We start from the raw sequence: 72,089 nt of genomic DNA, 5'->3' as shown, positions 1-72,089 counted from the left end.
CAAATAGATGTGGAAAAATCTATGGAGAAAAGACTTAACATATTGGAAGCCTTGGAGCTAAATGACAGAGAATTTAAAATAGAAATCTTAAAAATACTCAGAGATATACAAGAAAACACAGAAAGGCAATATAGGGATATCAGAAAACAACTCAATGAACACAAAGAATATATTACCAAGGAAATTGAAACTATAAAAACAAATCAAACAGAAATGAAAAACTCAATTCACGAGCTGAAAAACGAGGTAACAAGCTTAGCTAACAGAACAGCCCAGATTGAAGATAGGATTAGTGAAATAGAAGACAAACAACTTGAGGCACAACAGAGAGAAGAAGAAAGAGACTCAAAAATAATAAAAAATGAGAAAGCCCTACAGGAATTGTCTGACTCCATCAGAAAGAATAACATAAGAATAATAGGTATATCAGAGGGAGAAGAGAAAGAAAATGGAATGGAGAATATACTCAAACAAATAATAGACGAGAACTTCCCAAGCCTGTGGAAGGAACTAAAGCCTCAAATTCAAGAAGCAAACAGAACACCAAGTTTTCTTAACCCCAACAGACCCACTCCAAGGCACATCATAATAAAGATGACACAAACCAATGACAAAGAAAAAATTCTCAAGGCAGCCAGGGAAAAGAAGAGTACAACATATAAAGGAAGGCCTATTAGATTATCATCAGATTTCTCAGCAGAAACTCTATAAGCTAGAAGAGAGTGGACCCCAATATTTAAAGCCCTGAAAGAGAGGAACTTTCAGCCAAGAATACTATACCCATCAAAGCTATCCTTCAAGTATGAAGGAGATATAAAAACATTCACAAATACAGAAAAGATGAGAGAATTTATCAACAGAAAGCCCCCACTCCAGGAAATACTAAGGGGGGTTTTCCAACCAGATTCAAAGAACAAAAGAAAACAACACCACAAGTAACAGCTCCACCAAGAACACAATAAAACCAAACTTAAACTGTGACAACAAAGGAAAAAAAGGGGGGAGAGGATGGAGATTAACAGTAGCAAAGGATGATGAAGTGCAGAAATACTTATAAGATAGGGTACTACAATGAATATGGTAGGTACCCTTTTCATTACTTAATGGTAACCACCCTTAAAAAAACCACCACAAAAACACTTGACTTAAAAAAGGTAGCAACAGAGGAAAGAAGTATGGAACACAAACAAACAAAAACAAATGATAGAAAAACAAAAGAGAAGAATCAAACTAGATACAAAACTAACAGAAAGCAATTTATAAAATGGCAGTAGGGAACCCACAAGTGTCAATAATTACACTAAATGTAAATGGATTAAACTTACCAATAAAAAGACACAGAGTAGCAGAATGGATTAAAAAAGAAAATCCAACTATATGCTGCCTACAAGAAACACATCTAAGCAACAAGGATAAAAACAAATTCAAAGTGAAAGGCTGGAAAACAATACTCCAAGCAAACAACACCCAAAAAAAAGCAGGTGTAGCAATACTCATATCTAATAATGCTGACTACAAGACAGAAAAAGTACTCAGAGACAAAAATGGTCATTTCATAATGATTAAGGGGAAGTTGAATCAAGAAGACATAACAATCCTTAATATATATGCACCAAACCAAGGAGCACCAAAATATATAAGACAGCTACTTATTGACCTTAAAACAAAAACTAACAAAAATACAATCATACTTGGAGACCTCAATACACCGCTGACGGCTCTAGATCGGTCATCCAAACAGAGAATCAATAAAGATATAGTGGCCTTAAACGAAATACTAGAACACCTGGATATGATAGACATCTACAGGACACTTCATCCCAAAGCGACAGAGTATACATTTTTCTCTAGTGTACATGGAACATTCTCAAGAATTGACCATATGTTGGGCCACAAAGACAATATCAGCAAATTTAGAAAAATTGAAATTGTACCAAGCATATTTTCTGATCATAAAGCCTTGAAACTAGAATTCAACTGCAAAAAAGAGGGAGAAAAACCCACAAAAATGTGGAAACTAAACAACATACTTCTAAAAAATGAATGGGTCAAAGAAGAAATAAGCGCAGAAATCAAAAGATATATACAGACAAATGAAAATGAAAATACGACATATCAGAATCTCTGGGATGCAGCAAAAGCAGTAATAAGAGGAAAGTTCATATCACTTCAGGCCTATATGAACAAACAAGAGAGAGCCGAAGTAAACCACTTAACTTCACACCTTAAGGAACTAGAAAAAGAAGAACAAAGACAACCCAAAACCAGCCGAAGAAAGGAGATAATAAAAATCAGAGCAGAAATAAATGAAATAGAGAACAGAAAAACTATAGAAAAAATCAATAAAACAAGGAGCTGGTTCTTTGAAAAGATCAACAAAATTGACAAACCCTTGGCAAGACTCACCAAGGAAAAAAGACACAGGACTCAAATAAATAAAATCCAAAATGAAAGAGGAGAGATCACCACAGACATCATAGAAATACAAAGAATTATTGTAGAATACTATGAAAAATTATATGCCACCAAATACAACAATGTAGAAGAAATGGATAAATTCCTAGAACAATACAACCTTCCTAGACTGAGTCATGAAGAAGCAGAAAGCCTAAACAGACCAATCAGCAGGGAGGAAATAGAAAAAACTATTAAAAATCTCCCCAAAAATAAAAGTCCAGGCCCAGACGGTTATACTAGTGAATTCTATCAAACATTCAAAGAAGACTTGGTTCCTATTCTACTCAAAGTCTTCCAAAAAATTGAAGAAGAAGCAATACTTCCAAACACATTTTATGAGGCCAACATAACCCTCATACCAAAACCTGGCAAGGATGGCACAAAGAAAGAAAACTACAGACCAATATCTCTAATGAATACAGATGCTAAAATACTAAACAAAATACTGGCAAACCGAATACAACAACATATTAAAAAAATAATACATCATGATCAAGTGGGATTCATCCCAGAATCTCAAGGATGGTTCAACATACGCAAAACGGTTAACGTAATACACCATATCAACAAAACAAAGAACAAAAACCACATGATCTTATCAATAGATGCAGAAAAGGCTTTTGATAAAATACAACACAATTTTATGTTTAAGACTCTCAACAAAATGGGTATAGAAGGAAAATATCTCAACAGGATAAAGGCCATATATGATAAACCATCAGCCAACATCCTATTAAACGGCATAAAACTGAGGACTTTCTACCTTAAATCAGGAACAAGACAGGGTTGTCCACTCTCTCCACTCTTATTCAACGTGGTGCTAGAAGTTCTGGCCAGAGCAATCAGACAAGACAAAGAAATAAAAGGCATCCATATCGGAAAAGAAGAAGTAAAGCTATCACTTTTTGCTGATGATATGATCCTATACATCGAAAACCCGAAGGACTCCACAAAAAGATTATTAGAAACAATAAACCAATACAGTAAGGTCGCAGGATACAAAATTAACATACAAAAGTCCATAGCCTTTCTATATGCCAACAATGAAATATTAGAAAACGAAGTCAAAAAAATAATCCCCTTCACGATTGCAACAAAAAAAATAAAATACCTAGGAATAAACATAACAAGGAACGTAAAGGACCTATATAATGAAAATTACAAAGCATTGTTAAGGGAAATCGAAAAAGATACAATGAGATGGAAAAATATTCCTTGTTCTTGGATAGGAAGAATAAATATAATCAAAATGGCCATATTACCCAAAGCAATATACAAATTTAATGCAATTCCCATCAAAATCCCTATGAGATTTTTTAAAGAAATGGAACAAAAAATCATCAGATTTATATGGAACTATAAAAAACCCCGAATAGCCAAAACAATCCTAAGGAAAAAGAATGAAGCTGGGGGCATTACAATACCTGACTTTAAACTATATTATAGGGCCACGATAATCAAAACAGCATGGTATTGGCAAAAAAATAGACACTCAGACCAATGGAACAGAATAGAAAGCCCAGAAATAAAACCACATATATATGGTCAAATAATCTTTGATAAAGGGGCCAACAACACACAATGGAGAAAAGAAAGCCTCTTCAACAAATGGTGTTGGGAAAACTGGAAAGCCACATGCAAAAGAATGAAACTCGACTACAGCCTGTCCCCGTGTACTAAAATTAATTCAAAATGGATCAAAGACCTAAATATAAGACCTGAAACAATAAAGTACATAGAAGAAGACATAGGTACTAAAATCATGGACCTGGGTTTTAAAGAACATTTTATGAACTTGACTCCAATGGCAAGAGAAGTGAAGGCAAAGATAAATGAATGGGACTACATCAGAATTAAAAGTTTTTGCTCAGCAAGAGAAACTGATATCAAAATAAACAGACAGCCAACTATATGGGAACTGATATTTTCAAACGACAGCTCAGATAAGGGCCTAATATCCAAAATTTACAAAGAACTCATAAAACTCAACAACAAACAAACAAACAATCCAATAAAAAAATGGGAAGAGGACATGAACAGACACTTCTCCCAGGAAGAGATACAAATGGCCAACAGATATATGAAAAGATGCTTAGCTTCATTAGTTATTAGAGAAATGCAAATCAAAACTACAATGAGATACCACCTCACTCCTGTTAGATTAGCTATTATCAACAAGACGGGTAATAGCAAATGTTGGAGAGGCTGTGGAGAAAAAGGAACCCTCATTCACTGTTGGTGGGACTGTAAAGTAGTACAACCATTATGGAGGAAAGTATGGTGGTTCCTCAAAAAACTGCAAATAGAACTACCTTATGACCCAGCAATCCCTCTACTGGGTATATACCCCAAAACCTCAGAAACATTGATACGTGAAGACACATGTAGCCCCATGTTCATTGCAGCACTGTTCACAGTGGCCAAGACATGGAAACAACCAAAAAGCCCTTCAATAGAAGACTGGATAAAGAAGATGTGGCACATATACACTATGGAATACTACTCAGCCATAAGAAATGATGACATCAGATCATTTACAGCAAAATGGTGGGATCTTGATAACATTATAAGGAGTGAAATAAGTAAATCAGAAAAAAACAAGAACTACATGATTCCATACATTGGTGGAACATAAAAATGAGACTAAGAGACATGGACAAGAGTGTGGTGGTTACCAAGGGTGGGGGGGGGAGGGAGGACATGGGAGGGAGGGAAGGAGTGAGTTAGGGAGAGGGGGAGGGGCACAGAGAACTAGATAGAGGGTGACGGAGGACAATCTGACTTTGGGCGAGGGGTTTGCAACATAATTTGATGACAAAATAACCTAGACATGTTTTCTTTGAATATATGTACCCTGATTTATTAATGTCATCCCATTACCATTAATAAAAATTTATAAAACAAAACAAAAAAAAAAAAAAAAAGAAAATGCTTCTTTAGGCTCCTGTCTTCTGGGATAAGTCAACCAACCCCCCTTGGAAAACTTAAAAACAATTCTTCATATTAAAATAATTTATCTAATCAAATCCCACTCACTTATTTCATTTCCTAATGCAGTGGTGACTAATGACTTATACTTGTAATTATCTCCGTTCTTGTCAGAGCAGATGATTTGCAGGGTGGGGTGAAGGCAGGTAGAACGCATGATTTAAATGTTTACTTAGCATTTTCAAATCATGGAAGATACCCAGCAGGGACTCATCATTAAACAATGGCTTCCACCAGCCATAACAAATGTATTTAATGCCTTCCTCACTCTCATCTTGACGAGGCAGACTTCCCTGGAGCAGTTCTGGGTGTTGTTTTGGTTTCTGAGTGCTTTTGGTTAATAGATCAGCAGCTTAACAGCCTGGTGTTTGCAGGCAGGTTCCTTCCAGTGAAACAGGAGGGAGAGGTGAGAAGGAGCCCAGTGGGTTTAGTCAGGTCACCCAGGCCAACACTTTGCAAAGCACAGGGGCCTCTCCCCTTTCACAAAAGCCTCCACAGCACAGAGCCAAACAAAGATCAAAGAGCAAAAGAACTAACTTCCATGCCCTTTCACCCATTATTTCCACAGCTAAGGAAAACCTAAAGGGTTTTGTTTCCATTTTACCCAGCGGATGCACTCAGACATACCCAACACTCTAACTCTTCAGTTATTTAGTGTTCTGTTAAAATCTTTGGTTTTGAATGTAACTTTTAGTGCTATGCTCAGTTGAAGAGAATACCTATTTAATAAAAACTGATGTTTTCCTGACAAGAGACACTAGATGAAAATAAAAAGAGAAACACATATACCCCAGATGTTAGTGGAAAAATTGTTCTATACTTTTTTTTTGGAAAATTTGGGGTCATTCTTTTGCAAAGAGAAGGTATTACTTATAGGATCAGAACATTGATAGAGCTATTTCTTAAAAACCAGTAAGGAAATTATCAGAAAAGGACACAGTTTTTTTTAAAATTAATTTTAATGGGGTGACATTGGTAAATCAGGGTACATATGTTCAGAGAAAACATCTCCAGATTATTTTGACACTTGATTATGTTGCATACCCATCACCCAAAGTCAAATTGTCTTCCATCACCTTCTATCTGGTTTTCTTTGTGTCCCTCCATTCCCCCTCCCCCTCTCCCTCTCCTCCCCCCAACCCCGTAACACCCACACTGTTGTCCATGTCTCTGAATCTCTTTTTTATGTCCCACCTATGTAAGGAATCATATAGTTCTTAGTTATTTCTGATTTACTTATTTCACTCAGTATAATGTTATTCAAGGTCCATCCATATTGTTGTAAATGATCCAATGTCATCATTTCTTATGGCTGAGTAGTAGTCCATAGTATATATGTACCACTTCTTCTTTATCCAATCATCTATGACACAATTAGTTGTAAGAGAAGAAAATCAAATATTTTCTTTGGCTTAAGGCTTATCAGAAAGAAAAGAATAGGAGAGAAAATTGGCAAAGAAAGGTGTCTGCCTACCTGTACCAGGAGTGTGAACATCTGTAACATTTATCTACAACAGAGGAAGGATCTCAGGATCAGAACATAGAGCTCAGAGTCCCTTTGAAGTACACATCCCACATATAAGCATGATATATGGGTTGCCAGAATTTGCCCACAAAGAAGGTCATCTTTAATGAAATCCTCTCAGGACTTCATTTACCTAAACCAGCCACAGGACATTGGAAACAGACTAAGGCTTATGTCCAATTCCACCTTCTAGTAGATGAGAAGGAAGATATCAGCCCATAGCCTGACCAGGCGGTGGCACAGTGGATAGAGCGTCGGACTGGGATGTAGAGGACCCAGGTTCGAGACCCCGAGGTCACCAGCTTGAGTGCGGGCTCATCTGGTTTGAGCAAAGCTCACCAGCTTGGACCCAAAGTCGCTGGCTCGAGCAAGGTGTTACTCGGTCTGCTGAAGGCCCACGGTCAAGGCACATATGAGAAAGCAATCAATGAACAACTAAGGTGTCACAACGAAAAACTGATGATTGATGCTTCTCATCTCTCTCCGTTCCTGTCTTGTCTGTCCCTATCTATCCCTCTCTCTGACTCTCTCTGTCTCTGTAAAAAAAAAAAAAAAAAAAAGATATCAGCCCATAGGTAGAAATAAACTTGTTCTCATTTCCTTATGTGCTTTCATTCAGTTCCTCAGTGGACAAGCTTCTCCCACCTCTGTGAGTGGCTAGACCAAGGTCAAGGGCTCTGCCTGGGGTCCTAGGACAGGAAGAGGTAACTGACCCACACAGATGTCACCATCATGACACCAGTCTCATTAGTTCACTGCCCTCAGCAAATGAAAGAGACAGACAAACATTAGCTCTGATTTTAACTGACAAACACTACTCCCTTTCAGGAAGGGCTGTCCATGTGCTTATGGGCAGGAAAAACTAACATTACGAAAAGTCTATAGGGATTTGCTAGTCATCATTCTAACAGATGCGAAGTTTTTGGAGCTTGTCAATCTCTATTAAAGTAGAAAGCTATTTCCTTATTGATGGGGATATAGTTTGCTTCAAATCAATTCTGTGAACACTTATTGAGGCTTTGTGTTGGGGTTTGGCAGCAGCAGCTTTTTCATCATCCCAGTATTGAGCCTAATTCTTCTTTACCTTGTATTCCTTAGACTGAGGACGTGCACTTAAACTTGTAGCATATAAATGGTAGCATCAGTGTAACTAATTTTGAACTGGTTTCTTGACTCCATAAAAGTTAAGACTAGCCTGACCAGACGGTGGCGCAGTGGATAGAGCGTCAGACTGGGATGCAGAGGACCCAGGTTTGAGACCCCAAGGTTGACAGCTTGATAGCGGGCTCATGGGTTTGAGCAAAAGCCCACCAGCTTGAACCCAAGGTCGCTGGCTCCAGCAAGGGGCTACTCGGTCTGCTGAAGGCTCGCGGTCAAGGCACATATGAGAAAGCAATCAATGAACAACTAAGGTGTTTCAATGCGCAATGAAAAACTAATGATGGATGCTTCCCATCTCTCTCCGTTCCTGTCTGTCTGTCCTTGTCTATCCCTCTCTCTCTGACTCACTCTCTGTCTCTGTAAAAAAAAATAAAAAAAAATAAAAAAATAAATAGAAAAAAAATTCATTAAAAAAAAAAGTTAAGACTAGTTAGCTACACAAATTCAATGACCCCAAACAGTATACTGCATTCCATATAATATGCATATAGCCAGGTACATTGTCAGGGTTCTCCCAACCTCTTCTTCCTCTAGCTAATTCCTTCAAATTTTATTACATCTCTGGAAGTTTTTTCCTGTAAATTCTGTATTTTTAATCTGGGAGAGAATAAAACTCTTTATGCTGGGAGATCACCTTCAAAGTTATAACTTTGCCCTCTCTATCAAATAGTTTCTCTCCTTTGTTTTCTGTTTGTTTAATATTAATAAACACTGCTATGGTCTGAATGTTTGTGTCCCCCCTAAATCATATGTTGAAATCCCAGGGCCAATGAGATATGGTATTAGGAGGTGGGGCCTTTGGGAGGGGCTAAGGTAATGAGGGTGGAGCTCTCATGAATGGGATTAGTGCCCTTATTAAAGAGACCCACAGAGCTCCATCACCTCCTTCCACCATGAATGGACATCGGGAGAAGTCAGCAGTCTGCATCCTGGCTGAAGGCCCTCACCAGAACCAGACTATGCTGCACCCTGATCTTAGACTTCCAGCCTCTAGAACTATTAGAAATAAATTCCTTTAGTTTATAAGCTACCCAAATCAATGGCATCTTGTTATAGCAGCCTGAATGGAATAAGACAAACACAAAATATTAACATATAAAAATGAATTTGTTCATCATCTGGAATAGGCCAGCCTTCTCACTTTGGTCTTTCATCACAAGCTCATTACCTAACTCGTGGGAAGCAGAAGACAAGAGTTACAGAGAACCAGAGATAAGAGAAGGAAACACGTGAGCCTTGCAGCTGGATGAGCTCTATTACAAAAATTTACTCAAGGCCCTGGCCGGTTGGCTCAGCGGTAGAGCATTGGCTTGGCGTGCGGGGGACCCGGGTTCGATTCCTGGCCAGGGCACATAGGAGAAGCGCCCATTTGCTTCTCCACTCCCCCCCCCTTCCTCTCTGTCTCTTTCTTCCCCTCCCGCAGCCAAGGCTCCATTGGAGCAAAGATGGCCCGGGCGCTGGGGATGGCTCCTTGGCCTCTGCCCCAGGCGCTAGAGTGGCTCTGGTCACGTCAGAGCGACGCCCCGGAGGGGCAGAGCATCGCCCCCTGGTGGGCAGAGCGTTGCCCCTGGTGGGCATGCTGGGTGGATCCCGGTTGGGCGCATGCGGGAGTCTGTCTGACTGTCTCTCCCCGTTTCCAGCTTCAGAAAAATACAAAAAAAGAAAAAAAAAAAAAAAAGAAAAAAAAATTTACTCAAGCTTTTCTAAAGAGAGATGAGAATGATGTGCTAAAAGAGGCAAGTAACTTTTAGTTAGTCTCCATATAGGTAAAATAGTTTTTATCACCACTGCCGTCAAACCTGAATTCGAGCCAATATGAATTTCTCTGCCTCCTCCTGGCCCTTGAGATCTTTGGTGAAAGTGTGAAGAAAAATAAAACAGTCAAGGCACAAGACACAGGGGAGAAATGAGGCCAGCTTATAATGCTGATGGTTAAGTATGCCTTGCAACATTTAAATGGCCTTCAGTTGTTATAGCCCAACAAGTAATTGTACTTCCACATATATTTATCTACAGGAAAGCATAGCTCTGGGAGGATGATCTCATTCTAAGGTGTCTATTAGCAGGTCAGTGTTTCTAATCAAAAGATCTCAAACATGTAGCCATCATCTGAACAGTCCTCACAATCACTGATTATATACAAAGAACAAGGACAGTGACTTCTTGGAATACCACTTCGAAATGGACAAAAGCCAGCCTCATTCAGAACAAATGTTCAGTTAGCTAGCTTAAATTTGTTTTCATTTCCTTAGTATTTCCTTAAACACAATGGAGTTTACTGTGTTCAATAATGAGAGCTGGGGATTTTCTAATGTAAATTAAGGGGTACATTAGGCTGGCTTCAGCTAGTTAGGCTTGGCTAGGGAGAGTCTGCTCCATGCGGCCGTCTTTCTCTTCCTGGGCCAGGAGGTTAGTCTGGGAATATTCTCCTCATGAAGATGGCAGAGCACAAGAAAGACTTAAAGCCCCTTCGGAGTCAAGCTCTACTGATACACTATTATGTCTGCCTTGCTTTACTGGTCAAAGAGCATCATCATAAAACTGAACCACAAATCAAACGTTGAGAAGGCCTCTCTGTCCCTAAAGATGTGGCAAGGGTGTGGATGCAGGGAGGGGTGAAGATTCGGGGCCATACTCCCAGTGTCCCACAGCTACTGACAAATTACTTAGATGGGGATGTTTCCACAGAACATTCATGGGTCTCTTCTGCTATTAAGAATAAAAAGGAGATGCTGATGCCGTCAGAGTAATGGCGGGGTAGGAAGCGATACCGATAAATCTCCCCCAAAACTCAACAAGATCTTCAACCAGAAACAGAAAAATCTATCCTTGGAGCTTCCAGATGTTTCGCAATACACCCGAAGGTATGGTCGAGCAAAAAATTGGCTAAATATATAACCAAAACCCGAAGGAAATAGGGAGTAAGAAATGTTCCGCCTTCCTCACTAACCTAAACAGGGCGGCTTTCTCTGGGATCCGTGAATATAGAAACTGAGGCGGGCAAAGGGGGTGAATAGATCCAGGCCGTGGCACAAACGGCCGAACCAGGCTGTGGCACGGAGATCCAAGCTGAGGAAAAACTGATCCTGTGGCAACCCGGGCAATACAAGCTAACACTCATGCCAACCCAAAGAAAGAAAGACAAACGGGACAGCCATTTTACCTGATCTCCTGGTCGGCGCGTGCAGATAGTGGGTGAGAGATTTCTTCCTAAGTCCCGGGAGAGGGTGCCCATGTTACCCCACAGAGAGGCAGAGTCAGAGGCCTTTGTGTGGGCTGAAAGCAGAATCTCTGGGCAGCCCCAGCCCCCTGGGAAAGCCGTGCATGGGAGGGAGCGAGAACTAATTCCAATGGTGGAACTTTTCCGTGCTGGTAGGGGATTCAGAGGGAAACGCTGCCGGCCTGATATCCTGGTCTGCGCGTGTAGATAGTGAGAGATTCCTCCAAGTGCCTCGGCAGTGCGTGCCCGTGTTATCGCACAGAGGGGCAGAGTCAGGGGCCTTTGTGTGGGCCAAAGCGGAATCTCGGGCCGCCCCAGCGCCTTGCAAAAGCCGCGCATGGGGACGGAGCGAGAGCCAATTCCAACACAGGAACTTTTCCATGCGGTTGGGGTTTCACTCAGAGCGTGAGACTGCTGGCCGGATATCCTGGTCTGCACACGCAGATAGTGAGCGAGAGTTTCCTCCAAGCACCCCGGAAGTGGGCACCCGCCTGTGTTACCGGACAGAGTGGCAGAGCCAGAGGTCTTTGAGTGGGCGGGAACCCCGCCTAATTATGCTAGAAGCTCTGACTGACTGAGCCTTACCCAGAGCCCTGTGCTGAGTGGGAATAGAGTGGGGAGTTGCCAGCTCTTTGAACCTCTTACTATCCAGGCAGAGGCAGCAGCAACCCCATAGCTGGATTATCAGGCTACTAATTGAGGAAGGAAAGACTAGGAGAAAGGCTCCAGGAACACGGACTCTCTCACTGCCGGAGCCTATAAATGCTAATGAGCCTCGACTGCCAACGAGACTAAAGCACAATACATGACATTGCCATAGAGACTTATCAACTGCAAACTTCTACCTGAGTGTGCCAAAGGGGCAGAACCCGGGGTACAGAGTCACCGACCAGGAAGAGGGAGAGAAAAGAAAAAGCAAGAAGATAACCTCTCAAAATCAAGAATAATCTGCAGACTTTATAACCTATCCCATTTTATTATATTTGTTCGTTTGTTTCTCTTATCTTCATTCTTGATAGTTTTTTTCCTCCTCCAATTTGGCCGATTAACTCTCTGCTGGTCTTACTCTCCTCTCCTTGAACTACACTACCCATAAGTGTTACATCTCCCATTATCTTTTCTCTCCTCTTCCTTTCTCTCTATGAGGGTTGCACTCCAAAACCCTTAACTCTCTCTCTCTCTCTCTCTCCTTTTTCTTTTTTCTTCTTTTAGTGATTCCCTCTTTTTTTCTCTCTCTCTCTTTCTTTTCTCCCTCTATATTAGTTTCTTCCTTTCTCCTTTACATCTCCTCTCATTCAAACCTCAATAACAAACAAATTATCTTATCTGGGACTCAAACTTATGTTTGTGGCATTTTGGTGGGTTTTTACTTCACCTTTTTAACTCACTAGCAGTGCTCCCATCCCTGGCTCTCCATTTTATGTAGTTCTTGTTCCACTAAATACAATAGTAATTTTTTAATTTGTCCCCCCATTTTTCTGTTTTCCTCTTATTCCTCTCATCATAACTCTTAGTCAACCAACACCTAAAAGCAAATCATTTTATTCTTGACCCAAATTTTTTCCTTATTTGCTTTTTGTGGGCCCATACCCCCTTCTTTATTCTTTTTTTTTGCCCCTTTATTACTTTTCCCCAATTCAGCCCTCCATTACAGGCATTGTTTGTTATAATTCACCGTTCACCACAAGATTTTCTCAAGAAAGAAGGGAGAGGAGAGGAGAGGAAAAAAGGAGGGGGGAATAATTTCCATTCTTTTTAAATTTTTATTTTATTTTATTTTTCTTTATTTCATTATTAATTTTTTAAAAAAACTTTTCGATTTTTTATTTTTTTAACTTTTTATTCTTTATTAAATCTCATTAATACTATCAACAAAACCACCCTTAGATGCCATTAAGGAAGAGAAAATCGAATATCATGGATACAAAAGAAAGAGAGGTAACACAGCTAGATGAGGAAAAATCTATGGAGAAAAAATTTAATATATTGGAAAACTTGGAGCTAAATGACAGAGAATTCAAGATAGAAATCCTAAAAATCCTCCGAGATATACAAGAAAACACAGAAAGGCAATTTAGGGAGCTCAGAAAACAACTCAATGAACACAAAGAATATATGTCCAAGGAAATTGAAACTATAAAAACAAATCAAACAGAGATGAAAAACTCAATTCACGAGCTGAAAAATGAAGTAACAAGCTTAGCTAATAGAACAGGTCAGATAGAAGAGAGGATTAGTGAAATAGAAGACAAGTAACTTGAGGCACAACAGAGAGAAGAAGAAAGAGACTCAAAAATTAAAAAAAATGAGATAGCCCTACAAGAATTATCTGACTCCATCAAAAAGAATAACATAAGAATAATAGGTATATCAGAGGGAGAAGAGAGAGAAAATGGAATGGAGAGCATATTCAAACAAATAATAGATGAGAACTTCCCAAGCCTGTGGAAAGAACTAAAGCCTCAAGTTCAAGAAGCAAACAGAACTCCAAGTTTTCTTAACCCCAACAAACCTACTCCAAGGCATATCATAATGAAATTGACACAAACCAATGACAAAGAAAAAATTCTCAAGGCAGCCAGGGAAAAGAAGAATACAACATATAAAGGAAGGCCCATTAGAGTTTTTCAGAAACTCTACAAGTTAGAAGAGAGTGGACCTCAATATTTAAAGTCCTGAAAGAGAGGAACTTTCAGCCACGAATACTATACCCATCAAAGCTATCCTTCAAATATGAAGGAGAAATAAAAACATTCACAGATACAGAAAAGATGAGGGAATTTATCATCAGAAAACCCCCACTCCAGGAATTACTAAAGGGGGTTCTCCAATCAGATACAAAGAACAAAAAAAAAACAGAGCCACAAGTAAAAGCTCCAAGAAGAACACAATAAAACCAAATTTAAACTGTGACAACAACAAAAAGAAAGGGGGGGGGGGAAGATGGAGATTAACAGTAGCAAAGGATGATGGAGTGCAAAAGTACTCACAAAATAGTTCGCTACAATGAACAGGGTAGGGACCCTTTTCATTACTTAAAGGTAACCACCATTGAAAAAACCACCACAGAAGCACATGAGATAAAAAAGATAGCAACAGAGGAAAGATGTATGGAATACAACCAAATAAAAACAAAAGATAGAAAAACGAAAGAGAAGGATCAAACAAGACACAAAACTAACAGAAAGCAAGATATAAAATGGCAATAGGGAACTCACAAGTGTCAATAATTACACTAAATGTAAACGGATTAAACTCACCAATAAAAAGGCACAGAGTAGCAGAATGGATTAAAAAAGAAAATACAACTGTATGCTGCCTACAGGAAACTCATCTAAGTAACAAAGATAAAAACAAATTCAAAGTGAAAGGCTGGAAAACAATACTCCAAGCAAATAACATCCAAAAAAAAGCAGGCGTAGCAATACTCATATCGTATAATGCTGACTACAAGATAGCAAAAGTACTCAGAGACAAAAAAGGCCATTTCATAATGGCTAAGGGGACACTGAATCAAGAAGACATAACAATTCTTAATATATACGCACCAAACCAAGGAGCACCAAAATATATAAGACAGCTACTTATTGATCTTAAAACAAAAAATGACAAAAATACAATCATACTTGGATACCTCAATACACCACTGACGGCTCTAGATCGGTCATCCAAACAGAGAATCAACAAAGACATAGTGGCCTTAAACAAAACACTAGAGCACCTGGATATGATAGACATCTACAGGACATTTCATCCCAAAGTGACTGAGTATACATTTTTCTCCAGTGTACATGGATCATCCTCAAGAATTGACCATATGTTGGGCCACAAAAACAACATCAGCAAATTCAGAAAAATCGAAGTTGTACCAAGCATATTTTCTGATCATAAAGCCTTGAAACTAGAATTCAACTGCAAAAAAGAGGAAAAAAATCCCACAAAAATGTGGAAACTAAACAACATACTTTAAAAAAATGAATGGGTCAAAGAAGGAATAAGTGCAGAGATCAAAAGATATATACAGACTAATGAAAATGACAATACGACATATCAGAATCTATGAGATGCAGCAAAAGCAGTGATAAGAGGGAAGTTCATATCACTTCAGGTATATATGAACAAACAAGAGAGAGCCCAAGTGAACCACTTAACTTCCCACCTTAAGGAACTAGAAAAAGAAGAACAAAGACAACCCAAAACCAGCCGAAGAAAGGAGATAATAAAAATCAGAGCAGAAATAAATGAATTAGAGAACAGTAAAACTATAGAAAAAATTAATAGAACAAGGAGCTGGTTCTTTGAAAAGATCAACAAAATTGACAAACCCTTGGCAAGACTTACCAAGGAAAAAAGAGAAAGAACTCATATAAACAAAATCCAAAATGAAAGAGGAGAAATCACCACGGACAACGTAGATATACAAAGAATTATTGTAGAATACTATGAAAAACTTTATGCCACTAAATTCAACAATCTAGAAGAAATGGATAAATTCCTAGGACAATACAACCTTCCTAGACTGAGTCAAGAAGAAGCAGAAAGCCTAAACAGACCTATTAGTAGAGAAGAAATAGAAAAAATGATTAAAAACCTCCCCAAAAATAAAAGTCCAGGCCCTGACGGCTATACCAGTGAATTTTATCAAACATTCAAAGAAGACTTGGTTCCTATTCTCCTCAAAGTCTTCCAAAAAATTTAAGAAGAAGCAATACTTCCAAACACATTTTATGAGGCCAACATAACCCTCATACCAAAACCAGGCAAGGATGGCACAAAAAAAGAAAACTACAGACCAATATCTCTAATGAATACAGATGCTAAAATACTAAACAAAATACTAGCAAATCGAATACAACAACATATTAAAAAAATAATACATCATGATCAAGTGGGATTCATCCCAGAATCTCAAGGATGGTTCAACATATGTAAAACGGTTAACGTAATACACCATATCAACAAAACAAAGAACAAAACCCACATGATCTTATCAATAGGCGCAGAAAAGGCTTTCGATAAAATACAACACAATTTTATGTTTAAGACTCTCAACAAAATGGGTATAGAAGGAAAATATCTCAACATGATAAAGGCCATATATGATAAACCATCAGCTACCATCATATTAAATGGCACTAAACTGAAGGCTTTCCCCCTTAAATCAGGAACAAGACAGGGTTGTCCACTCTCTCCATTCTTATTTAATTTGGTACTAGAGGTTCTAGCCAGAGCAATCAGACAAGACAAAGAAATAAAAGGCATCCATATCGGAAAAGAAGAAGTAAAGGTATCACTTTTTGCAGATGATATGATCCTATACATCGAAAACCCCAAGGAATCCACAAAAAGACTACTAGAAACAATAAGCCAATACAGTAAGGTCGCAGGATACAAAATTAACATACAGAAGTCAATAGCCTTTCTATATGCCAACAATGAAACAATTGAGAACGAACTCAAAAGAATAATCTCCTTCACGATTGCCACACACACAAAAAAAATACTTAGGAATAAACATAACAAAGAATGTAAAGGACTTATATAATGAAAACTATAAACCATTGTTAAGGGAAATCGAAAAAGATATAATGAGATGGAAGAATATACCTTGTTCTTGGCTAGGAAGAATAAATATAATCAAGATGGCTATATTACCCAAAGCAATATACAAATTTAATGCAATTCCCATCAAACTTCCAATGACATTTTTTAAAGAAATAGAGCAAAAAATCATCAGACTTATGTGGAACTATAACAAACCCCGAATAGCGGAAGATGGCAGCAGAGTAGGCGGACGCACAGACGCCCAGCTCTCAACACCAAACTGGAATACAAATCAATTTAGGAAAAATCAGCATGAAAAAGCAACACTGAATTGCAAGAACAGCTCTCAAAAACCAAGGAGCAAAGAGGAAGCTACAATAATCCTGGTAAGGAGTGCCTGAATCTCCTCTGCTTACAGGAACGGCAGGGGGGGGAGGTTGAGGCTGAGAGCCCAGAGAGGATTTCACAGAGGAAAAAGAGCAGAAACTACTGCTCACAGCCACTTACCTGGCGACCAGGGAGCAAGGTGGGTTGAAAAGACCAGCTTATCTCCCAAGTGGAAAGGACAAGGAGAGGGACAGACTGTGAGGGGCTAAGGTATGCTAGAAATGAAATAAAAAAGCTGACTCATTTGTGCTGGAGGCGGCCATAGCTGGGGGAGGGACTGAACCTTTCACAAAACAGAGCTGAAGTGCTTCCGGATCAGAGATCTCCGGACATCTATCCAGCTCCAATCAGCGCAATAAGACACAGCTGAAAACAAGAAGTGGGGAGGAGGGGCAGTAACTCAGGTCTCCATAGAGATCTGAGATACACCTCCCCCTACTAAAGCTGAGAAAAAACCCTGCCCCCAGTGAGATTAGTTGGTGGAAGAGACCTTCAGCGTCTCAGGTTACACCCACAGCATTCCTGGGTGTTACAGTTTCAAGGAAGCCCCTTGCTGAGATCAGTTAACAAGACTATCACCTGTTAAGAAAACAAACAAATCAAGACTTCAAAGCTGCCCAAATCCGAAAGTGGATTACAAATAATAGCCGATACCAACCCAAGAAGACCTAGAAATAACACAACTGAAAACTGGAGGCAGACAACACCAAGCCTAGACTCAACCAACTCTACAAATAAAACACCATTATGAGAAGACAAAGGAGTGCAACCCAAATGAAACCACAAGAGACACCTTTGAGAGATGAGCTGAGTGATATGGAAATAATCAAACTTCCAGATGCAGAGTTCAAAATAATGATTGTAAGGATGCTTAGGGATCTTAGAACAACAATGGAGGGGCAGTTTGAAAACCTAAATAAAGAAATAGCAAGTATAAAAAAGGATATTGAAATATTAAAAAAGAATCAGTTAGAGATGACAAATACAATATCAGAAATGAAGACCACAATGGAAGGAATTAAAAACAGGATGGATACAGCTGAGGATCGAATCAGCGAGTTGGAGGACAACTGGAATGAAGGCATGAAAGCAGAGAAGAAAAGAGAAAAGAGACTCAAAAAGTCAGAGGAAACACTTAGAGAGCTCTGTGACAACATGAAGAGAAATAACATCCGCATCATAGGGGTTCCTGAAGAAGAAGAAAAAGAACAAGGGATAGAGACTTTGTTCAATCATATCATAACTGAAAACTTCCCTAAATTAATGCAAGAGAAACTCTCACAAGTCCAAGAAGCACAGAGAACTCCATTAAAGAGAAACCCAAAGAAACCTACACCAAGACACATCATAATTAAAATACCAAAGCTAAGCGATAAAGAGAAAATATTAAAAGCTGCAGGAGAAAAAAAAGTTATCACCTACAAAGGAGCCCCCATAAGGATGACATCCGACTTCTCAACAGAAACACTTGAGGCCAGAAGGGAATGGCAAGAAATATTCAAAGTAATGCAGAACAAGAACCTACAACCAAGACTACTTTATCCAGCAAGGCTATCGTTTAAAATCGAAGGAGAAATAAAAAGCTTCCCAGACAAAAAATAACTCAAGGAATTCATTACAACCAAACCAACGCTGCAAGAAATGTTAAGGGGCCTGTTGTAAACAGATCAAAGTTGGAAAAGAATATAGCAAAAAAAGGAATACACCTTTAAAGAAGAAAATGGCAATAAACAACTACATATCAATAATAACCTTAAATGTAAATGGATTAAATGATCCAATCAAAAGACATAGGGTAGCTGCGTGGATAAGAAAACAGGACCCATACATATGTTGTCTACAAGAGACACACCTTAGAACAAAAGACACACATAGATTGAAGGTAAAAGGATGGAAAAAAACATTTCATGCAAACGGAAATGAAAAAAAAGCTGGGGTAGCAATACTTATATCAGACAAATTGGACTTTAAAACAAAGGATATAGTAAGAGATAAGGAAGGCCACTACATAATGATAAAGGGAGTAATCCAACAGGAAGATACAACTATTATAAATATCTATGCACCTAATATAGGAGCACCCAAATATATAAAACAGACTTTGATGGATTTAAAGGGCGAGATCAACAGCAATACTATAATAGTAGGGGATTTCAATACCCCACTAACATCACTAGATAGATCCTCAAGAAAGAAAATTAACAAAGAAACAGCAGACTTATTGGAAACACTAGATCAACTCGATTTAATAGATATCCTCAGATCCTTTCACCCTAAAGCAGCAGAATATACATTCTTTTCAAGCGCTCATGGTACATTCTCTAGGATAGACCACATGTTAGGGTACAAAAGTGCTCTCAACAAATTTAAGAAGACTGAAATCATATCAAGCACTTTCTCCGATCACAACGGCATGAAACTAGAAATGAATCACAGCAGAAAAGCTCAAAAATTCTCAAACACATGGAAACTAAATAGTAGGGTGTTAAATAATGAATGGATTAAGAATGAGATCAAAGAAGAAATAAAAAAATTCCTAGAAACGAATGACAATGAGCATACAACAACTCAAAATTTATGGGACACAGCGAAAGCAGTGCTGAGAGGGAAGTTCATAGCACTACAGGCACACTTTCAGAAGCTAGAAAAAGCTCAAATAAACAACTTAACCCTGCATCTGAAAGAATTAGAAAAAGAACAGCAAGTAAAGCCCAAATGTAGTAGAAGGAAGGAAATAATAAAGATCAGAGCAGAAATAAATGACATAGAGGCTGAAGAAACAATACAGAGGATCAATGAAACTAGGAGCTGGTTCTTTGAAAAGGTAAACAAGATTGATGAACCTTTAAGTAGACTCACCAAGAAAAAGACAGAGAGGACTCAAATAAATAAAATTAGAAATGAGAGAGGAGAAATAACAACTGACACAACAGAAATACAAAATATTGTAAGAAAATACTATGAAGAACTATATGCCAAAAAACTAGACAACCTAGATGAAATGGACAAATTCCTTGAAACATACAATCTCCCAAAAATCAATCTGGAAGAATCGGAAAACCTAAACAGACTGATTTCACCAAATGAGATCGAAACAGTTATCAAAAAACTCCCAACAAAGAAAAGTCCGGGGCCCGATGGCTTCACAATGGAATTCTACCAAATATTCAAAGAAGAACTAACTCCTATCCCTCTCAAACTATTTCAAAAAATTCAAGAGGAAGGAAGACTTCCAAGCTCCTTTTATGAGGCGAGCATAATTCTGATTCCAAAACCAGGCAAAGACAACACAAAGAAAGAAAATTATAGGCCAATATCTCTGATGAATATAGATGCTAAAATCCTCAACAAAATATTAGCAAACCGGATTCAACAATATATGGAAAAAATCATACACCATGATCAAGTGGGATTTATTCTGGGGAGGCAAGGCTGGTACAATATTTGTAAATCAATCAATGTGATTCATCACATAAACAAAAAGAAGGAGAAAAACCATATGATAATTTCAATAGATGCAGAAAAAGCATTTGATAAAATCCAGCACCCATTCATGATCAAAACTCTCAGCAAAGTGGCAATATAGGGCACATACCTCAACATGATAAAAGCCACCTATGAGAAACCCACAGCCAATATCATACTCAATGGGCAAAAATGAAAAGCAATACCCTTAAGATCAGGAACAAGGCAGGGGTGCCCCCTTTCACCACTCTTATTTAACATAGTCCTGGAAGTCCTAGCCACAGCAATCAGACAAGAAGAAGAAATAAAAGGCATTCAAGTTGGAAAAGAAGAAGTAAAACTATCATTATTTGCAGATGATATGATATTGTATATAGAAAACCCTAAAGTCTCAGTCAAAAAACTACTGGACCTGATAAATAAATTCAGCAAAGTGGCAAGATATAAAATCAATACTCAGAAATCAGAAGCATTTTTATACACCAACAAGGAACAGTCAGAAAGAGAAATTAAGGAAACAATCCCCTTCACAATTACAACCAAAAAAATAAAGTACCTAGGAGTAAACTTAACCAAGGAGACTAAAGACTTGTACTCGGAAAATTACAAAGCATTGATAAAAGAAATCAAGGAAGATACAAACAAGTGGAAGCATATACCGTGCTCATGGTTAGGAAGAATAAACATCATTAAAATGTCTATATTACCCAAAGCAATCTATAAATTCAATGCAATACCAATTAAAATACCAATGACGTACTTCAAAGATATAGAACACATATTTCAAAAATTTATATGGAACCAAAAGAGGACACGAATAGCCTCAGCAATCTTAAAAAAGAAGAATAAAGTGGGAGGTATCACACTTCCTGATATCAAGTTATACTACAAGGCCGTTGTAGTCAAAACAGCCTGGTACTGGCATAAGAACAGGCATACAGATCAATGGAACAGAACAGAGAACCCAGAAATAAACCCACAGTTCTATGGACAACTGATATTTGACAAAGGAGGTAAGGAAATACAATGGAGTAAAGACAGCCTCTTTAACAAATGGTGTTGGGAAAATTGGACAGCAACCTGCAAAAAAATGAAACTAGATCACCAGCTTACACCACTCACAAAAATAAACTCAAAATGGATAAAAGACTTAAATGTAGGCCGTGAAACCATAAGCATCTTAGAAGAAAACATAGGCAGTAAGCTCTCGGACATCTCTCGGAGCAATATATTTGCTGATTTATCTCCACAGGGAAGTGAAATAAAAAACAGGATAAACAAATGGGATGATATCAAACTAAAAAGTTTTTTCACAGCTAAAGACAACAAGAAAAGAATAAAAAGACAAACTACACAATGAGAGAACATATTTGACAATACGTCTGATAAGGGGTTAATAACCAAAATTTATAAAGAACTTGTAAAACTCAACACCAGGAAGACAAACAACCCAATCCAAAAATGGGCAAAAGAGATGAATAGACACTTCTCCAAAGAGGACATACAGATGGCCAATAGGCATATGAAAAAATGCTCAACATCACTAATCATTAGAGAAATGCAAATTAAAACCACAATGAGATATCACCTCACACCAGTCAGAATGGCGCTTATCAACAAAACAACACAGAATAAGTGCTGGCGAGGATGTGGAGAAAAGGGAACCCTCCTGCACTGCTGGTGGGAATGCAGACTGGTGCAGCCACTGTGGAAAACAGTATGGAGATTCCTCAAAAATCTGAAAATCGAACTGCCTTTTGACCCAGCTATCCCACTTTTAGGAATATACCCCAAGGACACCATAGAACAGCTCGAAAAGGAGAAATGCACCCGCATGTTTGTGGCAGCATTGTTCACAATAGCGAAGATCTGGAAACAGCCCAAGTGTCCGTCAGAGGACGAGTGGATTAAAAAGCTTTGGTACATATATATACTATGGAATACTACTCAGCCATAAGAAATGATGACATCGGATCATTTACAATAACATGGATGGACCTTGACAACATTATACGGAGTGAAATAAGTAAATCAGAAAAAAAAAAAACAAACTAAGATGAATCCATACATAGAAGGGACATAAAAATTAGACTCAGAGACATGAACAAGAATGTGATGGCAACAGGGGCGGGGGGTTGGGGGAGGGGGGAGGGGGTGAAGAAGGAGAGGGGGTTAGGGGAGGGGAGGGGCACAAAGAAAACCAGATAGAAGGTGACAGAAGACAATTTAACTTTGGGGGAGGGGTATACAGCACAATCAAATGTCAAAATAATCTAGAGATATTTTCTCTCAACATATGTACCCTGATTTATCAATGTCACTGCATTAAATTTAATAAAAAAAAAAGTTTAAACAACAACAACAACAACAACAACAAAAAACCCGAATAGCCAAAGCAATCCTAAAGAAAAAGAATGAAGCTGGGGCATTACAATACCTGACTTCAAACTATATTATAGGGCCACGACAATCAAAACAGCATGGTATTGGCAGAAAAATAGACACTCAGACCAATGGAACAGAATAGAAAGTCCAGAAATAAAACCACATATATATAGTCAAGTAATTTTTGATAAAGGGGTCAACAACACACAATGGAGAAAAGAAAGCCTCTTCAATAAATGATGCTGGGAAAACTGGAAAGCCACATGCAAAAGAATGAAACTGGACTACAGTTTGTCCCCCTGTACTAAAATTAACTCAAAATGGATCAAAGATCTAAACATAAGACCTGAAACAATTAAGTACATAGAAGAAGACATAGGTACTCAACTCATGGACCTGGGTTTTAAAGAGCATTTTATGAATTTGACTCCACAGGCAAGAGAAGTGAAGGCAAAAATTAATGAATGGGACTACATCAGACTAAGAAGTTTTTGCTCAGCAAGAGAAACTGATAACAAAATAAACAGAAAGCCAACTAAATGGGAAATGATATTTTCAAACAACAGCTCAGATAAGGGCCTAATATCCAAAATATACAAAGAACTTATAAAACTCAACAACAAACAAACAAACAATCCAATAAAAAAATGGGAAGAGGATATGAACAGACACTTCTCCCAGGAAGAAATACAAATGGCCAACAGATATATGAAAAGATGCTCATCTTCTTTAGTTATTAGAGAAATGCAAATCAAAACTGCAATGAGATACCACCTCACACCTGTTAGATTAGCTATTATTAGCAAGACAGGTAATAGCAAATGTTGGAGAGGCTGTGGAGAAAAAGGAACCCTCATCCACTGTTGGTGGGAATGTAAAGTAGTACAACCATTATGGAAGAAAGTATGGTGGTTCCTCAAAAAACTGAAAATAGAACTACCTTATGACCCAGCAATCCCTCTACTGGGTATATACCCCCAAAACTCAGAAACATTGATACGTAAAGACACATGCAGCCCCATGTTTATTGCAGCATTGTTCACAGTGGCCAGGACATGGAAACAACCAAAAAGCCCGTCAATAGATGACTGGATAAAGAAGATGTGGCACATATACACTATGGAATACTACTCAGCCATAAGAAATGATGTCTTCGGAACATTTACAGCAAAATGGTGGGATCTTGATAACATGATACGAAGCGAAATAAGTAAATCAGAAAAACCAGGAACTGCATTATTCCATACGTAGGTGGGACATAAAAGTGAAACTAAGAGACATTGATAAGAGTGTGGTGGTTACAGAGGGAGGGGGAAAGGGCGAGGGAAAGGGGGAGGGGGAGGGGCACAAAGAAAACAAGATAGAAGGTGATAGAGGACAATCTGACTTTGGGTGATGGGTATGCAACATAATTGAACGACAAGATAACCTGGACTTGCTATCTTTGAATATATGTATCCTGATTTATTGATGTCACCCCATTAAAAAAATAAAATTATTTTAAAAAAAAAGGAGATGCTAATACATGTTTGAAATACAAAAAAAAGTACAGAGAGCAATATAATAAATACCCACATATCCACCTCTAATCATTAACAAATTATTTTTATATTTGCTTCTGATCTTTCTATTTTTATGAAGTATTCTAGAGTTTAAACACTCTGTATTACCCCTCCACAATTCTGTTTTCCTCCCTGCTCTAAGGTAACTATTATCCTAAAGTGTCTGTGCCTATTTTCATATTTTTACTGCATCTGCAGTTATTCATGAAGCCACAACCCTGAGGGTAGTCACTCTTTACCCAGTCTTATCACTTTCTGTTAATATTTAGTCAGTGTTTCCAATAAAATTAGCTTCTTCTTCAGCTTTTATACAGCAAAAGCTTTTATATAGATCTGACATGTGAACCAAATAGCTATCTGTGGAATATTAGAATCTGAATTATCTTCGTTCTCATATTAAAGAAATGAAAAATGCAGAATTCTAAGGCTAAGTAGCTAGAACATATTTATTCAAACTTGAATATTCTTCAGAGAGAGTGTGGAGTAATTCTAATTATCAGAGGAAGAAATGCCACAGGGAAATAAAAGGCAAATGTTTCCCTCAGGAGCCCTCCTTTTGGCTGTTTTGATTTCGACTGGTAAGTCAAATATATCATTTTAGAATCTTGTCTAATTTTTACAAACTTATTTCAAGGATAGATTTCAAGTCAGTAAGAGCAGTGGTCCGCAACACCAGGGCCCTGGACCAGTACTGGTCCGTGGGCCATTTGGTACTGGTCAGCAGAGAAAAAATAAATAACTTACATTATTTCCGTTTTATTTATATTTAAGTCTGAACAATGTTTTATTTTTTAAAAATGACCAGATTCCCTCTGTTACATCCGTCTAAGACTCACTCTTGACGCTTGTCTCGGTCATGTGATACATTTATCTGTCCCACCCTAAAGGCCAGTCCGTGAAAATATTTTCTGACATTAAACCAGTCCGTGGCCCAAAAAAGGTTGGGCACCATGGAGTAAGAGCACAATCATAACAGAAAGTTGTGTATTTGGTTATTATAAATGGAATAGGAAGAATGGGGGGATTCTTAATGATTTCCACTTGAATGTTCTGGTTCTCTAATGAGGGAAACATAGAAGTGGGATGGGAAGACTTTAAGAAAAGTCTTTCAATCTTGGTCTTGAACTTAATTGGAACATAATTAGAAAATAAAACATTTGTGTAGGAATATGATTTAGAAAATTCCAGATACAGAGACTGGTATGGATTAGGACAAGGGGAACACTCTTAATAGTCACAGCGTGAGAGAAAAACGAAGATATTTACAAATTGCCTAGTAGATGCCTCAATTTCCAAGGATAAATATCAGTTGGCAAAGTGATCACATTATGTCTTGATCAAGGTATTGACTTGAAGCTTGGCTTCAATGTATGATTTGAAAGAATACTAAAGAATATGCTTAATAGCCATATTCCATACCTTTTCTTCACAGCACATATATTAATAAACAGTAAAATATTGTTAAATAAGATCAGTGATCAAACAAACAGTTCTTGTTTTTGCTTCTGTTTTTGTTTGTATTGAAGTGAAAGAATGAGTTTGCTAACTGCATCTCACTGAGAATGTTAACAATATTAAATCTGGAAATGGAATTCAATAGAATCAAGTGCTTATTATATTAAAGAGAAGTTGCACTTGAAACAAAGTTTGCACAATGCCGGGGTCCAGCCCCGGGGGGATCCAGGGGTCCCACAGGAAGAGACGGCGTCGGCGAAAATGGAGTGAGAGAGCCGAATTCTTTATTCTCTGGTTAGCATTTACTGCCAGGCATCTCTCTCAATGGCTGGTCTAACATTACTTTTTATGCACACACACTAAGTTACAATCACATGGTATTTTGAATACATCATTGTTTTAGTTTCATTATGGTTACATATTTTTAGATAACAGTTAATTCATATCTATAAGCTACAAGTCAGGTGGTAAGTTATTCAAAGTACAGTTATACAATAGTAATAATAATATTGGTACAAACTTCTAAAAGATTAGTACTAATTAATAACTCTATTTTACTCTTGTTGTGAGTCAAGGGCACAGAAAGAGATAGCAGACGAAATCATCAAGGACTAGCAGAGGACCACCGCTTGCTCAGGCAAATAGCCTTGAGTTCATGTAGTGTCCTAATTCTTTTTTCACAAGACTACAAAAGGCTTGCTGTTAAGAAACTGACATAGTATAAAGAGTAATTTTTTACTTAGAGATACACAGAGTGCACCTGCAAGATAGCTAGTAGCAACATAATATCAGAAGGCATTAGTTGTTATTGCTTCTATGGATTCTTCCATATTCCTCTTTATTATCTGAACGAAAAACCTTGGGAAAGTATATAAATTTCATGAGAATGTCTCACTGAGAAAGCCCAGTAACTGCCTTTAGTCATAAAACAAGTCTCTTAACAAAACATTCTTTACTAGCCAGCTGCACTCCTATCCAAGGCCACGCAACAGGCCACTCTACTACACTTTACCTAAGATTCTAATGTCTAGTTAAACTTTATTTATTTACTATATTCATATACTAGCTAAGTTCTAACTATATTCTTTCTAACATGATTAATAAAAAGAAATTCTCCTACAAACTTAACCCTTTATGAGGGATATCATGGCCAGCCTCTTATGTTTATGAGCCCAGTTCAAGGGGCTTACAGGCTTTTCTGTGGAACTTACACCTTCTGTCTCATTTCCAAAGAAATTACTACGAATCTACAGGGAAAGCACGGTACTATTATCCCTGTGCCACAAATAATAGCACACACCCAGAAAAGGGGGGATATAAGGCCAGATTAATTCAAAAGGTCAAAGGGGGAAGTATCGTTGTGCCTATTCTTTTTGCGGTGACTTTGTCACCCCGCAGCCATTGGTCTTCACTGCAGTGACTTTGTCACCCCGCAGCCATTGGTCTTCTCTGCTGTGACTTTGTCAATCAGCAGTTTTTGATCTTCTTCTTCTGTGACCTTGTCAGCCAGCAGTTGTGGGTCTTCTCCTGCTGTGACCTTGTCAGCCAGCAGTTGTGGGTCTTCTCCTGCTGTGACCTTGTCAGCCAGCAGTCGTGGGTCTTCTCCTGCTGTGACCTTGTCAGCCAGCAGTCGTTGATCGGCTCCCGACAGCACAAAATACACAGAGAGAACCAGCCCCCTCTTCCATGTTTTCCAAGTTACCATAACTTTTTTTTATATAATTGTTTCTACTTTCTTCCCCATCTTCTCTTCTCACTCCACCCAAGCTAAATTGGTTTGACATGTTCCTATTTTTAAGCATCTCCCTCCTCCATGTTTGCAAATATGAGAGATTTATTTAGTGTTAAATAAACTTTGCTAGTTCAGAGTTTGTTTCTTGTTTAGTTCAAATATTTTCTTGGATTTGATTATTAGGACTAATAATTAGGGAACATTTCAACATTACTTTAGAATTTCTGGAATTATTTCTTTGAGCCATGCCATGAGGTTATTTTCCTTAACTCCATGCCAAGCAATGAACAAATTCTTAAAAGCACAACTTATGCCATTTATTGGTGGATAATCTGAAACTATAATTATGGAGCTTAATGCTTATAATCAGACACACTTACAAATATTCTCTATGTCATAAATCAGATTTTTGTAGTCAGGGAAAAAGCTAATTTTACATCTGATTCTGGAGTTAAAGGAAGGCTATACCACAAACTACAGAAAGTTAGGAAAAAACAATAGTGAAAACAAGATTTTCAGAATCCACTGAAAGACTTCAAGGCAAGTGGAGATTGGAAATATGTGAGATCAGGAACTATGCTTCTAATGTTTCTCCTTTTTAGTGTGGGCTGGACCATGGGCTAATATATGTGCTGGCAAGTCTTCCAACCAGATCAGGACGTGTGATAGCCATGGCTGTGGCCAGTACACTGCCCAAAGGTATGTACTGGGCTCTTAACCTCTTTGCTTAGTGTCCTCGTTCTCTGCGTCTCCTCAAGTGCTCACGATCCTCTCCCGCTGACAGTAGGAAAACTCAGAGATGAAACCAGTCACATTATTTTCTTTGAACCTACTTCCAAGACCCCTGCTTCAAGTGTGGGCTGAATCTGGAACAAAACATGGAGCAAACACAGTGTTTTCCCTTTCAATGTTTTCACACACTGACTTATTTCACCTGGTTTTTCCAAGGTGAAAATCAAACATTACTATTCCATTTTAGAGATGAGGAACTTGAACTGAGGTACCATAGGTGCAAGGGACCTGCCTTATCCAGTTGGAGGTGGTGAAGGCTGGACTAGGCTTCAGGCTTTAGAGTCCTTTTCCATCAAACCATGGTGTTACTGCCCCAGGCTCTGGGAGCAGACCACCAGATGCTGATCCTAAACAGGCAATTTCTTCTGGACAACGAGGCACACTTGTGAATTTTTAAAAACCACTGTATCACTTTGGGAATACCTCTCTGATGAAACAGCTGTGCGTCCAATTGTATTACTGACTTCAATAGTGGAACTCTCACTTATACGGATATTGCTTTCAAAGTAACATCAAACACCTGGAAATATGCCTAAGAGATGGGGAATGTGGAAAAATGTCCTCTAAATTGTCAAAACTAAGACTCAGTTAGTTCATACCCTAAAGTTTATGCACTTGACTTATACAATAACATATTGGCTCTTCACTTGGAAACCTGTTCAATGTTACTTTACACAATCTAACAATCCTGGTGAATCTGATTTTTCAGGTAGTAGCCCATTAGATAGGAGAAGAGGCTTGTAAGACTGGGCCTAGTGACAATATTGAGGAATGTTAGAGACAACCTCAAGGAATCTCACAGTCTGGGAACATTTTGTGTTTGTGCTACATACACTTTAATAAACCCAGGCAGTATCACTCACTGTATTAAAACAGCATACATAGCAAATGATGTTTGTAATAGCTTTTGTATTGCTGAGGGAAAAATAAGACTAGGGTAACATAAGATTTTTACGATAGGTTCTCATAAAAAGACAACTCTTTCCTAAGTGGTCTATAAAATTTATTTATATGGATTGCCTCATTTCCTCAAAATGCCATATAATAATAATAGTAATAATAATATTTTTTCAAGGCTTCTTAAGTGCCAAATACTGTCTTAAATGCTTTAATCTTACTATCTTAATGCTTTAATGGTTATTATTACCTTCAGGGAGGGAGATTAAAATTGGGCAAAACAGAGTGAGAAACCTGGGACATCCCAGTATGTTCTAGCAGCTTCAATGTTTGATACCCTTGCCCAGGAACAGAGGGCTAACACTGCATTCCTGGGCAATAAGGCTCCCTGGGCAGCTCCTCAGTCTGTTCATTCTCATCCACATCCTAGAAATCACAGGCCTCACCAGGGTGTGGATGTCTTGTGCTCTGATGGATCTACTGTGTATGCGCCTTTCACTGGAATGATTGTGGGCCAGGAGAAACCTTATAAAAACAAAAATGCCATCAATAATGGTGTTCGGATATCTGGAAGAGGTAAGAGGTGGTGTATATATCCAGGACGCACACGGAGATGTTTGATGTTTATTTATTGAGTGCATATTCCATTAATAGAAGTTTCATACTTCCTTCGAGATAATCAAACCTGTAACATAACCAACACAGGCTACCAAACCAGAGCGGCTAATGCATTTCCAAGCACATTTCACCGGTTTCGGTGGAACCATCTTCTCATGCACACTCCAACTAACTCTCCAGCTGACTGAGGGCTTTCTGCGTCTGGCCCATGTGGTTTTGCTTAATGATCTATAAACAAAACCACTTTCAGCAATAATAACTATCATGAATGCTTTCATTTACTAAAATCCCACAATTGGAAAATGCTGGACTTTCTGCAAGAGTTGACTGAAATATTTACAAAGGCCTCTATAGTCTAAAGCTGGGTCTGCTGGTACTCCAAGTATTGGGTTTGTTGGTTACTTGTTTTAAATTTTTTGAGGTATAACATACACACAGAAAAGTGCACAAAGTGTCAAGTGTACAGCTCTGTGGATTTTCACAAAGTGAATATACCTATGTAATCAGCACCCAGATCAAGAAAAAACATCAGCATCCCAGAGACATTTGTGATTCCTGTTAGTAAGTATTCCCAGCAAGGGCAATCACTTTCCCACCATTAGTTTTGTTTTTGAGGAGGATATAAATAGAATTAAACAGAATTGGCCGTCTCTTTTATGGGTGCTCCATATCATGTTTGTGAGATGCATCCATATTTTTGCATATTGTTTTCATCTCTTCATTCTTATTGTTTTATATAGTATTCCATTACATGACACATCTTCATCTATTTTATCATTCCCTTCTCTAGATGGATATTTGGGTAGGATTCAGCTTTTGGTGATTATGAGAATGCTGCTATGAATTTTCTTGCACGTCTTTTAATGAACATAAATATGTATTCCTGTTGGAAGTGAGTCCAGAGCACAATTTCTTCACCAAGTAAGATGCATTTTGTAAGGGAGCCCCACATCCCTGAGGAGCTATACAGTGGCTTAGGCCTGAATGACAAGAGAAGCTGCTGCCACTAAATGGAGTCCAATTAGTAGCCAAGACTAAGGTTGGCATGGTTACCTAACAGGCAGCAGAGCTGAAGCAATAATCAGATTCATCAGAAGCACAGAGACTTGTGGCAGTCTAGTTAATCATGGTGACCCAGAATGAAACAGATGCGCAGCCTACTTAAAGCCTTACAGCTAGTACACGACTTGTGACCACGATTGGTTCCGACAGACTGGTCGTAACATGATTTGGTCGTAAGTTGAGTAGGCTATATGTACAGTACTGTGAAATGATGTTATAAAATTCTTTAAGTCATATTTTATCATAATTTTCTTTCATTATTGTTATATATCATAATTTTCTTTGTTCATTTTATACCATTTGTATCATCTCTACACCATTTTGTTTCTTATTTTTACATTCATCGGGTTTAAGTAAAACATTGCATTCCCAGTACAACTGGTTTAATATTTGCAAAGACAATTTCCTCTTGGTAGACATCTTGGGAGAGGTTTGATGAAAAATATCCAAGACACAAAACACAAATTGCTGTACCAAGTCTGGGATAACAGTTGAAATGGTGCACGCGGAGATGGTAGTGCTGCCGGAAGCTGGTCGGCACTGTTGTACGCCCAGCTGGGCAACACTTGCGTTGCCAGACACGAAGCAGTCGTGGCTAGCGATTGTGGTCGTAAAGTCAAATGGTCGTAAGTTGCATAGGTCGTAAGTCGATCAATATTAGTATTTGATTTGTATAAACAGAAGAAGTGATCTAGGTCTGACAAATAGAATTCTGACTTCAATCACCACAATAATAAGTCACAAACCACCCATCCCAATTCGCAGACTTGAGCCAGTTCAGTCCCAGAGCCCTTGAACGAAATAGAGGCCGAGGCTCTGAGAAAAGGGCTCGGTCACAGCCAAAACATTATATTATAAACTTTACTTCTAGCTATCCCCAAGGGATCTGTGGCCATTTAGCAGAATAACTGTACACTGGGGAAGGAAAAGCATTTAGGCTTTTTCAGAGATTAGTGGACACTCACTCAGAACTGATACTTATTCCTAGAGACTCAGAGGCCACTGTGGCCGACCACTCACACTAGGGATTTCTAGGCTCAGGTAATCAATGTAGTTTTTCACTAGGGTCCATCTTAGAGTGGGCCCAGTGCATCCACAAATCCATCCTGTGGTAATTTCCCCAGCTGCATAATTAAAATCAATATACTCACTGACTGGCAGAATTGGGTAGGAGGGGAAGTGCTGGGTCACCTGGTGCATGTGCATCTTCACCTTTAGTAGGTCCTGACAGTTTCCAAAATAGTAGTTACCAGCTCCGACTAGGGCTGTGTGAAAGTTTCAGCTGCTTCACACATAATACTTGGTATTATTTAGCTACCTTTGTCATTTCAGCCATTCTTATGAGTATGTAGTTATCTCATTTAGTCTTTCTTTTTTTGTATGTGACAGAGACAGAGAGAGACAGATAGGGACAGACAGGAAAAGAGAAAGATGAGAAGCATCAATTCTTCATTGCAGCACCTTATTTGTTCATTGATTGCTTTCTCATATGTGCCTTGACTGAGGGGCTACAGCAGACCGAGTGACCCCCTGCTCAAGCCAGAGACCTTGGGTCCAAGCTGGTGAGCCTTGCTCAAACCAGATGAGCCTGCACTCAAGCTGGGACCTTGCGGTTTTGAACCTGGGTCCTTTGTGTCCCAGTCCAATGCTCTATCCACTGCATCACTGCCTGGTCAGGCTCATTTGGTCTTAATTTGCATTTCCCTAATGGCTAATAAAATTGAGCACTTTTTCATATTTATTGATAACATGGATATTGCCTTTTATAATGTGCCATTTCAAGTATTTTGCCCTGTTTTTCTTGCCTTTTTCTTATTGGTGTGCAGGAGTTTTTTGTATATCTTGTCTCCCACTTTATAGATTGTTTTCCACTTTTTTAATGTTTCTTTCAATAAATAAAAATTCTTGTTTCTAATGCAACCTGACTTAGGAATCTTTCCCTAAATTGTTAACACATTGTTTTTTAACCTAAGACACATTTTCCCACTATGAAGTCATAAAGATATTCTCTCTGTTTTCATTTTCAAGCTTCATTGCTTCATCTTTCATATTTAGACTTATAATCAACCTGGAATTGTATAAGGAATGATATAGGGATCATTTCCCCTATATTGACATCTAATTGACTCGATACCATTAACTTGACAAGATCATTTTTCCCCTTACTACACTTAAGTATCTTTTGTCATAAATCAGGCTCTGAATATATGTAGGTCATTCTCTGGTCTTTCTATTGTGTTTCATCAGTCATTTGTCAATCTTCCACAAACACCACACTGACTTAACTACTACTGCTTTAAAATATTACATCTTGAGATCTGATAGTATAACTCCTCCAACTTTGTTCTTCTTTCAGATTGCCTTGGTAATTCTTGGTCTTCTGTATTTCCAAATTATAGAATCAGTTTGTCAATTTCCACCAAAAAGCCTGCTGGGACTTTGACTGGATTTTTACTGATTATAAAGATCATATTGAGAAGAACTGCTATCTTTAAAGCAATGAGTCCTCCAATCAATGAACATGTTATATTCTCCCTGTATTTAGGTCTTCTTGCAATATTATATTAATAGTTGTTGAGTTGGTTTTCATTGTAGGATCTTGTTTATATATGTATATAAGACACACCTTATTGATTTTGTTTAGATCTTCTATGGTAGTACTATCTAATAGGAGTATAATTAAAGCGACTTAAGTAATTTTAAATTTTCTAGGAGTCACATAACGTAAAAAGAAATAAACTTAATTTTATTATATTATATTTAACCCAGTATCTACAGAACATTTTCATTTCAAAATGCAACTAATAGAAAAATTATTATTACCTTTTTTAGGTACTGACTTCAAAATCCAGTGTGTATCTAGTACTTAGAGCACATCTAATTCAGACTAGCTGCATTTCAAGTGCTAACTGGCCACATGTAGCTAGTGGCTATCATGTTAAATGTCACAATTCTGTCACTTATGTTTTCTGTCTACTTGACCTGTTTTTAATTATATATGCTGAAGCTTTTTTGTTTTGTTTTAAGTGAGAAGAGGGGAGAAAGTAAGACAGTCTCCTATATGCACCCTGACTGGGATACACCTGGCAACCCCCATCTGGGGCCAATGCTAGAATCAACCAAGCTATTCTCAGTGCCTGGGGCTGACACTCAAACCAATCAAGTCACTGGCTGCAAGAGGGGAAGAGAGGGAAAGGGAGGAGAAGAGAAGCAAATGGTCACTTCTCTTGTGTGCCCTGAATTGGAATCAAATCCAGGATGTTCATATACTTGGCTGATATTCTATTGACTGAGCCAACCAGCCAGGGCTGTGCTGAAGTCTTTTATTATGAGTGGGTTTCCATCTATTTCTCCTTGTACCTCCTGAAGTCTCTGTTTTATATAGATGGTTTCTGTGTTATTTAGAGCATGGATAATTGCCACTGTGGCATCTTCATTGGATTTCACATCATAAATTGGCCTCCTTCATCTTGTTTTAGTGATTTTAGGCCTCAATTCCACTCTCTGGTAACAGAATCATAACACCTGCTTTCCTTTTTGCTTCCACTTTCTTGGCAATATTTGTCCAGCTCTTAAGTTTTAGCCTTTTTCAAATATTGTGGGGTTTTTTTTAAGATGGTATGTAATTGGGTTTTTCTTTTCAAGTCAGTAGGAAAATCTACTTAATAGATGAGTTAACTTTATAGATAGAACAAATATTTGTTCTGAACATTGTCATATTATAATTATAGTATTATATTAACTCAGTTTTTCAACTTGGTCTGTAACTTTTCTTTTGGTATTTAGAAAGATTTGTGTTCTGTGCCAGTTATTCCCACTTTTCCTTGTCTTTCAAGTCTAACAGTTTAATTATTATATCTTAGAGTTGACATTATTCTGGGTCAATTTTCTCAGCTACTTAAGTGTTTTTCTGATATTATTTAATGCCTTAATTAAACTTCTAATTAAATCTATTCTTCCTTGGGAATCTTGCTATTTTTGTCTTTATTCCTGATGTCATTTCACCATTTTCTTCTCCTCCCTCATTGAGTTCAATCAACTCTTTCTTTTTCTTTCTCCCATTTCTGTTATTTTTTTGTTTAAATTTCTGATACAAGGCTAATACCCAGATAATAATTTTATTTCTTTTCTTTTAGGTTTCTGTATTAAAATGTTCTACATTAAACCAATTAAATATAAAGGTTCTATCAAGAAAGGAGAAAAACTGGGAACTCTACTGCCCTTGCAGAAGGTTTATCCTGGCATACAATCCCATGTACATATTGAAAACTGTGACTTGAGCAATCCCACTGTGTACCTATAAATGAAAGGCAAACAACTAGATCATCTACATAGAAAGCCGTCTTCTTAAAACTTGAATGCATATCCTGCTATGAAATCTGTGTTCAAATAGAAACATAAGTGCCAAGAAGAAAGCAGTATTTGGATTTCAACCCACTGCCACTCTCTGATCTTTCATAACCTATGATTATCTGGGGTGGTGTTTTCTTTTTTCTTAACTTTTTTTTCTTTCTGTCTTTTGTAAAAATTTTTTAGTACTAAACACACAGAATTAATAAACAAAAATTCAAGCTTGTCCAGACTGCATTTTTAATGATTCTAAAACTAGATTTCTGCTTAAAAACAAACAAAAAAAGCCTAAAGCTGTTTTTTAACATATAAGAATAGAGGGTTGTACAATGCTAGATGTACATACACATTTAATAAATACCAACTGAATTGGAGATTTCTTCTGAGTTAGGGTTGTGGAGAACTTTAGCAATATCCTAAGGTTTGTCAAATTGGTTGGATCATGAGCTGTTTGCATGGGTAAAACAGAATTCGCTGGTCTTTATAGCCACAGATTCCTACATTCTATATAATTGGTAGATCTTCTAGGTAATGGATAATGGCAGTTTAAGAAAATATGTAACATTCTTGATTTCAGCACAATTGCATTACAAGGAGAGGGAAGAGAACCAGAAAGAGGTCTAAACTGAAGTAGCTGATGAAACTAGTCACTCAGCCTCATCTACCCATATGCATATCATAGCTGCTTCTTTCTACACATCATTGCATTATTCTCTCCTGGTTATACTGGCGATAGGAAAGGACCACTCAGACAAATTTAAGTTACTATCAATATTGTAGCTTTACAGTTGGGAGATAATTTCAGGAGTATTAATTATTAAGAATTATATGTTATAGATGTAACAGGACTTGCAGATGGGTGGCCAGGAAAATGTTAATGATGGTTCTCAGAGAGTGTTCAGTCTATACAACACATACCAGTCATATATACTACTCTCTACTGTGTAATAACATCTTCTCCAAAGCTAGCAAATTAAGAATTTAATTTTTGGTTATAAAAAAACTATAACCAGCACTGTCTGGTTTGATAATCTATCATATTCATCCCCTTAGGGCCAAATAACTTTAGGTTGCTTCTAAAAATTACATTTATTTTCAAAAGACAAAGGTTGTGCTCCCATTGAGAACACAAAAAAGGAAATAGCACACAAACTTTAAAAGCAATTTTTAAAGAGCTCTAAAATGTTTGAACAATGAAATACATGCCTAGCCTTCAAAATAATCAACCTTCTGAGTGTTTTAAAAAACTAGACTCATTACCTGGAATGAAGAGCTTCCCCAAGGTAGAGCAAGAATGTGGCCTTCTGCCTAGCATTCCACAAGCACTCTCATATCTGTTGAATGGAAATGCAAACTTTAGACTAAAGGACTTCTTTCCTACAAAGAACTAGAATACAGCGCCCTCTGGTGCGTCGTATCAGAGGTGTTTAAGAAATCTTTTTTTCTTTCAGGTTTGTGTCAAAATGTTCAGCGTAAAGTATTGCAAGGGTTCAAATGACAGAGAAGTAATAGTACTAAATCTTCCTCAATGAAAGTGATTATAATATATGCTTAAAAATTGTGGTGTCAAGTATAAGGGTCACTGACAGTAAATAATGTGAACAAAATCAATTTTTATTTTGAAAATGTTTTTAAGGTTCTGCAGGAAAGTAATTTAATGGAAATATAAGATAAGTGGACAATTTAAAGGACCAGGCCTATAAAGGGGAGAATTCTTATATTCTTGTGACATTTATCACTTTTAGTGACATACTGACAGCAATACATATAACTTTAAAAGCTGCCCATCTCCCTAGTAGTTAGCACAATACAAATGATCCCAGGAAGGTTCATAAGGAAGGATAAATAAAAATATGGGAATCGTATTTTTGTATCTCTTCAGTACAACCTATAAGAGAACTTCTCCCGTTCTATTTACATTTTGCATACATTATCCCAACTTTTCCAGAATCCTTTAACAAACTCAAAAACACAAGTTTAACAAGAACAGGTTTACTTACACAACTAAAATATCATATTTTTTAAAGCCTAAAGCTCAAACTCTTCCATTTATCTAGAATCCTTTAATCTTAGGTAAATAGAACTTTCCATGGACTTCCACAATAAATGGTGATATTTTCATTAAACGAAGCATCAAGAATACTCCAGTTTCTCATCTTTTTTGGTTGTCCTAAAACTGTTTGCTCTTCAATTTATCAACCCAGTAAGAACACCCAGGGTCATTTAATTGAACTGATGAGCTTTACTCTGTTTTGCTCTAAGAGTCATTCTAGTGCTCAGCTAACCAGGTTCAATGACTGGGGCATTCAAGACCACCATTTAGAGCTGCAACATTTCATCAATGTAAAGCAGGCCACTTGTGCTCATTCTCTCTCTTTGCTGGTGGCTACAGAGATAAATTCCCTCATGACCTTCCCCCACCACCAGTCCCTCTCTCTTCATTATCCTCAGTGCAGTGGTTCTCAAAGTGTGTGCCAGAGTGCACTGTTGCACCCTAGATTTCCAGGTGCTCCCTATGGTATTCCAGAGAAATATGTGCCTGTTGGGGACCAAAAAACCAACAGGGTTTTTGGAGTTTAGATTCTTGGGGGACAGAGGTGTGGAGAACTGGCTGTAAGCTGACAGTCTGCCCAACCCCCACCTCACTTACCTGATTAGGTTGCAAAAGGCTATTAAGCTGTAGTGCTGGATTGTTTACACTACCCCCCATGTTCCCCGGAAAGACTGGAGGCAAGTTTTTCTATTCTTTGTTTGATGCAAAGTTAAGATGATATGTATGGTAGGGGTTTTCTGCACTCAACACAATTAAGAGTAAAAACAGAGAAATTCTTCAATGTATTGATGAGGAAATGAGAGTTTGCTTTTCAAAATATATACCCAAACATTGAAGAAATCGCTAGCACACATCAGGCTCATGTTTCTCATTAAACACGAGAATGAAAACACTTAACACATTTGCACCGGGACCTGCTGAATTTACTAAATCTTACTAAGAATGTATCTACATATATAAAGAGATAACTTTTTTGTCTTTTTTATTTTTTAACCCCTTTTTTACGAATTCTAAAAAGCATAACAAAAAAAAGTAACATAAAAATGTGTTTTAATGTCAGAATAAATTTAATTTTCTTATATTTATTTAATTACCATAAAAGCACACTTGGACTTTATATTTTTTCTTTAATATTTTACTTAATTATTATAACATATTTCTCAGAAATTTGTACATAGTGCGCCTACAATTATTTATAGGATTTTAAATGTGCCCTGACTTCAAAAAATTTGAGAACCACAGCTCTAGTGCAAATGTCACTGGCATTCTATCACCTTACCATTCAGGTATGTATACCTTCATACCAGGTGAGAATGGACATTTGTGTCTTCAGTATTTCTACTGTCCTTTGTGCTCTCTCTTCCTGAAGTCCTGTCCTACCAGCTCAGGAAGGGGAGATTCCGGAGGAAGGAGAGCATTTCCCTGTTCTTGGCAGCCCAGGTTGTTCACCTTGGGGCAGGTGAATCTGCTTGAAAATAATCACCATTTTCATCCTCCCATCACTGTACAGTACAAAACTTGGTTCAAGTGTCACCTGAGAACTCTGATCTCCACCAGTCTGACCCCTGTCTCAGGTATGCCATTTCCTTTTTGTTTGTCCTGTTAGTCCAATCAGACTTCCCAGTCCCTACGTGCTGCTTTGGCGCTCTAGGAGAGAGCAGAAATCTTAAGGTATGGCTGGTATAATCTGCAAGAGTAACAAATGTCTTTAAGAAATTGGTTTTATTTTTCAGCCAGTTCTATCAGCTCCACTTTCATTTATTTAATGTGTACTAATGCACCACAGACTGCTTTGCAAATTTTGAACTCACAGGTGAATAAAATGAGATGCTGTTCTTATAGAACTCACAATAACAAAGAATGTGGTACAGTGGTAAGAATGTATGCTTAAGTACAATTTCTAAACAAAGGGTTAGAAAATGTGTTATTTTTTAAAATCAGCACTTACAAGTCACAATGTATGCTAATTTCCTAATCGGTGAGAACATTAAGAATGTTTTCTTAATTTAAAAATATTTGAAACTGAAAAATAATAAACATATTCTAATTTTCTTTTCAATTTCAAATTGACTTCTTTGAAAGAAATTTAAGATATTGGGGGGAACAAGTTTGAAAAAGAAAGTACTTAAGTAAAATGTATTGAATGCCTACTATGGTGTATTATACAGTGAGAAAAACCCAAGTGTGGTCTTACACTGTGCAATGGGATAAGGAGATAATCATGTAAGTAAATGGCAAATTCCAATAGTGACAAGCGCCACAAAGGGAAGTCACAGAGTCTGAGTCGTGGAGGCTTCCCTGAGGAAAAGCCATCTAAAGGACCAGAAAGAGAAGCAGAGCAAAAGGGAAGGGGAAGCCTGATAGAAAGGAAATGAGGGGAAAGTGTGGAGAAACCAGATCTTGTGGGTCATTTTAAAGCTACATCTTCAACCTAAAGTCAATACATAGCCATTAAAGAGTTTTGCTGTTACTGATTAAATCATAAGTTCACTCTGCAAAGGATCTGGCATCATTTCAGATGCATAGTAATAGGTATATAAACACTAATTCGCTCCCAAACACACAATGCACAATTTACTTTTTTCTCTTAGTAGTATAGCTAATCAATTAACAATCACAGTATCTTCATAAAATGAATTAGCATTATTTAATTCTAGTCTAGTATCAATTTTCTCTCAAATTAATAAAATAGAGTTCCAAGTGTACTGGAAATTAAAAGTGTGTATTAAATCATAATATCTTATATAGTGCTATAAATGAAATATAATTAAGCCAGTCTCTGTATTTTGATTTTACTCCCAGTTTTTAATACTAAATATCTTGTAAAATATATTAATACTAAAGTGAAACAGAAACAATGAAAAAAATATAAAGTTGTAAATGGTGTAATTTAAGAGACCCAAACCTCAATGTTATAAATTTATTTAGCAAGGTAAAATATGCCTTTAAGGAAGGCTAAGGAACATACCTAGAAACTATTTGCACTGTTTAGCATATCAACTATCTAACCACAACACAGTCTCTCTGCCCTATTTATGAACATTTCTGGCTTTTCAAAATTTCTCATTTTTTCAAATGTTTCTGCTGTAACCTAGTTTTGCAAATGATGAAACGTTTCAGCTAAAATATTTCTGCAATGCATCTTAAAATTTATATTTGTGTAGACTGAAAGAATTTAATAATTTGATTTAAAAAAAAAAGTTAACAAACTTTGGTGAAATTACCAGATAGGAATGACTTCAGGGAACCATGGTCTTCCCAGGTATTTGGAGACTTCACTGTGAATTTCATCTAGGCTATAATCATCATCAGGGATCAAAACTTCTTCCATTATGGACAACTGGGTTAGCCTTCTCCCACATAGTCTTACAAATTCAATAAATGCACTGCAGCTAACTTCACATCCACTGAGGCCCAAGGCTGTTAAGTTTTTACAACGTTTAGCAATACAAATGAGTTCATCATCAAGAGTCTGAAGACCACTGGCACATACCACTAACTCGATTAGTCGTGGAGAGTTAAGACCTATGCGTTCTAGAATTGCTTTGCTAGCTGAATGACCAAAATAAAGGTGAGTAACAGGGGTTTCTTCTTTGAAGAAGTTCTCAAATTCCTCTTCATGTAAAAAGAAGTACATAACAACATTAACTCCAGGGGAGTGTTTAATAAGTGCATCCCAACTTTGTTTTTTAATAGAATGAAATCCAATTTGTCCGGGATTTTCACTCACAACATCAATCCGAAGATGTTCAAGGTTCACATGAGTCTCACTGGAAAGTGCCAGGAGGAGTTCATCACTCAGCATGTAATAATTCAATGCCAGTTCTCTAAGGCCTTGACAATGATCAGCTACACAAAGGATTCCTGTGGAAAATGGGGAAAAATTCTTAAGAACAAAGACCATACTAATATACATTTCGTCAATTTACATTTCATATTAGTTATCCATTATTTACTAAAATAGACATCTAACGATTTCTGAGGAGATGGATGCCAAGATATACATAATTATATATATATAATACTATATACATAACTAAAATACCCTTAGGATAAGTATTTTAAACTATCTCTGGATTACAGATTAAGACTTTTTTGAAAAAAGTTTAATAAATTATGTTTCAGAAGCATGTAGTTCCTTCCAATAAGAAACTGCATTATTCGGCCCTGGCCGGTTGGCTCAGTGGTAGAGCGTCGGCCTGGCGTATGGAAGTCCCGGGTTCGATTCCCGGCCAGGGCACACAGGAGAAGCGCCCATTTGCTTCTCCACCCCTCCCCCTCTCCTTCCTCTCTGTCTCTCTCTTCCCCTCCCGCAGCCAAGGCTCCATTGGAGCAAAGATGGCCCGGGCGTTGGGGATGGCTCCTTGGCCTCTGCCCCAGGCGCTAGAGTGGCTCTGGTCGCAGCAGAGTGACGCCCGGAGGGGCAGAGCATCACCCCCTGGTGGGCAGAGCGTAGCTCCCTGGTGGGCGTGCCGGGTGGATCCCGGTTGGGCGCATGTGGAAGTCTGTCTGACTGCCTCTCCCAGTTTCTAGCTTCAGAAAAATACAAAAAAAAAACAAAACAAAAAAACTGCATTGTTACTATTACTATAGTAAAAAAATATCATGCAAGCTTAAAAATATAACCTACCATCAGATGAAACATGAGGGCAGCTGCTCATTTTTAGGAGTCTTAGAGTATCACTGTTATTGGCCACAAGAATCTTCAGGGAGGGATCATCCACGGGTGTGTCTTCAATTTTAATTGACGACAATGATTTTGAGTTGACAAAAACAACTGTAAGTGCTGACACAAAATGAGACTTACATGGCAACAAGAAAAAAATTATGAAAACATTATTTAAAGATCTACAGCTCAATCAAATAATTCATTGAAACTATTATATCAACATATGCTTATGAGAACATAGTAAAAGCAATTGTCATATTACTATTTTTCTTAGCACCACTGACCAGTAGAAGACACCTTTATAATATAGTTTTTTTTAATACTTTTATAATTCATAAGTAGAACGGTGATAAAGAGGTTACAAAGATTTCATAAATATGTGTTTCAATTATTTTCACTCTTAAGGGTTTAGTTTTCAATATTAAAAAGATAGTGTGTCCGTAAAGTCATGGTGCACTTTTGACCGGTCACAGGAAAGCAACAAAAGACAATAGAAATGTGAAATCTGCACCAAATAAAAGGAAAACCCTCCCAGTTTCTGTAGGATGATGTGGCAGCATGTGCGCATGCGTAGATGATGACGTAACATCGTGTATATAACAGAACAGCCCACGGCCATGCCAGTCGAGATGTGGATGGTACAGAGGAAAGTTCAGTGTGTTCTGTGGCTTGCTAAATTCGAATGCGTGACAAAAGTGCAATGTGAATATCGAAGCGCCACCACATAGGAATAACATTCCTCGGTGGGATAAGCAGTTGAGGGAAACTGGCAGTTTGGTGGCGAAACGCCGTTCTGGTAGGCCATCAGTCAGTGACGAGTGTGTAGAGACTATATGGGATAGCTACCTAAGGAGTCCTAAAAAATCTGTGTGTGAGCCCACATCAAACTGCACTGAATAGATATGAAACTGGGAGAGTTTCCTTTTATTTGGTGCAGATTTCACATTTCTATTGTCTTTTGTTGCTTTCCTGTGACCAGTCAAAAGTGCACTATGACTTTACAGACATACTGTATAATACTTATTTACTAGAAATTGGCAAGTTGTGGTCTTCTAGCCAAATCCAGTCCACAGTCTGTTATTGTACAGCTCATGAGTTAAGAATGGCTTTTACACTTTTAAATAATTGCAAAAACTGTATTGAAGAAAATTTCAAGACATGTGAAAGTTAATGAAACTCTTTCAGTGGCTATAATTAAAGTTACTGTAACACAGCCACACTGCTTCAAGCATGTCCTGTTATGTTGGCTTTCACACCGTGCCAGGCAGAGCTCACAGCATGCAGCAGGAGAGCTGTAGAAAAACGGCACAAGCCACACAGCCTCAAGTATTTATTCTCTGTACTGTTCAACCCCTGTCCTAGAAGAAAGATTTTTTATCTGGTTTATTTGCTCCTGTATTTCCAGCACCTAAAATAGTATCTGACATGTAGTAGCTCAGTAAATATTTGTTGATGAATAAAGTAATAAATGATATCATTCTTCAGTAACATGCTTTTTGCTAGCAGATTAAACAAAAATATTTTGAAACTTTCTGTTTTAAAGACTGATTAACTTAGAGTTTGTACTCAAAATGGGTGGAGCTTTACAAGTCTGCAGCTCCAGGATTTTTGGACACAGATAGAAAGTCTGGAAACTAAATTCATGCATGATCATTCTTCCTTTTTCAAAATCAATTTGGATTCTACCAAAGGATCTACTGTGCCTATTAGAATGACCAAATTGATTATAAATCTTAATTCATTTATAAGAAAACATATTGGCTTAACCTAGTTAACTGCTTTACATACATTTTTAAATAGTGGATGGCTAGACCTCTTTACTAAACTTTATGCTAAACATTGTTAGAGCAATATAAATACATTACTCTTTTTTTGTTAGAAAATTTAAGGTTTTTTTTCCCCCTTTAATCAACTCTCAGTGGACTCTTAGTTCTGAAGGACACAGGTAAGCATTAGAATACAGGTCTGCCCACTTCACTTGTACACAAGACCTACAGCAGAACCTGTTTTCACGAACTGAAAGAAATCCAGAGGATTCCACTTTTATGAGAAACTGCAAAAAGTTAAAATACTGTTCAGCATCTGCTTTGCAGCGAGCCGTGGTAGAGTCAGCGTGCACCTTGAGCAGCAAAAGTGGCCTTGCCAAGCTCCTTGTCCAGGAGCTACACTCCGCATCCCAGCATCAAGTTGCCACGGCTTTGACCTGTGTCTGTGAGCATTTGTGCTTCGTCTCAACTTGTTTTGTGCATCTGTCAATAAGATGTGTCCTAAGATAATGGCTTCTTTGCTTTACACCAGTGGTCCCCAACCTTTTTTGGGCCACGGACCAGTTTAATGTCAGAAAATATTTTCACAGACCAGCCTTTAGGGTGGGACGGATAAATGTATCACGTGACCGAGACAAGCATCAAGAGTGAGTCTTAGATGAATGTAGTAACAGAGGGAATCTGTTAATTTTTAAAAAATAAAACATCGTTCAGACTTAAATATAAATAAAACAGAAATAATGTAAGTTATTTATTCTTTCTCTGCGGACTGGTACCAAATTGCCCATGGACTGGTACCAGTCCGCGGCCCGGGGTTTTGGGACCACTGCTTTACACCATTTGGGTTTAAAAAGGTTTTCTAGGAAAGCTCTGCTTTTGGATAGCAGGGGAAACCTGTACAAATTTCATTATAGAAACAATATATTCTTTTAGCACTTTTTATGCCTTGCAAAATGCTGTACTTCTATTTTATTTTCCCCTTAGTGTACAAATGAAAAAAAACTGAGGCTTAGAGAGAGAGAGAGATCCATAACTTCCCCAGAAGCCACAGGGCCCATCTCACTGTGGAGGAAGCGCTTGAAATAAAGCCTGCCAATCACCACTGCCCCACTCTGGTGTCTTCATCAGCTAACCTAGAAGCTGGCTCTCCAAGCTGATATACATGAGAGACAACTTACAATCTAAAAATTTTAGGCTAATCTGATTCCAAAGTTTATAAACAAGGAAATAACCATTTAGAAGTAGTAAATTTTCATCTAATTACTTCTATTACTCTAATCCCCAACTGACCTATTTTTTTCAGCACATCTCTTAAAAAGATAAACAAGCTAGCAGAAATGCTTGCTAAAAGAGAGCCATGGCACAGTTTATGAGAGAGAAGATGTTATTATTCCTCTAATCTCTTCTATAGGAAAGTTTCATTAGTCAGTTTTACTGACAACCATAATTAGTAATTATACTATATCAGGCACTATTCTAATTCTGGTTTGGTTTGGTTTAGTTTTAGCGAGAGAGACAGAGACAGAGAGAGGGACAGATAGGGATAGACAGGAATGGAGAAAAATGCGAAGCATCAATTCTTCGTTGTGGCACCTTAGTTGTTCATTGATTGCTTTCTCATACAAGCCTTGATGGGGGGGGGGGGCTCCAGCTGAGCCAGTGACCCCTTGCTCAAGCCAGCAACTTTGGGCTCAAGCCAGCAACCCTGTGCTCAAGCCAGATGAGCCTGTGCTCAAGTTGGCAACCTCAGGGTTTTGAACCTGGGTCCTCTGTGTCCCAGGCTGATGCCCTATCCACTGCGCCACCACCTGGTCAGGCTAATTCTGGGTTTATAATGGGAAATAAACAAATAAGAATCTCTGTCTTCAAGGAGTTTATGATTTGATCTGGGGAGGAAAGAATAAACATGTTAAATAAGGCATTTTCAAGTACTAATGAATGATATAAAGGGGCTAAAATATTGTAACATAGAAGAGAGTAACTGAAGGAGGGGGTGCTAAGGAAGGCCTCTCTAAGGAGATGGCATTCAAGCTGAAGCCTGAATGAAGAGAAGACAGTTAGTTTCTGGGGCAGAGACTGCTGGTTGCTTCTGAACAACCACTCATCCTTTCTTCTTTGGTAATCTAGTTCTAATATTTAGCTGGGCATACTGCCACTCAGTTAAAAGACTCTTCTAGCCTCTAAAAACTCTGGTGTGGTCAGAGGGCTAAATTCTGGCCAAGGACACAAGCAGAAGCATTATGCGATACTTATGACTAGTCTCCTGGAAAAGGGAGGCACAACCTGCTCCCACTATTGCTTCCATCCAGCTGTCCAGAACAAGGATGTGATGGCTGGAACTCAGAAAGCCATCTTTGACACTGGGTATGAAGAAAACACCTTGGCAAGAACGGAGAACCTGGAGGAAGCCTTGGTTCCAAACATTTTCATACCAGCTACAGACTGTCTCACCTAAGGATTTCTTTAATGTAAGAGAAATAAATTTCAGTCATGTGTTTTGAGCCACTGTTGTTTTGGAATTTCTACAACATGGACTCAAGCAACGTCCTAGCAAATATAGTTTATTTTTTTATATATTATGCTGTTCACTTCCAATGAAGAGACTCTAAAATTATAGGAAAGGCTCTATACTGGCTCTACCTTCCCTGTATTCAAAGTAACTAAGTAACCTAGCACTTGAAAATCATACATCTAAATTTTATATTAATAGCATTTACTGGGGAAACAACTACTAAAATATATCTCAAGAATGAAACCATGCACATTTCAGCAAAAGTAAGTGCTAATCAACAGAAAATTGTTTTAAATACAAAAAAATAGTCCATTTTTAGGAAAAGAATCTTTTCTAATAGTTTGACAATATTTAAGAACTTTAGTATATCTCATGAAAAAGCAGAGCATCTTTACCTTGGACATATTCATAAAACTTGGCTTGGCTGTTGAAATCAAGCCCAAGGTCTGGATAGAACAATTCACCAGCTGAGAAAGTATATCACAGGCAGCTTCTGCTGATTCTGTGCTACTGTCAACCTATAAAGACAAGTTTAAATCTTAGTTTCATGAAGGTAACTTATTAGAAAATTACGGGCAAATACTTATTTAATAGAATTCATTTGCAAAATTATATTTACCCCATCATGTCATAAAATAAATTAGCATTTTTTCTTTATACAAACTGTCTCACATAAAAAAATGAGAAATAAAGATGACAAATTAACTTCCTAAGCACTTCATACTTTCAAATCTTTTACAATTACCTGAATTTTAATAGCATCCAGTTGAAGAAACTGAAGTTTAAGATATTTAATTATAGCTCAAATTCTACATCTCAATCTATGCAAATAACTACAGAAAATAGTCTGAGATAAAAATTCTCCAAAATTCATTGACTGCTTCAACATAAAGCTCTAGATATTAAAAATGTTAAAATATCAGTTGTGGTTTCTATTTAACACTTATTTTTCCTACCTTAAAGCTGACATACTGGAGATGGGCAGCATGCTTTTTAATAATCTGCTGAATGAGGTCAGGATGAGTGGACTTAAAATATGAAGTAGCTGGCTGGTTCAGTTCAAACTCAAACTTCCTCCAAAGGCCAGGCATATGAAAAACTTCATTCCATCTCCTACATACAGAAGATGCCCGGGCCCGATCTATTAAAGGAAGATACTGAAAAATGTGTAGTACTACATGGTGAGGCAAACTCCCCCAGTCTAGAAGAACAGTGTACATATGAGTCTGGCTGAGAGAAGAAGAGAGTCCAAGCTTTGGCTGTTTCAGTGCTGGTGAAGGCTGAACAATTTTATTCACAACAGATAAATTGTTCCTCTTCATTCTATAAACATTAACAAACATTGAGTGATCATTTTTTCACATTTCCATCATATATTTGTGCTCTAATTATATAGAATAACATTAGATAGTGAAAAACAGTTTAAGATAATTCAAAAAGTAATCTTCCACTTTCATGCATTAATAAATACTGATATGTGCTGGGGATACACAGATAAATAAGAGGAACTGTTCTCAAAGAGCTGTGTGCACATATGGTGACGTGCAGTGATAAATGCCATCACTAAAATTGGGACAACTTGCAATGAAAAAATAAGGCAATGCTATATACTTGATTCTGTATGTGGGAGGGCATGGTTAGAGAGGCTTCAAAGAGGAAGTGTCCCAAAAAGCTGTGCATGTCCCAGGTTTATTCCTGGTCAATTATAGTATTCTTTTTTTTTCTTGTGATAGAGAGAGAGACAGGGACAGACATCAAGGGAGAGAGATGAGAAACATCAATTCCTTGTTGTGGCACCTTGGTTGTTCATTGATTGCTTTCTCATATATGCCTTGACCAGGGGACTACAGCAGAGCGAGTGACCCCTTGCTCAAGCCAGCGACCTTGGGTTCAAGCTGGTGAGCTGTGCCCACACCAGATGAGCCTGCACTCAAGCCAGCAATGTCGGTGTTTCAAACCTGGGTCCTCTGTGTCCCAGTCCGACATTCTATCCACTGTGCCACTGCCTGTTCAGGCAATTATAGTATTCTTACTATCTCCTACACAGAAGCATCACATTGCAACTGTGCTAAGAACTCCTGGGGGTTCTGGGGGACAGTAAAACACAATTAAAAACAGAGAGAGAAGATGGCAACGGAGTAGACAGATGTTACAACTTCCAGCTCCCAGAACCAAAGTGGATTACACCTTAACTTAGGAACAATCATCTTGAAAAACCAACTTTGTACTAAACTAAGAGGAATCTATAACCAAGCATCACCAAAGAAACTACACTGAGACTGGTAGGATGGGCAGAGATGCAGAAGGGGCTTCCCTACTCCCAGGAGCGAGAGGCGCCCCAGAGAGTCTCTCATGGCAGGGTGGGTTGCCCAGAGAGTTGTGGGTCCACACCCACAGGACCAGAGCCCCAGAGACTAGAGGAGGCATATGGACAGTATTTAGCTGAAAGAAGAGCAGGGTTACTGTTTGTGAGAGGGAGACTGAACTCTCAGACCCAGGCTCCATCTTAAAGGGACCGTGCAGAAAACCTCATTCACAGCCACTTACCCAGGGCTCCGGGAGTGGGGAGCGCTGAGAGGACTTGAATTGAGAGAGAAGAGTGTGGTCTTGAGGACACAGGGAGAGACTGTGGGGGACAGCCACCCCGTACTGGGTCACTCCCCAAACTTAAAGTGGCCATTTTTCCTGGGAGAACCAAGCCAGCAAAGGGAAGCAATTATCCCGTCCACCAGAGGCACTCCTGCTCACATGCACTGGCCAAGATTAGATAAAAACCAGCCTAAAAGTGCAGCTGATATTTATAATGGCATCTGGGCCCAGCAGAGGCAGCCACAAATTCTGGATCACTTGTAGCTCCAAGAAGGTTGCTAAGGGCCAGTCATAAGCAGTGACCCCCACTGGTCTGCACCAGGTTCCAGCCAGGAATTCCAGGGCTGGCACATCCATCGACCAGATACATAGAGCATCAGCTCAGGACCTAACAACCCTAGTTAGAGTGGTATCTTAAAGAAGGCCTCCTCACACCTGACCAGGCTGAGGCATAGAAAATCCTGACACAAATAGCAAAAAGAGCAGTAACAGCAGACAAGTAGCCCATAGCAGATTACAAACAACAGCTGAGAACAACCCAAGAAGATCTAGAAACAACACAAGTGAAAGCTGGAGGCAGACAACACCAACCCTATATTCAGCTAGCTACACAAACAACAAACAACACATCCAAAGAAGCAGTCCAAACAGAGATTAAATTGGAAGACAGAGAAATTCAATCCAAATTAATCAACAAGAGAAATTCCCAGAAAAAGAACTGAATGAGATGGAAATAACCAAGATACCGGATGCAAAGTTTAGAATAATGATTGTTAGGATGTTCAAAGATCTTAGAGTAACAATGGATGGACAAAATGAGCACCTAAATAAAGAGACAGCAAGCATCAAAAAGGATACTGAAATCACAAAAAAGAATCAGACAGAAATGACAAATACAATATCAAAAATGAAGACTGCACTAGAAGGAATTAAAAGCAGGCTGGATGAAATGAAACAGAGGATAGAATCAGCAATTTAGAGGACAAGATAAACAAAAGCATGAAGAAGAACAGCAAAAAGAAAAGGGGATCAAAAAGTCTGAGGAAACTCTAAGAGAGCTCTGTGACAACATGAAGAGAAACAACACCGCATAATAGGGGTTCCTGAAGGAGAAAAGAAAGAACAAGGGATAGAGAACCTGATTGAAGAAATCATAGCTAAAAACTTCCCTAAATGGATGAAAGAAAAAGTCACACAAGTTTAAGCAGCAGAGAATCCCATTAAAGAGGAACCCAAAGAGACCTACACCAAGACACATCATAATTAAAATACCAAAGCTAAGAGATAAAGAAAGAAAACTAACAGCTGCAAGAGAAAAGCAGTCAATCACCTATAAGGGAGCTCCCATAAGGATGACATCCGACTTTTTAACAGAAACACTTGAGGCCAGAAGGGAATGGCAAGAAATATTCAGAGAGATGCAAAACAAGAGCCTATAACCAAGACTTCTTTATCCAGTAAGGCTATCGTTTAAAATTGAAGGAAAAATAAAAAGCTTCCCAGACCAAAAAAAAAAACAAAACACCTCAAGAAGGAATTCATTATAACCAAACCAATGCTGCACGAAATGTTAAGGGGCCTATTGTAAACAGAACAAAGGGGGAAAAATCTAGTAAAAGAGAAATGTAGATTTAAAGAACAAGATGGCAATAAACAACTATATATCAATAATAACCTTAAATGTAAATGGATTAAATGCTCCAATCAAAAGACATAGGGTAGTTGTGAGGAAAAGAAAACAGGATCCGTGCATATGCTGTCTACAAGAAACCCACCTCAAAACAAAAGATACACATAGACTGAAAGTAAAGGGATGAAAAAAATATTTCATGCAAATGGAAATGAAAAAAAAGCTGGGGTGTCAATACTTATATCTGACAAAATAGACTTTAAAACAAAGGCTATAGTAAGGGATAAAGAAGGTCATACATAATGATAAAGGGAGCAATCCAATAGGAAGATATAAACATTATAAATACCTATGAACCTAATATAGGAGCACCTAAATACATAAAGCCCATATTTTGATTGATATAAAGGATGACATCAACAGCAATACTATAAATGTAGGGATTTCAATATCCTACTAATATCAATGGATAGATCCTCAAGAAAAAAAAAATTAACAAAGAAATAGCAGCCTTAAAGGACACACTAATCAACTGGATTTAATAGATATCTTCAGAACCTTTCACCCTAAAGCAGTAGAATATACATTCTTTTCAAGTACATGGTACATTCTCTAGGACAGACCACATGTTAGGACACAAAACAAGTCTCAATAAATTTAAGAAGATTGAAATCATATTAAGCATCTTCTCTGATCACAATGGCATGAAACTAGAAATCAACTACAATAGAAAAACTGAAAAATATTCAAACACTTAGAAACTAAATAGCATGTTATTAATGAATGGGTTAACAATGAGATCAAGGAAGAAATAAAAAATTTCCTTGAAACAAATGAAAATGAACATACAACTCAAAATTTATGGGACACAGCACAAGCAGTCCTGAAAGGGAAGTTCATAGCATTACAGGCATACTTTAAGAGGAAAAAGCTCAAATAAACAACTTAAACCTGCATCTAAAAGAACTAGAAAAAGAACAGCAAGTAAAGCCCAGAGCTAGTAGAAGGAAGGAAATAGTAAAGATCAGAGTGGAAATAAATGACATAGAGGCCAAAGAAACAATAAGGAAGATCAATGAAACCAAAAGCTGGTTCTTTGAAAAGGCAAACAATATTATGAACCTTTAACCAGACTCACCAAGACAAAAAGAGAGAGGACTCAAATAAATAAAATTAGAAATGAGAGTGGAGAAGTAACAACTCATACAACAGAAATATAAAGGATTGTAAGAAAATACTATGAAGAACTGTATGCCATAAAATTAACAAAATTAACATAAAATTAACCTAGGTGAAATGGACAAATTCCTTGAAACATATAATCTTTCAAAAATCAATTTGGAAGAATCAGAAAACCTAAACAGACCAATTACAACAAGAACTGAAACATTTATCAAAAAACTCTTAACAAACAAAAGCCCTGGGCCAGATGGCTTCACAGGCGAGTTCTACCAAATATTCAAAGAAGAACTAATTCCTATCTTTCTCAAGCTATCAATATTTCAAAAAATTCAAGAGGAGGGAAGACTTCCAAGTTCCTTTTATGAGGCAAGCATAATCCTCATTCCAAAACCAGGCAAAGACACAAAACTATAGGCCAATATCCCTGATGAATTTAGATGCTAAAATTCTCAACAAAGTATTAGCAAACTGGATCCAGCAATACATGAAAAAAATCATACATCATGATCAAGTGGGATTTATTTTGGGGAGGCAAGCCTGGTGCAATATTCACAAATCAATCAATGTGATTCATCATAAACAAAAGGAAGGAGAAAAATCACATGATAATATCAACAGATGGAGAAAAAGCATTTGATAAAACCCAGCACCCATTTATGATCAAAACTCTCAGCAAAGTGGGAATACAGGAAACATACCTCAACATGATAAAGGCCATCTATGACAAACTCACAGCCAACATCATAATCAATGGGCAAAAATTAAAAGCAATTCCCTTAAGATCAGGAACAAGGTAGGGGTGTCCCCTTTCACCACTCTTATTCAACATAGTTCTGAAAGTCCTAGCCACAGCAATCAGACAAGAAAAAGAAATAAAAGGCATCCAAATTGGAAAAGAAGTAAAACTATCATTATTTGCTGATATGATACTGTCCATAAAAAAACCCTAAAGTCTCAGTCAAAAAACTACTGGACTTGATAAATGAATTTAGCAAGGTGTCAGAATATAAAATTAATATTCAGAAATCAGAGGCATTTTTTAATTTATTTTTATTTTTTATTTTTTTTGTATTTTTCTGAAGCTGGAAATGGGGAGAGACAGTCAGACAGACTCCCGCATGCGCCCACCAGGATCCACCCGGCACATCCACCAGGGGCGACGCTCTGCCCACCGGGGGCGATGCTCTGCCCCTCCGGGGCGTCGCTCTGCTGTGACCAGAGCCACTCTAGCACCTGGGGCAGAGGCCAAGGAGCCATCCCCAGTGCCCGGGCCATCTTTGCTCCAATGGAGCCTTGGCTGCGGGAGGGGAAGAGAGAGACAGAGAGGAAGGCGCGGCGGAGGGGTGGAGATGCAAATGGGCGCTTCTCCTATGTGGCCTGGCCGGGAATCGAACCCGGGTCCCCCCGCACGCCAGGTCGACGCTCTACCACTGAGCCAACCGGCCAGGGCCGGGGCATTTTTATACACCAACATTAAACTGTCTGAAAGAGAAATTAAGAAAATCCCGCTTGACCAGGCGGTGGCGCAGTGAATAGAGCGTTGGAGTGGGATGTGGAGGACCCAGGTTCGAGACCCCAAGGTCGCCAGCTTGAGCGCAGGCTCATCTGGATTGAGCAAAAAGCTCACCAGCTTGAGCCCAAGGTCGCTGGCTCGAGCAAGGGGTTACTCGGTTCACTGAAGGCCCGCAGTCAAGGCACATATGAGAAAGCAATCAATGAACAACTAAGATGTTGCAACGCGCAATGAAAAACTAATGATTGATGCTTCTAATCTCTCCATTCCTGTCTGTCTGTCCCTGCCTATCCCTCTCTCTGACTCTCTCTCTGTCTCTGTAAAAAAAAAATTCAAATAAAACAATGCCCCCCTTCACTATTGCAACAAAAAAAATAAATTACCTAGGAGTAAATTTAACCAAAGGTTAAAGACTTTTACTCGGAAAATTATAAAACATTGATAAAAGAAATCAAGGAAGATACAAACAAGTGAAAGCATATACCGTGTTCATGGATAGGAATAATAAACATCATTAAAATGTCTATATTACCCAAAGCAATTTATAAATTCAAAGCAATTCCTATTAAAATACCAATGGTAGGCCTGACCTGTGGTGGTGCAGTGGATAAAGCGTCTACCTGGAAACACTGAGGTTGCTGGTTCAAAACCCTGGCTTGCACGGTCAAGGCACATATGGGAGTTGATGCTTCCTACTCCTCCCCCTTCTCTCTCTCTCTCTCTCTCCCCCCCCTCTCTAAAATAAATAAATTAATTAATTAAAAAAATAAAATAAAATACCAATGGTATACGTCAAAGATATAGAACACATATTCCAAAAATTTGTATGGAACCAAAATAGAACACGAATAGCCTCAACAATCTTGAAAAAGAAGAATAAAGTGGATGGTATCACACTTCCTGATATCAAGTTATACTACAAGGCCACTGTACTCAAAACAGCTTGGTACTGGTATAAGAACAGGCATATGGATCAATGGAACAGAACAGAGAACCCAGAAGTAAACCCATACCTTTATGGACAATTGATATTTGACAAAGGAGGTAAGAGCATACAATGGAGTAAAGACAGTCTCTTTAACAAATGGTGTTGGGAAAATTGGACAGCTACCTGCAAAAAAAATGAAACTAGACCACTAGACACCATGCACAAAAATAAACTCAAAATGGACAAAAGACTTAAATGTGAGTCATGAAATCATAAGCTTCTTGGAAGAAAACATAGGCAGTATGCTCTCTAACATCTTTCGCAGCAATATATTTGCTGATTTATCTCCATGGGCAAGTGAAATAAAGGACAGGATGAACAAATGGGACTATATCAAACTAAAAAGCTTCTGCACAGCTAAAGACAATATAAAGACAAACCACAAACGGGAGAACATATTTGACAATACATCTGATAAGGGGTTAATAACCAAAATTTATAAAGAACTTGTAAAACTCAACACCAGGAAGACAAACAGTCCAATCAAAAAAATGGGCAAAAGAAATGAATAGACACTTCTCCAAAGAGGACATACAGCTGGCCAACAGACAGATGAAAAAATGTTCAACATCACTAATCATTAGAGAAATGCAAATTAAAACCACAATGAGATATCACCTCACACCAGTCAGAATGGCGCTCATCAACAAAATAACACATAATAAGTGCTGGCGAGGATGTAGAGAAAAGGGAACCCTCCTGCTCTGCTGGTGGGAATGCAGACTGGTGTAGCCACTGTGGAAAACAATATGGAGATTCCTCAAAAAATTAAAAATAGAACTGCCTTTTGAGCCAGCCTCCCACTTTTAGGAATATATCCTAAGAACACCAAATCACTGATTCAAAAGAAGAAATGCACCCCCATGTTTATTGCAGCATTGTTTACAGTAGCCAAGATCTGGAAACAGCCCAAGTGTCCATCAGTGGATGAGTGGATTAAAAAGCTGTGGTACATATACACAATGGAATACTCCATGGCCATGAAAAAAGAGGAAATCTTACCTTTTGCAACATGAATGGACCTGGAAACTATTATGCTAAGTGAAATAACCCAGGCAGAGAAAGAAAAATAACATATGACCTCACTCATATGAGGAATCTAATGAACAATGTGTACTGAGGAGTCAAAGAGAGGCAGAGGCGGGATCAAAGGGACCATAAGGAAAGTGGACAGAGGGAAAGGGGATGAGAGGATGGGACCAGAGAAGGGAAAGAAATTAGTGAATAACACAGAGTTAGAGAGAGCAGGAAAGCAAATCCTGGAGGGAAGGGGGGAATGTGCTGGGGGAGGGGGCCAAGAGGGATGTTGAGGGGAACACGGGTGTGGTGGTAGGGAGATATATTTAGGGGGGCACTCGAATCTATGTAAACACGATAAATTAAAATTAATAAAAATAAAGAAAGAACACATAGGTTTCAATGAGTCTCAGCTCTGCTAACCATGTGATTTACTAACCACGTGATCTTGTCTGAGAAAATTAATTTAAGCCTGTTTCCTCATCTGGAAAGCTGGGAAAACAGCAGTACCATCTCAAATGGTTGTTGGGAAAATTAAAGTACCTTAAATACCAGCACATAATAAGTGCTCAATAAATGTTGTAGTTGTTATTTTAAATTGTCCAATATATCAATATTTTTCTGAACAAATTCATTAGGTTGATGCACAAGTCAAACAAAAATTCAAATGATCTGTTACAATTTTCAGATGATACTCAAGACATAGGAGCTCTAGAGAAATTGGACATGTCAGGAGCAAAGTCTGTGTAAGCAACACACCTTCCAAGGTAAAACAGTAAAAAGCATTCTTCTCCAACAGAAAGAAAGAAATAATAAATCTCCACATATCAGTCAGCTTGAAATACAACTAAGTTCCAACAAATTTCAGATATACTCAAGTATACCGAGTTATCTTGTACATATTCTTACATAAGAATCCAAAGCATTTTAAGTATATTATTTGAGAGGCAAAATAGTAATGGTAAAGAGTAGTTCTAAACTTTAATGTTGGTTAACTAGTCAAGCCTCTTTTCACCCTTGAATGCTAGAAATGTATATGTGGAAGACTCAGTGCCATAATTAAAATATATCTTTAAATCTAATGAAATATTTATTTAATACAGAAATATTTCTGTCTTATGTGTCACTCTGATGTAAAACATTTCTTAATCACAACATACAGTTGGATCACAGAAGCAGGACTGAGTTACTGAACAAAATGAAAGGTCATCTTTAGGGTTTGGAAAACTGAAATGGAAAACAAAAATAGTTGCAAGCTGTGTCTCAAGCATCATATATAAGAGCTACCACATACATTTGTATCTGACTAAAATGACATGCATAATGGAGAACTGGTTCAGCAATACAACGTAGAATATATGAAACTGCGGACATCAGTAATTCAAAGCATACGCTATCGTGAATGGGCTGACCTATTCTTTAATGGTAATTCCCTAAAATGAAACAGTATGATGGCCCAAGGAAGGTAAAGGAGAGGACACTGGATTCTAAACTCTGATGTAAAGCACATTTATTGACATTTTGCTTGTAATCAGTTTATTTGGTAGCCTATAGAATGGACAGTTAAAATTTCACTAAGGTATTATAAAAAAGTTATCCTGAATATAATCCCTTACTAGAAAAGCAATGAAGCAAAAAATAAAACAGACTTCTTTCAAATGCCAGGTTAAAAAAAACAGCTTGCAATTCTAAACAAAGGAATTGTGCGATATATTAAATCTGACTGTGTATAATATGAATTGATTGTTAAACTATTTAGTAAAATCATTAAACTGCCAATTCACTGATAGAATCACCATAACTAAAGGACATTATGTACCAATAATTCCATTAAAAATAACATTGAAACCATGTCAACACAGTAAATTAAAAAAATTTTTTTTAAGTTTTTCCTTGCATACATTAGTTTTCAGAGCATAAAGCTCATCCACAAATCATAAACTTCATATAAAGTAATTTTATAGCAATGAGCACCTATAAACTACATTTTAGAATGCAAGACAAATTGATCTTTCTTAGCTTGAAAATGATACAAAATTCCAGCCTAAACATGCATGATCATTTTTAGAAATTGATCATTTCTTTTTCAAACTACCACCTTTCTTACCTAAAGAAGGCTTCCACGTTACAGTTCACTCTGAATGAACGAAATGAAGTAAGTGCTGCCATGGGGTACTCACCAACATCCATTTGATTTCACTGGCTAGGTTGGCAAAATACCACAAAAACACATTCATCAGAATGTATAAATAAAAAGTCAATAATTTTCATGCTTTGGATATTTATATATCATTGTATATGTTGCAAGTGTTTGTTAGGAAATTACTGATTATCAAACTTTTTTTTTTTTTTTTTTTGCATTTTTCTGAAGCTGGAAACAGGGAGAGACAGTCAAACAGACTCCCGCATGCGCCCGACCGGGATCCACCCGGCACACCCACCATGGGGCGACGCTCTGCCCACCAGGGGGCGATGCTCTGCCCATCCTGGGCGTCGCCATGTTGCGACCAGAGCCACTCTAGCGCCTGGGGCAGAGGCCACAGAGCCATCCCCAGCACCCGGGCCATCTTTGCTCCAATGGAGCCTTGGCTGCGGGAGGGGAAGAGAGAGACAGAGAGGAAGGCGCAGCGGAGGGGTGGAGAAGCAAATGGGCGCTTCTCCTATGTGCCCTGGCCGGGAATCGAACCCGGGTCCTCCGCACGCTAGGCCGACGCTCTACCGCTGAGCCAACCGGCCAGGGCTGATTATCAAACTTTTTTTTTTAAGGAAACCTGTCCATAAAAAAATAAAAATAACTGGTCTGGTTAGTGGAAATAGTACAACCCTTTCCAGGAATTACATTTGAAGCTCTACTAAAATGGAAGGCAGTAAATCAAATGGCTCTGAAAATTCACATTTTAATGCGCACATACGGAGAGATACTAGAAAAAATTTAAGGTAGTCCATGATTACATTTTTATGTTAATAGGCTATGTAAACCATTCAGTTCCAGTTTTTAGCAGCACATACTTACTACTACAACTATAATAATTAAATAAGCAGACAGAACTCTGATTACCTATTGTTCCCACATAAATATAGTTGGTTTGACTAGTCTGCTATTAACAGAACATATGCTTCTGTGGTTTTTAAATTTTTCACCTATATTGACTGATATAATTGATTCCTTCTTACTTGATTCATTCATATTCTCTTTGAGATTTGGCCAATTTTAGGCACAGCAACTTGTTATAGTTAGGAGTAGTCTATAGACATGGAAGAAAAGAATAACTGGTTTACACCACAATAAAACTCACAGCCTCAGCATCATGAATAAATGTCATAAACCAAAAAATAAATAAATGCATTCTACTACTTTTGTAAGCCAAATTAAACAACACAGAGGAGGTGGAGGAAGCAACCTATTTAGCAACTAAAAACTTCCCTTAAATCTCTACCTGCCAGATTGCATCTGATTCCTCAGAGTTTTGGAGAACAGACAGGGAGAATGTATTAGAGACCAGTATCAAAATTTGATTCCCCCCATTGTCATCTGCTCTACTATTATCCAAACCACTATTTTCCAGACAACAGCAAGGTTAGCTCTCTCTCTTTGCATACCACAAATAAGAGAAAAACAAGTCAAGTGACTTGTGTTCCCTTAATCAGATGACACACAATTTACTGCAGAAACTTTTATATTGAATCATCAATCTGGCTACTTTCATGTCTGCAGTTAGAAAATAATGTTATGTTAGAAAATTCTTTATGTTAGAAAATAATGAAGTACTGTAATCTGATAAGAGTATACACACAGGGAATCACTACCCAAGGTGCCTAAGAAGAGGGTATGCAAGTACCTATCTCACTCACATCAGTTCACTCGAGTCTTCAGGATCAGATGAATTACTTACCTCATTGCTGAAGGAACCTGATTGTCACTCTCTAGAACTGTGAGGGCTGGTGGAAGACTAAACCAGAATTCAGGATCCCATCAAGTGATAAGGGAGAGATGAGCAAGTTTGGCAGTGATCTTTAGCACAATTCTAGAGTACAAAACAGGTTTATTAGCGTTTGAGAAAGTGTAGTGATGACTCAAAGCCCACTTAGTGGCTTCACTAACCACCCTAACCCGATTTCCTTTTTTTTTTTTGATGTTTACTAATTTGGATGGTTCAGGTGACCATGTGAATCAGATCCTCAAAAAGTAAGAACTCTCCCACAGCCTTCTTGAGGGAAAGACAGTCAGAGATGAAAGACTAAACACCCAAAAAGCCATAGCGGTGGTAGCAATGGAAGCAACTATCTAATGCACCATCACCAGGTTCTTCCACATTGGTCAAATGAATACACAGAAAGTACTTTTAAAAGTCTCAAGTTTTAAATTACCACAACACTAGAAATGTTGTATAAATACTACAGGTAACAGAATAAAGATTCAAAACTATCTAAAAGGCTAGACAAACCCGTTGGAAGCAGCAAGATGAAAGTGAACAGGAAGTAATAAGCCAATGTCCTTTAAGTTACTTCCTAAAGTGGCACAGTGAGAAATCCAACAGCTGCCACACAGGCTGACAGTCTCCGCTAAGGTCTGGAATCCTCAGTCATCCCTACGGGTGACAAGGGAGGTGTGGCCTGGACAGGAGAGCTGAGGATTTGTTTCCAAACAGCTTTCAAACACACAGCTCTCGACTATACCTCTTCCCACAAATATAAGCCACGAGAGGAACAAAAAAATAATTTTTGGGGACTGTGGTAAAAAATATTTGTTCTCTGCAGCCCACATCACCTCTAAGTTCCCTGCTAAATCTAAAATCTACATTTAAAAAAAAATGTGCAAGTCAAATGATAACATCATCCAGGTTTCAACAAGACAAAAGGTAAGTAGTTATGTCAAACAAATGTCCCTAAAGCAGTGACAGCCAGCTTATGGGTGTTTCACTTTTTATCAGTGATTGAGCAGTTTTCTATACTCTCAAAAGTCTCTCTGTGATAATAAGATCTATCCATTTTTAAAAAATCCTTTCATTTTAGAATAACTTTAAGTGACTCATATGAAGCACTGAAATTTTCAAAATATATGTGGACTCAGAACAGCCTTTGAGATGCAAAGGAGAGAGTCACACAGAAATTGAACTGGGCAACCTGCTAAAATCCTTGACCAGCAGCATTTCCCCTCTGCTCCCGATGCTGGGACAGAAGGGTGAAAGCAGCTAGCCGGGCCCTGAAATAATCATAATTTATTCCACTTCGTATCTGGGGGTACATTTTTGGGCACACGTGCCGACGACAAAACCAGCACAAGCAAGGCTTGCGTCCACTCTCCGCTCGGACACCGAGTTCCCCGCGGCAAGTGTAAGCTGTCTACACTGCGGTCCTGCGAACCCTGCGAGGCCGAGCTTTCTCGGGGCCGCGCTCCGGCGGCGGGGCTGTCGTCCCGTCGCGGGCCTGGCATCCCCGACGCGCGACTGAGGGGGGACGGGACAGGCGATCCTCAGAGCTTACCCTCCGTCGCTGGCACACGACTGGACCCAGGGGCCGGTCCCGCGCTCGCCCTGCACACGAAACACCACGGAGGACACAAGAAAAGAACCGAGGCTGTAACCCCCCCCCCAGACCACCGACTTCGGGCAAATCAAGGGCGAGGGTGGGGAAGGGGAATGTGCAAGGCGCCTTGGCCTCGAGCCGGGGACGGGATCGCTCCTCAGGGGTCCCCCCCCCCAACCTCACGCCTCGGGCGGCTAAAGAAACCAGGTCACGCCTCCGTGTTCCCTGACAGCGCGCTGACGGTGGGCAATTCGGCGTCCGCGAGTCACCATGGCCCAAGGCGGAACCCGTGTTCCGGTCCGCAGCTTCCTCGAGGTCAGCTGAGGGGCCCTCCTCGAAGACCACCGCCACCCCAGCAGGGAATGCTACCTTGACAGACACAACCGCGTGTTTCCGCGCCTGCCGGGCGTTCGCGGGCCGGGCTGCGGCGGCGGCAGGAGCCGGCCCACCGGGTCCTCGCTCGGGGTGGCTGCCCCGCAGCTGGCGCTGCTCTGCCTCCGACCAAGACCCCGAGCCTGCGGGCGTCGCAGGCCGCCCCCGCCCCCAGGCCTCCACGCATGCGCGCAACTCCACTTTCCACGGGACACCTGTGCGCGCCCGCTCACACCTGTTTAGGAGGTCCGGGGCTGGAAGGTTTCTGCTTCTGGGTCTTCAACTAATTTGTTGTTAGCATCCATGCTGTAAGATCGACCGCGAAACTCTCAAAATGTTCCCAAATTAACAATTCTGGTCAAAGATTTAACCTCATCAAAAGTGCACCTTTACTGGCATACAAAAAGTTGAAAGGAAAAATTTAAAATATCAAAAGTGATAACAGCTTGCGTTAAATATGTATATATCATCTTCCTGTCCCGTGCCACATCTCATTCCCTGGGACAACCACTGTTCATGGTGTAAACTACCAGACCTACATGTACACATACACAAATATACAGTCAGAGGTGAGGATTTCATGACTCTTATTCATTAGTTTTTTAAAAATCTGAATTCAAACTGTACATATTCTGAAACTTAGTTTTGCTTTTTTCATATTGACACATAGATTTCCCCTCAAACCTTTTTTTTTAAATTTTACAGAGAGCTCTATTGAGGTATAATTGACAAGCTAAACCGCACATATTTAAAGTGTACAATTTCGATAAATTTGGATACCCTTGAAACATCACTGGATTCAAAATAATGAACATATGTATATCTCCCAAAAGTTTCCTTACGCCCTTTAGTACTCCCTCCTTCAACATTTTCTGACACTATGATTAGTTCGGATTTTCTAGAATTTTATATAAATTGAATCACGGAGTATGTACTCTTTTTTGTCTGGCTATTTGCACTAAGGATAATTGTTTTGAGATTCATCCATGTTGTTGTACCATAGTTCTTTTATTGCTGAGTAATATTTCATTGTATAAATAAACCATAGTTTGTTTCTACATTCACCTGATAGGGACATCAGGTCATTTCTAGTTTAAAATTATTACAAAGAAAGCTGTTAGGAACATTATCGTACACATCTTTCATTTCTCTTGGATAAATGCCTGAGAGTGGAATAATTAATTGCATTGTATGACAGGTGCATGTTTAAGTCTTAAAAAGACTGCCAGTGTGTTTTCCAAAGAGGTTGTTTCACATTCTCATTAGCAGTGTATTAGAGCTCCGTTTTCTCCACATTCTCTCACAAATTTTAATCAAATAGGTGTCTAGGGGTATCACAATACAGTTTTAATTTATATTTCCCTAATGAATAATACTGATAAACATTTTTTTCATGTGCTTATTTACCACCTGTGCATCTCCTTTAGTAAAGTCACATCATTTCCTAATTGTAGTTGGGTTGTTTGTTTTTTTCATTATTGAGTTAGGAGAATATTTTATATGTTCTGGAAATAAATCTTCTATCAGATGGAGGACTTACAACTGTTTTTTCCCCAGTCTGTGGTTTGTCTTTCTACTCTCCTTTTAAAGAGTACAAATTTTCATTTTGACAAAATTTAGTTTATTAATTTGTTCTCTTATGGATTGTGATATTAAATCTAACAAATGTTTACCTAAGCCACATTCACAAAGATTTTGCTCCTACATGATTTATAACTTTAGATGTTCCATTTAGGTATATATTCATTTACCTTTTGTGTATGGCTCAAGTTATGAATCAAAGTTCACTTTTTTTGTAAATGTATGTCTAGTTATTTTATTACCAGTACTGTATTTGAAGAGGCTATTCTTTTTCTCCACAGAACTGCACCTTTGTGGAAAATCAATTGTCCAAGTATTTGTGGATCTGTGTTTAAACTCTTGATTCTGTTTGATATATTTTCCCATATGTATGCCAACATCACAGTCCTGATTTCTGTAACTTCATAATAATTATTAAAATCAGGTACTTTTATCCCTTCAATGTGTTCTTTCTCAAAACTTTTTTTTTTTGCTATTCTATATTCTTTGCATTTCCATATGAATTTTAGATTCAAGTTGTCAATGGCTACAAAAATCTTACAGGGATTTTTCTAGAAATTGCTTTGAATCTAGAAAACAACTTGGGAAGAATTCATATTTTAGAAACATTGATTTTTTTAAACCCAAGAACACAATGTATCTCTCCATTTATTTAGGTCCTCTTTAATTTCTCTCAGCAATGTTTGAGTTTTCATACAGGTCTTGAACGCATTTTCCCCCTAGAGATATTCCTAGATACTTCACAGTTTTTAAAAGTGTTGTAAATAGCACTGCTATTCAAATTTTAATTTTGATTATTTGTTGCCAGTATATAGAAATAAAATTGATTTTTGTATATTAAAATCATATATTTCAACTTTGGAAGAATCATTTATAAGTTTTAGATACTTCCATTAAAGTATAGGACATTTCATTGGATTTTCTGCATGGACACAGAGACATGTTATCTGTGAATAAAGACAGTTGTATGTTTTCCTTTTCAATGTAAATGTTTACTTATTTTCCTGACCTATTGCACTGTATCTACAGGAGTACAATGTTGAATAACAATAGACACTCTAGGCTTCATACCAATCTTAGGGGGGTAAGCATTCCATTTTTAACCAGTATGTTGTTACCTAGAGGCTCTGCACAGATGTCTGTAATCATGTTTAAGAAGTTCCTCTCTAATCCTATTTTGCTAAGATATTTCTATTTTGTTTTGTCTTTAGAAGAGAATAGTGGAGGGGAATCCAAGATGGCAGTGGTAGATGTTATAATCACCCACTCCCAGGACCAAACTAGAGTTATGACTAAATTTAAGAACAATCACCCTGAAAAACCAACTTGAAAATAAATGAAGAGGAGTCTCATAAAACAAGGATTAAGAGAAGAAGCCACATCAAGACTAGTATGAAGGGCAGAGACACAGAAAAGGCTGGTCTCACTCCCACGAGCAGCAGCTGAGATTCCAGAGGGATATCTCAACTGCAGGGCAGGGGGGGGGGGCATTAACTCTGAGAATTGTGGGGCCTAGACCCCCAGCCTACAACACCAGAGCTGAGATGAGATGCCCACATAGCATTCAGCTGTGAAAAGTAGCAATGTTTCTGTCTGCCAGAAAGAGACTAGAGTCCTCAGAGATGCAGGCACCTTCTTAAAGGGCCAATGTACAAAATCTCATTCACAGCCACTTACCCTGGGCTCTGGCAGAGGGAGGGCTGAGTGGACTAGAGTCTTGTGAGGAGAGTCTGAGGTTTGTACAGCTGGAGAGAGACATAGTGGGAGACAAGCACCAGGACCCCAGTGCTGAGTCTTTTTCCAATACCACAGTTGCCATCTTTTGTGGGTGGAGCACTTTCCTCCATGTAGCATCAGCCAGGGGGATAGCAACTGCCCCACCCTCAGGAATCTCTCTTGCCTCCACTCTGTGGAGATTAGACTCTGCTGAGGAGTCAGCAGCCTTGGTCAGGGAGTAGAGATCTGGACAGACTCACGGGATGACAGTGACTTGGTTGTCTGACTTGAGACAGGATTTATTCCCCTCAAAATTTCTGAGAATCTGACTGGTACCTCCCACTCACTGGAGACTCAATAGAACCACTATTCTAGCTATTGGAAGAGCAAATCTCCAGGCTACAGAAGCCCCATTCGCCCAACTCCTAGTGGCTTCACACTGCTGAGGTTGGAGGAAAAATCCAGGAGAAACCAAGACTTGTGGCTCTGGGGTTGGGCCACACCCAACACCTATCCTGAAGCTTCATGGGCACTTCCTCCTCAGGGGAGATCCACTAACTCTATCCTCCTGACTCTACCAGAGGCTCTTTCAGTGGCCAAGCCTAACAAGCAGCTAGCAGACAAAGGCAGATGGAGGTGGATCTCAGGGTGCTTGGGTCTTTTGCTGACCTGCCCCTGGGCCCAGTGCTGGTAAATCCCAGCCTTGGTGTGCAGCTTGGTCCTTCCACATGCACCTAAACCCAGCAGAGGCAGCCACAAACTGTGGGTCACTTGTAGCTCCAAACAGTTTGCTGAGGGCCAATCACAGGCAGCATCTTAAATTGGTCAGCACCAGGTTCCCTTCTAAGGGCCCAAAACCAATACACTCAGTTGCCAGCTTCAGACATCATCAGAGCAGAATCCAATTAGCTTCACAAGCAACATATCCAAAGGGAGAGCTCATCAGACACCAAACCCCACTGAGGCAAGTTCTGCTTCCTGTGGTCAGCATCTGCACAGCAGCTTGCAGGCATTGGCTGAGGTAAAGCCTCAATGTCAGCCAGCCTGAGGGCCAGTCGCATGCCCAACAGGTCAACAGCAATCAAGACCCAATTACAACAGGAGGACCCACATAACCCACACAAGGGACATTCCTGGAGCACTCAGCTCAGGTGATCAAGGAGTCTGCACCACTGGATCCAACAGAACACCTACTACATAAGGCCACTCCATGAAGACTGGGAATCATAGCCAATCTAATACACAGAAACAAACACAGCCAAACAAAAGAGGCAGCCAAAATGGGGAGATAAAGAAACAGGCCCCAAATGACGGAACAGGAGAAATCTCCAGAAAAAGAGCTAACTGAAATGGAGATAAGCAATTTATCAGATGTAGAGTTCAAAGTAATGGTTAAACAGATGCTCAAGGAACAAAGTGAGAACTTCAACAAAGAGATAGCAAACATATAAAAGGACAGAGCAACCATTAAAAGGAACCAGTCATAAATGAAGACTACAGTATCTAACATTAAGAATATACTGAAAAAAATAAACACTAAGCTGGATGAAGCACAGGATCAAATCAGTGATTTGAAAGACAAAGTAGGAAAAAAACACCCAATCAGAGCAACAAAAAGAAAAAAAGAATTAAAAAGAATGAAGATAGTTTAAGGCTGGGGTCCCCAAACGGTGGCCCCCTGAGGCCATTTATCCGGCCCCCCGCCGCACTTCCGGAAGGGGCACCTCTTTCATTGGTGGTCAGTGAGAGGAGTATAGTTCCCATTGAAATACTGGTCAGTTTGTTGATTTAAATCTACTTGTTCTTTATTTTAAATATTATATGTGTTCCATTTTGTTTTTTTACTTTAAAATAAGATATGTGCAGTGTGCATAGGGATTTGTTCATAGTTTTTTTTATAGTCTGGCCCTCCAATGGTCTGAAGGACAGTGAACTGGCTTCCTGTGTAAAAAGTCTGGGGACCCCTGGTTTAAGGAATCTTTGGGATAATATGAAGTATAATGAGATTCATATCACACTGGTGCCAGCAGGAGAAGAGAGAGAGCAAGGTATTGAGAACCTATTTGAAGAAATAATGACAAAAAATTTCCCTAACCTGGTTAAGGAAAAAGACACACATCCAGCTTGGCTGGTGGTGTCACAGTGGATTAAGTACTGGCCTGAGATATTGAGGTCCCAGTTCAGAACCATGAGGTCACTGGCTAGAGTGTGGGCTTACTGGCTTGAGCACGGGCTTGCCAGCTTGAGCACAAGATCTATGGCTTGAGTTAGGGTTCACCAGCTTGGGCTCAGGATCATCGACATGATCCCAAGGTTGCTGGCTTGAGCAAAGGTTCACTGGCTCAGCTTGATCCCCCCAGTCAAGGTACATATGAGAAGCAATATTTGTTCTAATATATCTCCTTGGGCAAGGGAAAGAAAAGATAAACAAATGAGATTACATCAAACTAAAAGTATTTGTACAGCAAAGGAAACCATCAACAAAATGAAAAGACAACCTACTGAATGGGAGAACATATTTCCTGATACATCTGAGAAGGGATTATCATAAAAAATTTATAAAGAACTTATAAAATTCATCACCAAAATACAAACAATCCAATTAAAAAGTGGGTAAAGGACCTGAATAGACACCTTTCTAAAGAGGACATACAGATGATCAATAGACATATGAAAATATGCTCAAGGTCACTAATCATCAGAGAAATGTAAATTAAAATCATAATGAGCTATCACCTCACACCTCAAAATGGCTTCCATCACTAAATCAAGAAACAACAAGTGTTGGTGAGGTTGTGAAGAAAAGGGAACCCTCCTGCACTGCTGGTGGGAATGCAGATGGTTACAGCCACTGTGGAAAGCAGTATGGAGTTATCTCAATAAATTTAAAAATGGAACTGCCTTATTAACCAGTGATCCCACTTCTGGGAATATATCTTAAGAATCCTGAAACACTAAATTGAAAGGATATATGCACCCCTATGTTCACTGTAGCATTATTTACAGTAGCCAAGATCTGGAAGCAGCCCAAGTGCTCATCAGTAGATGAGCCCTTAAAAAAGCTGCGGTACCTTCACACAATGGAATACAACTGATCCATAAAAATGAAGGAAATCTTCTTTTGTGACAGCATGAATGGACCTGCAGGTCATGCTAAGTGAAATAAGCCAGTCAGAGAAAGACAAATACATATGATTTCATGTGGAATCTAATGAATTTAATGAACTAACAAGCAAGATAGAGGCAGACTCAGACACAGAGAGAAGCCTGACAGCAGTTGGGGGTAGGTGTTGGGTTAGGGAAGTGGAGGGAGAAAACAAAAAAGGACAAAAAAAAAAAAGCTCATGGACATGGATAACAGAGTGGAGACTGCAGAGGAAGGAAGTAATGGAGGGGTATAGAGGTGCTAAATGGTGATGGATGGTGGTTAAACACAAAATATGGTGCACAGAGCTGTGTTTTAGAATTGGGCACCTGAAGTCTGTATAATTATGTTAATCAGTGTCATCCCCAATAAAATTCAATTAAAAAAATAAAATACTCTAATGGTGGCACAATGGCTAGAGCATCAACCTGGGATGCTGAGGTCCTGGGTTTGAAACTCTGAGGTCACCACCTTGAGCGTGGACTCATCTGGCTTGAGCGCAGGCTCAACAGCTTGAGCACGGGTCGCTGAGTGTGGGATCATAGACATTATCCCATGGTAGCTGGCTTGAGTCCCAAAGGTTGCTGGCTTGAGCCCAAGGTCCCTGGCTTGAGCAAGGGGCACTGGATTGGCTTGAGCCCCTCCCTCATCAAAGCATGTATGAGAAGCAATCAATGAACAACTAAAGTCATGCAACTATGAGTTGATGCTTCTTATCTCTATCCCTTCCTGTAACTCTCTCTCTCTCCAAAAAATTAATTAATTGAAAAAACTATCTTATAAAAAGGAAGAAAGAAAAATAATAATGGATGTTAAATTTTTTGTCAAATACTTTTCTCTATGAGATGGTTTTATTTCTTTGTGTAAAATGGTGAATTAAATGATTGCTTTTCAAATGCTAAATTAATTTTGCATTCCCGGGATGAACTTCACTTAGTCTTAACTTTTTTCATTTTACCTATTATTAAATTCAATTTGCTAAAATTTTGTTTAGAAATTCTGTATCTATGTTCATGGCAGATATTGGTTTGCAATTTTATTTCCTTGTAATAGCCTTGTGAATTTTAATATCAAGTAATGCTGACCTCATAGAACATGTTGGGAAGTACTTCCTTTTCTTCAATATTCTAGAAAAGTTTGTGTAAAAATAGTATTAATTATTAGTTAAATATTTGGTAGAATTCACCAGTAAGGTCATCTGAGCCTGGATTTTATTTTGTGGAAAGGTTTTTATCTACAAATTCAATTACTTTAGTAGATATAGGGCTAATCAGGTTATCTCTTCCTGAATGGGCTTTGGAAGTTTGTCTTTCAAGAAATTGGCCTGACCTATGATGGTACAGTGGATAAAGCATTGACCTGGAATGCTGAGGTTGCTGGTTCAAAATCCCAGGCTTGCCTGGTCAAGGCACACATGGGAGTTGATGCTTCCTGCTCCTCCCCACTTCTCTTTCTCTCTCTCCTTTCTCTAAAATGAATAAGTCAAAAAAGAAATTTGTCCATTTTATCTGTTTTTAAATTGATTGACATAATATTGTTCATAATATTCTCTTATTATTCTTTTAATGTCTTTAGTATTCTATAATCATGTCACCTATCTCATTCCTAGTATGGGTAATTTGTGTCTATACTCTTTTTTTTATTTTATTTTTTTAATTTTTATTTATTCATTTTTATTAGAGAGAGAAGGGAGAGAGAGAGAGAGATAGAGAGAGAACAGGGGGAGGAGCAGGAAGCATCAACTCCCATATGTGCCTTGACCAGGCAAGCCCAGGGTTTTGAACCACGACCTCAGCATTCCAGGTCGACACTTTATCCACTGCGCCACCACAGGTCAGGCCAATACTCTTTTATACCTGACCAATCTGGCTAAAGATTATCAATTTTATTGTTCTCCAAGAACCAGCTTTTGGTTTCATTGATTTTCTGAACATTTTTTTTTTGTATTTCATTTATTTCTGCTATGATATTTATTTTCTTTATTTTGCTTACTTTGGGGTTAATCTGATGTTTTTCTTTAGTTTCTCAAGGTTGGGGTGGAATCCATTGATTTGAGACCCCTTTTATAGTGCTCTAAGTATCCACCTAAGTACTGCGTTAGTGGCACATCACCAATACCAAAATTAAGAGCATCCACTAAATTCAGTATGGGCTCCCCCTTCCTTTATAGCAGTCTCTCAAAGCAGTGAAATGTGGGCACTCCTAAGACTTCTTTCTTGTGTCTTAAAAGCTGTTGTTTCATATGTGTTATCCTCTATGGGGGGGAGGGGTTGTTTCTGCAGGGGGTATTCCAGTTCATTTTTCTCTGTCTTGGTTTGGAATGACAGATCATATACTTCTGTAAAGGCTGAATAAGAAGTTTCCCTTATATGGAAACATCACAAGTCCTTTATTCTCCTATTGCTAGACATATAGTTTTTACTATCAGAAGTATGCTGTGAAGATCATATATTTGGTATACTTCTGGGAATATTACTGAAGAATATTCCTAGAACTGGAATTGCTGGTTCAAATATTTTATTTTAATTTTTAATGTTTACTTTCTTGATTTTTTAGAAAGAGGAGGAGAGAGAGAGAAAGAGAAAGGCAAGAATATCAGTGTCAATCTGTTCCTGTCTGTGCCCTGACTGGGGATCAAACTGGCAACCTCTGTGCTTCAGGATGATGCTCACCGAGCTATCCGGCCAGGACTGGTTCAAATATTTTATTTTATTTTTATTTTTTTATTTTTTAGTATTTTTCTGAAGTTGGAAACGGGAAGGCAGTCAGACAGACTCCTGCATGTGCCTGACCGGGATCCACCCGGCATGCCCACCAGGGGGCGATGCTCCGCTCATCTGGGGCATTGCTCTGTTGCAACCAGAGCCATTCCTGTGCCAGAGGCAGAGGCCATGGAGCCATCCCCAGCGCCCGGGCCAACTTTGCTCCAATGGAGCCTTGGCTGCAGGAAGGGAAGAGAGAGACAGAGAGGAAGGAGAGGGGGAGGGGTAGAGAAGCAGATAGGCGCTTCTCCTGTGTGCCCTGGCCGGGAATCGAACCCGGGACTCCTGCACGCCAGGCCGATGCTCTACCACTGAGCCAACCGGCTAGGGCTGGTTCAAATATTTTAGATTTTAATGGCTATGGCCATATCTGAAATAAATATTGGTTAGATAATTGTAATATACTTGATTTCAAACTAAGGAGTACACAATTATGCCAATAAAAATTTTTAAAGTATCTCTGTATAATTCTTTAGCAGGGAGTATCGCTGTCATGCTTTGAGAAAATAAGTGATTCTGGCTTTTAGATCAGGATAATCCCAGTTATGTTGCAGTACCATACTGTAAATTCCGGAGAACACACAAAGGTTTATTTCTCAGACATAATACATTTCTCTCACAATTCAGCTAGAAGCTCTGATCCCTGTTGTCTTCATTCTGAAACTAAAGATGACCAAACAGTTACTACATAAAAAGTTGTTAGTATGTGGAAGAGGAAAAGAGACAGTAGGACACATACGTTGCATCTTATGCTTCCAACCATATGTTGATTCCTTTCTCACTTCATTGGCCAAAGCTGGTCAAAATGGCCACAACTAACTTTAAGTGAGTGAGATAATTACCATTCACCTGGAAAGAGAGGCCTGGGGATGTTTGGAGACAGTCACAATGACTGTCACATTAGAAAAATTGTGCAATCTTAATTTCACAAAAAATATTTTTAAGTATAAAATGATATCTCACTTTTATAAAGTTCAAGGAGGAGAAGTCTTCAAGACTGCAGTCATTTCTGACATCAACTGCAGATACCAGAGATCCTCAAGGCTACCCTGCTTCTAGCAACTCCTGTAAGTTTGAGGGTCTCCAAGAACTCACAGAACTCACTGAAAGCTATTATATTCATGGTTATGTTTTATTACAGTGAAACAATACAGATTACAGTCAGCCAAGGGAAGAGATGTATGGGACAGAGTTCAGAGAAGTTTCACATGGGAGCTACCAGTTGCCATCTCTCAGTGGAGTCATGGACCACACTAATGGCTCCCAGCAATAATGCATGACAATATGCACAGAGCATTGCCAACTGGGGAAGCCCACTTGAGTCTTGGTGTCCAGAGTTTTTACTGGAGGTGGTCACATAAGACATGGTTGGCTGCCTTTGTGGCAGACTTTTAGTCTTCAGTCCCTCCACAGGTCCAGTTAATAATGGCATGGCCCAACGTCCTCATCATGAATCACATTGTTAGAC

At 38.6% G+C, this 72,089-nt stretch overlaps 2 protein-coding genes across 3 annotated transcripts; one reads left to right on the top strand and one right to left on the bottom strand.

The window, feature by feature from the left end:
• The first annotated feature begins 25,011 nt into the window (after window positions 1-25,011).
• On the top strand, window positions 25,012-35,826 carry LECT2 (leukocyte cell derived chemotaxin 2). The gene is made up of 4 exons (XM_066272535.1): window positions 25,012-25,272; window positions 28,484-28,580; window positions 30,001-30,146; window positions 35,387-35,826. The coding sequence occupies exons 1-4, from the start codon at window positions 25,203-25,205 to the stop codon at window positions 35,551-35,553; spliced, it is 480 nt and encodes a 159-aa protein (XP_066128632.1). The 5' UTR covers window positions 25,012-25,202; the 3' UTR covers window positions 35,554-35,826.
• Window positions 35,827-40,498: 4,672 nt separating this feature from the next.
• On the bottom strand, window positions 40,499-61,489 carry LOC136335914 (F-box/LRR-repeat protein 21). Of its 2 annotated transcripts, XM_066277138.1 has the most exons (8): window positions 61,415-61,489; window positions 61,004-61,053; window positions 59,413-59,544; window positions 57,627-57,722; window positions 47,557-47,923; window positions 46,996-47,118; window positions 42,284-42,455; window positions 40,499-41,517 (listed from the first exon to the last, which is right to left on the bottom strand). In XM_066277138.1, exons 4-8 carry the CDS (start codon window positions 57,707-57,709, stop codon window positions 40,874-40,876), a joined length of 1,389 nt encoding a protein of 462 aa, XP_066133235.1. In that variant the 5' UTR covers window positions 57,710-57,722; window positions 59,413-59,544; window positions 61,004-61,053; window positions 61,415-61,489; the 3' UTR covers window positions 40,499-40,873. The 2 variants fall into 2 exon arrangements, with proteins under 2 accessions (XP_066133235.1, XP_066133237.1); XM_066277140.1 differs by lacking the exon at window positions 57,627-57,722.
• Between the last annotated feature and the right edge of the window lie 10,600 nt (window positions 61,490-72,089).

The sequence above is a fragment of the Saccopteryx bilineata genome, chromosome 4 (genome assembly GCF_036850765.1).
Source record: "Saccopteryx bilineata isolate mSacBil1 chromosome 4, mSacBil1_pri_phased_curated, whole genome shotgun sequence".
Lineage (NCBI taxonomy): Eukaryota > Metazoa > Chordata > Mammalia > Chiroptera > Emballonuridae > Saccopteryx > Saccopteryx bilineata.
This window is presented reverse-complemented; position numbering and strand designations above follow the sequence as displayed.

What these genes read in the sequence shown, in the direction of transcription:
- LECT2 (XM_066272535.1), top strand. Translation starts at nt 25,203, where the DNA reads ATGCCACAGGGAAATAAAAGGCAAATGTTTCCCTCAGGAGCCCTCCTT. An exon ending in GGCCAGTACACTGCCCAAAG is followed by an intron (nt 28,581 to 30,000) that starts GTATGTACTGGG and finishes TCCACATCCTAG; the next exon opens with AAATCACAGGCCTCACCAGG. An exon ending in TGTTCGGATATCTGGAAGAG is followed by an intron (nt 30,147 to 35,386) that starts GTAAGAGGTGGT and finishes CTTTTCTTTTAG; the next exon opens with GTTTCTGTATTAAAATGTTC.
- LOC136335914 (XM_066277138.1), bottom strand. Translation starts at nt 57,709, where the DNA reads ATGGATGTTGGTGAGTACCCCATGGCAGCACTTACTTCATTTCGTTCA. An exon ending in AACGTGGAAGCCTTCTTTAG is followed by an intron (nt 47,924 to 57,626) that starts GTAAGAAAGGTG and finishes TAATGTTTATAG; the next exon opens with AATGAAGAGGAACAATTTAT. An exon ending in TCCAGTATGTCAGCTTTAAG is followed by an intron (nt 47,119 to 47,556) that starts GTAGGAAAAATA and finishes TTGTCTTTATAG; the next exon opens with GTTGACAGTAGCACAGAATC.